The sequence below is a fragment of the Miscanthus floridulus genome, chromosome 14 (assembly GCF_019320115.1).
Source record: "Miscanthus floridulus cultivar M001 chromosome 14, ASM1932011v1, whole genome shotgun sequence".
NCBI classification, from domain to species: Eukaryota; Viridiplantae; Streptophyta; class Magnoliopsida; order Poales; family Poaceae; genus Miscanthus; species Miscanthus floridulus.
The window spans coordinates 16469704-16541792 of NC_089593.1; the positions used below are offsets into that span (position 1 = coordinate 16469704).

A 72089-nucleotide genomic window follows, 5' to 3' on the forward strand; every position below is an offset into this window, starting at 1 on the left:
AGGGGCGCAAGGTTTTTTAATGAGGCCGTCGTTCTGCCCTCTAATGTAATATTTATTCCCCAAAACTCCAACCTCCATCGAAATGGGTGGTCACGGCAAACCCACCCTCATCGATGAAAAAACATAGGTAATGATTTGTACCAAGCAGGGTCTCCAACCTATCAACCCCCGCTCGGTACAAAACATTCCTCCAAACCTCACAAAAAGCAAACCCCACCCACCCTTAAGATAAGGACTGGCGTTGAGGTCAAAACAAGTGAGCACCCTCACAAAGCGCTAGGGGCTCACAAAATGCAAACCCCACCCAACCTTAACATAAGGACGGACACAGAGGTCAAAACAAGTGAGCACCCTCCAAAGCGTTAGGGGCTCACAAAAAGCAAACCCCACCCACCCTTAAGATAAGGACGAATGCGGAGGTCAAAACAAGTGAGCACCCTCGCAAAGCGCCAGTGGCTCACAAAAAACAAACCCTAGCCACCCTTAAGATAAGGACGAATGCGGAGGTCAAAAAAAGTGAGCACCCTCGCAAAGTGCCAGGGGCTCACAAAAAGCAAACCCCACCCACCCTTAAGATAAGGACAGACACGGAGGTCAAAACAAGTGAGCACCCTCGCAAAGCGCCAAGGCCTCACAAAAAGCAAACCCCACCTGCCCTTAAGATAAGGATGGACATGGAGGTTAAAACAAATGAGCACCTCGCAAAGCGCTAGGGGCTCACAAAAGGCAAACCCCACCCACCCTTAAGATAAGGACGGACGCGAAGGTCAAAACAAGTGAGCACCCTCGCAAAGCGTCAGGGACTCACAAAAAGCAAACCCCACCCACCCTCAAGACAAGGACGGACACAGAGGTTAAAACAAGTGAGCACCCTCGCAAAGCGCCAGGGGCTCACAAAATGCAAACCCCACCCGAGGCAATCAGCCACATGCCAAATAAGCTTCGCTAAGAACAAGAACAAGAAGGCGCTCTAGGAGAAACTCGTGCTCAGAGCAGTGCGAGCCTCGCAGGGTCCAAGCTCCACAAGAAGGAAACCTGTGACCCCCACGGCCAACCAAGATAGCATCAACTGGTACCTCCATCACCAAGGCGACAACAAATCACCGAGGGCTCACCAAGGTTCATTATTTATCGGCGAGTAGCAGCGAAGCTGTCGCATCATCTTCCACGAAGACGACAATCAAAAAAGTTGACCATGCAAACCCCCGATGTCTTTAGAACTAGCACTGCCATGTAACCCCCGATGTCAAAGAAAATAAAGTCAAACCCAACATTCTTCTCTCATTCTATTTTCACCCAAAGCGTGTCAAGTTTTGGAAAACAAAAAACAGCAATCCTCGCCTAAAAGAAAAGGGGGCGACGCCACGCGTCAAGTTTTAGGAAACGAAAAGCAGTGAGCCTCGCCTAAAAGAAAAGGGGGCATCGCTACGCGTCAAGTTTTAGAAAACAAAAAATTGTGAGCCTAGTCTAAAAGAAGAGGAGGCGACGCTACGTGTCATGTTTCAGAAAACGAAAAGCAGCATGCCTCGCCTAAAAGAAAAGGGGGTGTCGCTACGCGTCAAGTTTCAGAAAATGAAAAGCAGTGAGCCTCGCCGAAAAGAAAAGGGGGTGTCACTGCGCGTCAAGTTTTATAAATCAATAAACAGTGAGCCTCGCCTAAAAGAAGAGGGGGGCATCGCTGCTCATCAAGTTTTAGAAAATGAAAAAACAGTGAGCCTTGCCTAAAAGAAAAGGGGGCGTCGCTACGCTTCAAGTTTTAGAAAACAAAAAACAGCGAGCCTCGCCTAAAAGAAAAGGGGGCGTCGCTGCATGTTAAGTTTTAGAAAACAAAAAACAGCGAGCCACACCTAAAAGAAAAGGGGGCAACGCTGCGCGTCAAGTTTCAAAAAATGAAAAAACAGCGAGCCTCACCTAAAAGAAAAGGGGGCGTCGCTGCGCGTCAAGTTTTAGAAAACAAAAAACAGAGAGCCTCGCCTAAAAGAAAAGGGCGCGTCACTGCACATCAAGTTTTAGAAAACAAAAAGCAGCGAGCCTCGCCTAAAAGAAAAGGGGGCGTCGCAGCACGCCAGGTTTTAGAAAACAAAAAGCAGCAAGCCTTGCCTACAAAAGAAAAGGAGGCATCGCCGTGAACCAAAGCGACAACAAAATCGCACCATATCAAGACTCGTCAATTAAACAACACCAAATAATATTTACAACAATTGGAACCCTCAATGGGGCTTCCAACAACATGTCAAAATTACAACAAGTACAACAACAATTGTTACATCGATAAAAAACAGACTTCAAGTCGACCCTCGGCGTCGAAACTCCCAGACATCGGGAGCATCCTCTTCAAAACACACCTCACATGCCACCTTCCTTGCCATCTCCATAACTGTATTTTCAAGCACACTCTCAACCAATTCATCTGCTACACCCTCCACAAACTCAGCTACATCATCCACAACCACCTGCAAACCCTCACCCCGCTTGACCCGTCAACCTTTACAATTAGCCCCCAAAGAATGGGTGCCGCATGAACCAAAGGCAAATCACCTTCCAAAACCCTCGCGCGGTACATACACCGATGGTCATGCTCATCAAGCTCCAATGGCTTTAGCTTAGGCACCTTCAACTCTCCCTCGGCATCCGGACTCAGGCGCCCTCGCCCAAAAATAAAGTCTATAGCATCCTCATCATCAACATCATCCAACACCCCCAAAGCAGCACCCGAACCAAAAAGCAAGCGCTCTGACTGACGATTCGTAAGGTCCGCGTTCTGCCAAAACCTACTCGCCTCCTAATTTTTCTTATCATATAAAGCAAGTTTCGCCCACCAAAAACGATCGAACGACAACGAGGGAAACTTAGACTAGCACGCGCCATGATGCGCCAGAAATAAATGTATCCTAATGATTTAACATCAAGGGCAAAACATCCAACACTTCACGTGCAGGCCCCATAGGAACCTGCGCAATGAGGGCAACTGTCAATCACCAACCAAAAATAGATCCCTGTAGGGAGGCACACCAATTGTTTTCCAAAAAGTGCCGCCATCCTAACTACGATGCACACGCGCATCAAACCTGCCCTGTAGTATCGACATCCATGGCTTCTGTGGCTGGCGCTCCATCAACTCATGCTTCCTAGGTTCCAAGGCCTGCTTCCACACCTTCGCGACCAACCCCAGCAGCGATCTCGCTGGCAGAAACCTCGCCAACAATAGATGTCGTGGCCCTCATGCTTGTCAAAGAGGTCCCTACCTCACCAGTTCCAGGAGCAGAGGTCGGAGCATCCTAGGGCTGCTTCAGCTAACAAAATAAACAAAACCATAAGCAACATAAAAAAGGGGGGAAGGAAGAAAAAACAACAAGATTAAAGCCCCAACGTACCTCGTGAATGCTAGCCGCTGCCTTGTCAAAGGCCAAAGCCCGACCCTCGCCCTCTATCAAAAACATTGTCAAGAAGAATGCGACAACATTCTTACAAAGCCGGTCATTAGCAGCACCCCGTACATCCGCTAGACTGGGAAAGTTATGGTTAACCCGCCCAAGCCTCTTCAAATGATCACATCTAGTGGCCTGAAAAGACCTCGCAATGGCGAGGGTAGCCCCATAAGCCCCAAAATTAGCAACATTTTCCAACAGTTGATAAAATTGGCCAAGCTTCGCCTGAAGCCATGCTGAAAACGCAGCAAGATTAGCTTCGGGTAACACTCCGCTTGACTCCGCGCCGCCCTTAAAAAGCGATATCGATGGCAACCTTCGCCTCCAGCATACAGGCAAGCAAAGTGGCATGCGAGTCTTCCAACTTTCTAGCATTCTCCTTCGCCAACTCCTTAGCCTTCTTGCAAGAATACTTAGCCTTCCTCAGATCCTCGTCCTTTATTTTAAGCTCCGCGTTAAGATCAACATTATGACTTAAACACGCCTCCGCATCTTTAACCAAAGCTTTATTCCTCGCAATCGAGGCCTCAACCGACCCAACTTGCCTAGACAGCTCCTTGTTTCTAGCCTTCAGGTCAACCTTCTCCTTCTCCAATGACGCAACTCGCTCTTTTAGCTCAGTCTCAACATGACCATGGCGCCGACACGTAGCTTGAGCAAGCATAATGGCTCTAACCCTAGCCACCTCGACATCCTTAGTCAAATGATCCACTGACTCATGGGACATCAAAAACTCCACCTCTGGCATACAAATCCGGCTATAGGTCCCTGCCAAGAACCGACGTTCCTCTTCAGTCCCAATAAGATGGCAATCACGGAGGTCTAGGCTGGTGAAAAGGTCAATCTTAGGCTCATCAGCACCACAGGAGATAGTGAAATGCCTCAAACCACTACGGCTAGCCTTGCCAAGAGCATGCTTGCACGTACTAGTTCTAGGCTCATCTTCATCGGTAGCAACCTCATGTCCCTCCCGCATGATATGCACGCGATGACGACGAGGCATCGACCTAGATCCGGTCTGGCAAGACACAACTTCCCTCCCCTCATTAGCTCTGCCACCTTGAAACCTGAGCTCCTCAAAACCAACAGTCCGAGGTTTATCCGATTTGTCGTGCCCCTCATCGTCTTTATCATCGTCATCACCGCTCACGCTAGACTCACTATGGCTACTAGAGGAACTAGACCCATCAATCTTCACCTCCTCAGAGCCCTCGCTCCCCTCTTTCTCCTCACCATCATTACCATTGTCATCCAAGATCACTTGCAAAATAGGCAGACGGGAAATACTTGGCATTTTACAGCCAGGTAGAGCCCCCCAACCACGCTCGGCCATGGTGCCAGTGAAACCATACCCACTGGCCTCACTATCACCATAGACAAACCAACAACCTTCGCCATGACAATATTGTCGCAGAACCGACCAATTTATAAGAGTACAAGTATAATGGCAGCCCACAAGCGGTCGCACTGTAATACTTGAACCCATATAAACCCCGTAGTCCGTCGAGTACCACGATGGGTCTCGATAAACGATTTACAACAACCAAGATCGTACATGATTCAACATACATGCCACATATTACATAAAGTTCATAGATACATTTCATCATCAGAGTACGAATAAAAGTTATTACAAACCAAGTTTGATAGATAAAGCGGAAGCAATTAAGTTCGAAAATAAAGTTTCCAACATAGTTTGATACAGTGCCAAGTAGGATCACGGTCCACAAAAGCAAAGATAGGGATTAATAAAGAAGCCTGCCCAAGGCTTACTCCTCATCCACGGCGGGATAGAAGCAACTCTTGCAATAACCATGATACACAGTGCCATCTGCAATAATGGGAAATAAAACCCTGAGTACGAGAAGGTACTCAGCTAGACTTATCCGTCATGAACTAGAAATAGAATGACTCCAAGGATTATGCAAGGCTGTATAAGTGGACGTAGCTTGACAACATTTTGCATAAAAGCAATTAACGTAGTTGGACCCTTACGATTCCTTTATCAAGTTAATTATAACTATCCATTTCTAGATTAGCAACTATCCTATGCCAAACATGTGGTATATCAATTTAAAAGCATACAATAATAACCATAGCAGGTATTGTACTTCCATATTCATTCGAACCATCATGTTCCATAACATAGTTACTACGATGTTGGGACTAGCCAAGTTTCTCACTATCCGGGAGAGACGGTGATTCGAATCGATTTCAACCAGCTGGGAATTTATTCCTAACACAAACCCAGGCATACCGTGCGAAGGCAGCCTTAGGTCACCTTTGGTACAACTCAGGTCTACATTTCGTGGGTCCGTACTGCGCCGCACAATCTGGAACACCAGATGCCAGGACGTTCAGGCCTAGCCTGCCCTTAGGCTCAGTCTGATCGTTCCCCGAAAGGAGCGCACAACAAAACGGGTCTCGGCCTGAGTTGAATTACTCGGCTTCGCGGTCAAACCAGTTATCCGACCAGCTAAGTGAGAGGCATGCGTTCAATCTTGTCAGAAGCGCCAACAACGGTACGGTCCTTAATCGACACAGATGGGGATAGATCCACACCCAAGACCTCCATGTCTTGTTGCTTCTCTATCGACATCGTGCCCGGTCTCGATTTTCTTTTACCCCATGGTTCTGTTCTATGATAGCAAATATAGCCAACCGTGCTCCGGTATCCACCTATATCTCGTAGGTGACAGGACATCACCCGACTTCTATCGGTCTAAGCATGGCTAAGCATATATTCGATCCTGGACCTATATCGGTTAAAGGTGTAATATCTGGACAAGGAATGTATATGCACTAAGTGGTTCCATTCAACTCTTATAACCTAATGCATCAATCATAAGTACTTAAGTAAACATTTGTAAAATACTAGGAGACTTAGAATGCTCCGGGGCTTGCCTCGCAGAAAGGAAGTAGGGCGGTGGTCAGGACACTCCAGAAGCTCTTCAGGATTCTGCTCCACACCTTCGGGAGCTGTGGCTTGAGGATTCTCCTGCTGGTCCCCTTCCTCTGCTTCGTCGAATTCCAGCAACGTTATCTCTTCCTCTGATCCTAGATGCATGAATATGGCATAAGGTATTGCGAATGCATACATGCGTACAAGTATAGCATGATGACACATGATGAATGCATTCATATAAGTATTCGTAACAGCATGGTGTTAACAAGTGCATCATGTTTATTGAGTAGGTGCATATCTCTTCTCGATTATTTAATTAACTATTTCCACAATGCATCTACTACATCACAAAACAGCAGCTACTTGTTTCACTCATAACTGGAGTTCCACTAATCCAAATGCAGTGATCCTAGGCTTTCTAGAAAGCTTATCAAATTATCTACAACTTTGTTATTAGCCATTTTTACAGCAAACATCATCCCTATCATGCAACTTATCAAACTACAGAATCTATCTAGAATCCTTTTAAATTTGCATTTTAAAGCAATAATACTTCTACTTCATGTAATCCCTCAAAGTTTGACAACATAAAGCCTACCAACAGTTTAAGCATACCAAATACATTCAAGATAATATAATGGTGAAGCCTAAACTATTTCTTTATATGCCTTTATTATTTTATTTGGATACATAGGTTAAATAATAAATATATATCAAATGTGCATCAAAAATTCTTACAAATTTACAGTGCCTTACTAATGCTATCAAAGGACTACTGTAAAAGTTTCATGCCATTTTATTCAATAAAACACTCTATACAAAAATGACAAGACAGAAAGGCTTAAAGTAGCATAAATAGAAAACCCTAGTGAAAAGTTTCAAGCAACAGATTTCCTATTTTTCTTAGCATCCTTATGGTACTAGGATTACCCCCAACAAATTTCATGAATTTTGGATTCATAAATAATTTATAAAAATTCATACAAGGATTAACTATTTATAAAAGAAAAATCTATAACTATAAATCTACACATGCACTGATCCTCAAATTTTTTCCAGAGTTCATACATGACAAGAATAGCTTACCACAAAAATTTCATAATTTTTGGAGCACAGGAACTCTAGGTAGAAAATAAACAAATTTGCATGCATTTAAAAACACATTTCAAATCTCTATTTAAATCTCCCAAAATTTCTACTGCAAATGCTAGTATCATTTTTTTCATAAATACTACACTCCCTAAGGAACACTATGAAATTTAGTTCACAAATTTATGATCTACACAGCTCCACTTATAAATTTTCAAAGTTGCACATAACACAGGAAACAAATGCACTATCTTTCTGCCCTATAGTCACTGGCAACTGGGGTCCACCGGTCAGTTGACCCCATGCGTCAGCGGAACAAAGCAGGGCAGCGGCGCTGGAACGATGCTGTTCGGCCACGGCTCGTCGCCGGCGAGCTTCACCGGCGATGGCACCTAGTCTACGGTGACCCTCTAGACCTTGCGCACACGCTAGGCTATCTAGGCGGGCGAATCACCGGCACGAAGGACGACGGTGTCGGCCATGGCGGCACGGCGGTGCTGCTCGACGTGTGGTGGCTGTTTCCGGCCACGGCGAAGCCAAGCGACGTGCTCTACAGAACTACGGCAACCCTGCGACTGTGACTAAGCAACCTAGATGGCGGGAGCTGCTCCGAAGAAGCACGGCCACTGCAGCGGCCATGGCGGCACTCCGACGAGGGCGTACCCGCGACGGTGCAAAGCTAAACACGGCTCACCTAGGGCATAGATGGGGGCGTTGCAAGGTGGAAACGGTGGGGATGGTTGAGGCGGAGCTGCGAGCGCGACTGATTGGCGAATGGAGTGGTGGTGAGCGTAGGCGAGCTCGGCGGAGCGTCTGCGATGGCGATGGCACGGCGGACGCTCGGCGGCTGCGCTGCGGTGAAGGAGAAAGCCAGAAAAGCGAAATGGGAAGCGCAGGGCGATGCGGGCGAGCGCGGGGGTGTTGAAGGCGCTCACTGGCCCGACATGGCCTGGCTGGGCAGAGCAGAGGCGACGCGCGGCCTCTTCTCCTCCACGCGGCGGCCATGGCCTAAAGGCGGTCGGCCACTGAATCACCCGATTCAGTCGGTTCAGAGTCCGCGAAGAAGCCTGACAGCGCGTTTTTGCGAAGCTCGATCTTCCAATACGTGAAGAATTAGCGCGCATAATCTAAACCGAAATTGTAGACCTATGTTCCAGCTCAAATTTCTATTCAAGGACCCAGTGCTAATTCACAACCAGTGCCGAGAAAAATCCATCCAAAATCGAGCTTGTCAGCTGTCAACCGAAAAAGACTTGGTGAAATTTGCTAAGTGTTGAAATCATTGCTTTGATGATTTTTGTGATCCAAATTCAATCATGTTAGAAGCTAAATCAGTCAATGACCTAAAAATTAAAGTTGTTCCCCTTGCCAAACACTACAACTTTGCTTTAGTGACCTCATCCATGCAAGGTCTCTAGCACCTAGTTCAAACTTGGTCAAACATGTCACATTTAAATGATGATACACTTCAAAGCATGGCTTAATGACCTAATTACCCCTAACCATGAATATCAAAGTTGTTCATAATGATACTCTAAACATGTTTAAGCAATTTGCAAGGTCATTCAATCATTTCATGTAGTGGTCACTCATAGAGCTAGTTAGTGTAATCACATGAAAGCTTAAGTGTTGGTTCATGAAAGGTGACCATGAACAAAGTCCTATTTGCTAACCTAGGTGTTGCTACATGTTTGTGTGACTCACATCCACCAAGTACATGTGTACACTCATGATCATATGCATATACACATGGAGACATGAAATAATGAGAAAAGTTGCATATGTTCAAGAAACATGCGATAACAAGCAAACGTTGCAGATGTTTCAATCAAATGTTTCAATTGTAAATGCTTGTTTATGAATGCTTGATGATCATGCTCATGTTATGCAAGTCAAGTTATGCAAGGCTAACACCCGAGGTGTTATAGCCCCTCCCCCTTATAAAAATCTTGTCCCGAGATTTGCAAGACCTACCATTCTTGGAAAAAGGCGCGATAAACTTCTCGTAAATAATCTTCTCTTTCCCACATAGCATCTTGTTCACTATGATTGTTCCACACCACCTTATAGAACTTAATAATCTTACTCCGTGTTACTCTCTCCATCTCCTCTAATACTCGAATTGGCTTTTCTTCATAGGTCAAATCCGATTGAAGCTGCACGTTGGTGGGTGCAATAGCTTCTTCAGGTACTCAAAGACATTTCTTCAACTGAGAAACATGGAAGACATCAAATATTGCACTCATCTCTGGTGGAAGTTGTAACTTATACGCAACATTTCCTTTTTGTTCCACAATTTTGTATGGCCTTACATATCTTGGTGAAAGCTTCTTTTTCATCCCAAATCTCTTCACACCTTTCATGGGTGATACTCTCAAGTATACATAGTCACCCACTTCAAATGTCAGTGGTCTTCTTCTTCTATCAGCATAACTCTTTTATCTTGATTGAGCTGCCTTCATATGTTGTTGGATGATACGTACTTGCTCTTCGGCTTCATTGACAAAGTCAATACCAAAGTATCTCCTTTCACCGGGCTCAATCCAATTCAATGGAGTTCTACATTTTCTGCCATACAATGCTTCAAATGGAGCCATTTTGATACTCGCTTGATAACTATTGTTATAGGAGAACTCAGTTAAAGGTAACCATTTCTTCCATGAACCTTTTGAAGATATAACACAAGCTCTAAGCAAATCTTCTAGTATTTGGTTCACTCGCTCCATCTGTCCTGAAGTTTGCGGATGATATGCCGAACTTCTGATTAGCTTGGTTCCCAAAGCCTGGTGTAAGTGCTCCTAGAAACGAGCTATGAACTATGGTCCTCGATCTGAGATTATAGTCCTAGGTACTCTATGCAGTCTCACGATCTAGGAAACATATATCTTAGCATATTTCCCAACTATATACCGTGTGTTCACGGGTATAAAGTGTGCTGACTTGGTGAGACGATCAACAATAACCCATATTGAATCGTGACCTTGTGGCGTCATTGGAAGACCTGTGATAAAGTCCATGCTGATTTCCTCCCATTTCCATCCTAGAATAGGCAATGGCTGAAGTAATCCGGCAGATTTCATATGGACAACTTTTACTCTACTGCAGTTATCGCACCTAGCAACATAGGCTGCGATCTCTTTCTTCATCTTAGTCCACCAAAAACGGGTTTTCAAATCTTGATACATCTTACTACTACCCGGATGGATAGACAATTTGGACGAGTGAGCTTCATCTAAAATTTGATTCCTTAGCTCACGGTCTTTTGGTACCACAAGTCGGTCCTCAAACCATAAAACACCTCTTTCGTCCAATTTGAAATGCTTGATTTCTTGCTCTTGCATTTTTCTCTTGATGTGACTTATTCCTACATCCGTCTGCTGTAGTTCTATGATTTTGCTCTCAAGTGAACAACTGATTGTGATATTGTGTAGTACAGCAGGATGTAACAAGTTGAATCCATCCTCCAATAATGCTTCCACAGTGTTGCAATGGGACTTTCGACTAAGTGCATCGGCTACTACATTTGCTTTACCCGGATGGTAATGCACTTCTAAATTGTAGTCCTTAATCAATTCTAACCATCTTTGTTGTCTCATGTTCAGCTCTGGTTGGGTAAAGATATACTTAAGACTTTTGTGGTTAGTATATATATGACATATATTGCCCAACAAATAATGTCTCCATATCTTTAATGCATGAACAACTGCTGCAAGTTCTAAATCATGTGTAGGGTAGTTGACTTCATGTTTCCTCCATTGCCGAGAAGCATATGCAATAACTCTTCCTTCTTGCATAAGCACACTTCCCAAACCTATGCCTGATGCATCACAAAATACATTGAAAGGCTTTTCAATGTCTGGTTGTGCCAGCACAGGTGCTGTAGTCAACAAAGTTCTGAGGGTGTGAAAAGTTGTTTCACATTCTGGTGTCCATTTGTACTTCTCATCTTTCTGAAGTAGTCTGGTCATAGGCTTAGCTATCTTTGAGAAATCTGGAATGAAACAACGATAATATCCTGCTAACCCTAGAAAACTCCGAACTTCATGAACCGAAGTTGGGGCTTTCCAATCCATGACCTCTTGTACTTTTGATGGGTCTACAGAGATTCCATCACTTGATAAGATGTGACCTAAGAAAGGTACTTTACTCAACCAAAATTCACATTTGCTAAACTTTGCATATAGCTTATGCTCCCTCAGTCTGGATAGGACAATCCTCAGATGTTCTTCATGATCCGTCTTATTTTCTGAATAAATCAATATATCATCGATAAACACGACCATGAACTTGTCGAGCTCGGGGCATGAATACCGAGTTCACCAGGTACATGAAGTAGGCTGGAGCATTTGTTAGTCTGAAAGACATAACCAAATACTCGTATAAGTCGTACCTAGTAGAGAAAGCAGTTTTAGGTATATCCTCTGGTCTGATCTTTATCTGATGGTAGCCCGATCTCAAGTCAATTTTGGAGAATACCTTTGCCTTCGCTAGCTGATCGAACAAGATGTCGATGCGAGGCAATGGATATTTGTTCTTGATGGTCACCGCATTGAGTGGTCTGTTATCTACACACATTCTCAGTGACTTGTCCTTCTTTTTCACAAACAAGGCTGGACATCGCCACGGAGATGAGCTAGGTTGGATAAGACCCTTGTCCAATAGATCTTGCAATTGAACCTTAAGTTCCTCTAACTCATTGGGTGGCATTCTATAGGGCCTTCTTGATATGGGTGCCGTACCTGGCACTAACTCGATCTTAAATTCCACGTCCCTATCCAGTGGTAGACCTGGTAATTCTTCTGGAAATACATCCGAAAACTCACAAACCACTGGGATATCACAAAGTGTGGTGGTTTGGATAGCACAAGCTAAATGTTGGAGTTCAAAATTGTGGGAGAGTGGTACTAGAAAAGCATTCCCTCCCATGGGTTCTCTCAATATAATAGTATGGGTGCTAGTGTCAATAAGAACACCATGATACTTCATCTAATTCATGCCTAAGATTACACTTATCGATAACCCGGGCAATATTATCAAATCCATTGTGTACTCCCTCCCTTGTATAGAGATGAGCACATTTTGACTATCTTTTTGGTAGTAACAGTACCACCTGCTGAACTTATATTATAACCCCTTTTGCTTACTTCAATTATTTCTTGATCATGTCTAGATGCAAATGCTTGACTCATAAATGAATGAGAAGCTCACGAATCAAATAAAACAACAGCAGGATGCTTGTTGACGAGAAACATACCAGCCGTGACAACTTCTCCAGCGGGCACTTCCTCCATAGCGGTATAATGCACATATCCTAGACATGCCCTTGCGTTCGCCTGCCTCTGATTGTTCTGATTTGGGTTGCTATTCTTCTTGGGGTGGGGGCATTCCTTGGCCCAATGACCCATTTGGTTGCAGTTGAAACATGGCTGATTATTCCTCGGTCTGGTGGAGCTTCCCTGACTGCCAGTCCCTTTTGGTAAGGCAATAGTGAACGCCTTATGGAATGGTTTCTGTGGTCTGTTATTCTGAGCTTTAGGTGGTGGAGGCCTAAACTTGGGTGCAGGTGGACGGAATTGTGGCCTAGCTGTGATAGGCGCTTTCGACTAGGAAGATCCGGAGGCACCTGCCTCATATGCCCTCTTGTGACCCTTAGCAACGGCATGCATGTTGTTGTGGTTTTCTTGGGTCAAGGCATCACTAATAAACTCATTGTACGTGGCACACCTAGAATTTGCCATAGTCTTCATCAGTTTAGTACCCAGACCGCGTTTGAAGCTCTCTATCTTTTTCTCTTCAATATCCACAAAACCTGGAGCATATCTAGACAGGTTGTTGAATGCATGCATATATTCTGTGAGAGTCTTTGTTCCTTGAGTGAGCCTCATAAATTCAGCCGCTTTCATGCGCATTAGGCCCGGGGGAATATGAGGTCCCCTAAAAGCCAGCTTGAACTGTTCCCGGGTCACTCGCGCATTAGCAGGCAAAGACGACAAGAAATGTGTCCACCAGATCCCTGCTAGTCCTTGCAGCTGATGAGAAGCATACTCAGCTTTCAGATGCTCTGTGACCCTCAGCAGACGAAATTTTTGCTCAATGGTGTTGAGCCACTCGTCAGCCTGCAGTGGTTCCTCAGCCACCTTGAAGATTGGAGGCTTCATATCCAGAAATTCCTTGAATGTACTGTGCTGATTTGGCTCGGCCCCTGGTTGATGTGGGTGGCCACGGGCGGTGTTTTACGCGATGAGGTGCAAAGCTTCTTCCATTGTCCTTTGGCTCCCCAAGAACTGGGTAAAGAACTCCTGAGCGGACGGCGGCGGTGGGGGTGGCAAGTCATCATGGTTGCCATCCTGGCTGCCACTAGCTCCAGCATGGGTGCGCGTCATCTGCGAAGTTGCAACAATAAGCGATTATTGGTTGATGTCAAGAGATTGCAGATGAATCATAATCATGCCGAACTAAAATTACTGGAGAAAATTCTCAAATTCACAATAAAAATAGAGGCATAACAATTCATTCTCGCAACATGACATCCCCAATTTGACCACTTATCGTGCTCATAACGCATGCAAATTTAAATCGTGATCACCAACAAAGGACTGGAATTGCATTGATGTTTAACCAAACGTGCGATAGTCGTGCGATTAACAATATTACATGATAGTCGGATTACCAATACCAAATTCGAACTATAGGTCCATTACATGAACAAAGGTGATACATTAGCCCTTCCACTAAGTACTAAGCGATCTAATCCTCATCATGATCACTATCGAGGTCAGAGATAGGATCCTCTCCTCCCTCAAGCTCCACTTCTTCCTCTTCCTCGTCCTCCTCTATATCCATCTCTGCGGCTCTAGGCAGAACGTAAGGGTGGAGCTGGTTATTCAGCTGATGCACCTCCTCATGTAGGTTGTCGTTGTATTCTTTCGCATTGGCCAGCTGCTGCTCTAGCTCAAACTGTTGAGCTCTCAGAACATCTTCCCTAGACCAGGCTGCATTCCTCTGGTGAGTTAACTGAGCCATCTCTACATTAAGCCTCTCAATCTCGGCGTCATGCTCCCTCTAAAGCTGACGTCGGTCCTCGCGGGCATGACCAAGAGCACCAGACACACGTCTTAGGCTACCTTCTACTCCATCTAACACCTTCATCACTGCGAACATGGCGCTCATGGCAGGGTTATCACTGTTCTGCCCTTCTGCTGCACCAATCTCCAAAGATCTTCCTCTTGCCTACTGCCATGAGTCAGTGGAGGGGTTGCCCCTCGGAAAGACTCCAACTAAAGCGGCTGCCAGCTCCTGAGGAAAACGATCTATGATATCCCTCAGGATCCCAAAGGCTGCTCTGCCAGCTGCTTCTTCAGCAATCCTGCCAGTTGACTCATAACACCAACCTGTCCACTCAGAATCGTCACCTCGGGGACGAACAACGGCCTCCATAGTAACCAAGAGACCTTCCCCCAACTGCTCATTCGCCCAGAAGTAGCGGGGTTCCATTCTATCAGGATAGCCTACATAGCTGAGCACTCTCCACAAGAGTGTAGGCATCCCAAACTCCCCAAGAAACATGTGACGTTGACGGGTACATGGAGCAAGCTGATGGCTGGGAGCTCTGTCTCTGGTGGACTTGCGAGCGGTCTGCTTTGTGCGTGCCATCTGCACCATTAACATGTACCACTTGGTGAGACAATGCCATAATGGATAAGAGTTACATAACCGAGTAAGAATTTTATAAGGGGAGGAACAATGTAATTATGTGACTGGTAATTATCATGATGCATGCTTGTTCCGTACGTCCTCACAAACTTAGGAAAAATTTGTTTCTAACGGTACACACGGTGGCATACATTCGTTCTCTCATATATAGCGTAACTAGTCGAGCTACACGTTTCATTGTTAGTGTACCTGCATAAAAATTTCATTTCAGGCCTAAACCCATAATGAAATATGCAGAATGTAATTGTAAATACTTCCATATATGTATACCCATACATATACTTCCGTATCAAGCTACCCGACAATAATTTTAACCCACAATTAAATACGTACCATATACACATGAAAGCATGCCTACATAGCCGTACCAAAGCTAACTCTTCCCGACCGCACGCTCACATCTTGCGGTCATACACTCATCATCTTACCTTGGCGTAGAGGCATTTGATCCATACATTACCACTCAAGTGAATGGCATCCATACAATAGCACGCCGTATGGACGACGAAGTAAAAACCCCCATGTTAATACTTAAATAGCCACCTAATAGTCCTTAATTTGGGCATAAGGAAAGTAATCATTGGCACACTTTAGATTTCAAATACCTATTATATAACTATTAGTTGCTAGTGAAGAGTTTTTGAAAACAAAAACTTTTGTTTTAAATACACATGTGACAATTAACGTTGAATCTTGCTCTGATACCAGCTGTCGCAGAACCGACCAATTTATAAGAGTACAAGTATAATGGCAGCCCGCAAGCGGTCGCACTGTCATACTTGAACCCATATAAACCTGGTAGTCCGTCGAGTACCACGATGAGTCTCGATAAACGATTTACAACAACCAAGATCGTACATAATTCAACCTACATTTCACATATTACATAAAGTTCACAGATACATTTCATCATCAGAGTATGAATAAAAGTTATTACAAACTGAGTTTGATAGATAAAGCAGAAGCAATTAAGTTCGAAAATAAAGTTTCCAACATAGTTTGATACAGTGCCAAGTAGGATCACGGTCCACAAAAGCAAAGATAGGGATTAATAAAGAAGCCTGCCCAAGGCTTACTCCTCATCCACAGCGGGATAGAAGCAACTCTTGCAATAACCATGATACACAGTGCCATCTGCAACAATGGGAAATAAAACTCTGAGTACGAGAAGGTACTCAGCTAGACTTATCCGTCATGAACCAGAAATAAAATGACTCCAAGGATTATGCAAGGTTGTATAAGTGGACGTAGCTTGACAACATTTTGCATAAAAGCAATTGACATAGTTGGACCCTTACGATTCCTTTATCAAGTTAATTATAACTATCCATTTCTAGATTAGCAACTATCCTGTGCCAAACATGTGGTATATCAATTTAAAAGCATACAATAATAACCATAGCAGGTATTGTACTTCCATATTCATTCGAACCATCATGTTCCATAACACAGTTACTACGATGTTGGGACTAGCCAAGTTTCTCACTATCCGGGAGAGACGGCTATTCGAATCGATTTCAACCAGCTAGGAATTTATTCCTAACACAAACCTAGGCATACCGCGCGAAGGCAGCATTAGGTCACCTTTGGTACAACTCAGGTCTACATTTCGTGGGTCCGTACTGCGCCGCACAATCTGGAACACCAGATGCCAGGACGTTCAGGCCTAGCCTGCCCTTAGGCTCAGTCTGATCGTTCCCCGAAAGGAGCACACAACAAAACGGGTCCCGGCCTGAGTTGAATTACTCGGCTTCATGGTCGGAACGAGTTATCCGACTAGCTAAGTGAGAGGCATGCGTTCAATCTTGTCAGAAGCGCCAACAACGGTACGGTCCTTAATCGACACAGATGGGGATAGATCCACACCCAAGACCTCCATGTCTTGTTGCTTCTCTATCGACATCCTGCCCGGTCTCGATTTTCTTTTACCCCATGGTTTTGTTCTATGATAGCAAATATAGCCAACCGTGCTCCGGTATCCACCTATATCTCGCAGGTGACAGGACATCACCCGACTTCTACCGGTCTAAGCATGGCTAAGCATATATTCGATCCTGGACCTATACTGGTTAAAGGTGTAATATCTGGACAAGGAATGTATATGCACTAAGTGGTTCCATTCAACTCTTATAACCTAATGCATCAATCATAAGTACTTAAGTAAACATTTGTAAAATACTAGGAGACTTAGAATGCTCCGAGGCTTGCCTCGCAGAAAGGAAGTAGGGCGGTGGTCAGGACACTCTGGAAGCTCTTCAGGATTCTGCTCCACGCCTTCAGGAGCTACGGCTTGAGGATTCTCCTGCTGGTCCCCTTCCTCTGCTTCATCGAATTCCAGCAACGTTATCTCTTCCTCCGATCCTAGATGCATGAATATGGCATAAGGTATTGCGAATGCATACATGCGTACAAGTATAGCATGATGACACATGATGAATGCATTCATATAAGTATTCGTAACAGCATGGTGTTAACAAGTGCATCATGTTTATTGAGTAGGTGCATATCTCTTCTCGATTATTTAATTAATTATTTCCACAATGCATCTACTATATCACAAAACAGCAGCTACTTGTTTCACTCATAACTGGAGTTCCACTAATCCAAATGCAGTGATCCTGGGCTTTCTGGAAAGCTTATCAAATTATCTACAACTTTGTTATTAGCCATTTTTACAGCAAACATCATCTTTATCATGCAACTTATCAAACTACAGAATCTATCTGGAATCCTTTTAAATTTGCATTTTAAAGCAATAATACTTCTACTTCATGTAATCCCTCAAAGTTTGACAACATAAAGCCTACCAACAGTTTAAGCATACCAAATACATTCAAGATAATATAATGGTGAAGCCTAAACTATTTCTTTATATGCCTTTATTATTTTATTTGGATACATAGGTTAAATAATAAATATATATCAAATGTGCATCAAAAATTCTTAAAAATTTACAGTGCCTTACTAATGCTATCAAAGGACTACTGTAAAAATTTCATGCCATTTTATTCAATAAAACACTCTATACAAAAATGACAAGACAGAAAGGCTTAAAGTAGCATAAATAGAAAACCCTAGTGAAAGTGTCATGCAACAGATTTCCTATTTTTCTTAGCATCCTTATGGTACTAGGATTACCCCCAACAAATTTCATGAATTTTGGATTCATAAATAATTTATAAAAATTCATACAAGGATTAACTATTTATAAAAGAAAAATCTATAACTATAAATCTACACATGCACTGATCCTCAAATTTTTACCAGAGTTCATACATGACAAGAACAGCTTACCACAAAAATTTCATAATTTTTGGAGCACAGGAACTCTAGATATAAAATAAACAAATTTGCATGCATTCAAAAACACATTTCAAATCTCTATTTAAATCTCCCAAAATTTCTACTGCAAATGCTAGTATCATTTTTTTCATAAATACTACACTCCCTAAGGAACACTATGAAATTTAGTTCACAAATTTATGATCTACACAGCTCCACTTATAAATTTTCAAAGTTGCACATAACACAGGAAACAAATGCACTATCTTTCTGCCTATAGTCACTGGCAACTGGGGTCCACGGTCAGTTGACCCCACGCGTCAGCGGAACAAAGCAGGGCAGCGGCGCTGGAACGCTGCTGTTCTGCCATGGCTCAGTCGCCAGCGAGCTTCACCGGCTGATGGCACCTAGTCTACGAGTGACCCTCTAGACCTTGCGCACACGCTAGGCTATCTAGGTGGGCGAATCACCGGCGCGAAGGACGACGGTGTCGGCCATGGCGACACGGCGGCGCTGCTCGACAGTGTGGTGGCCGTTTCCGGCCACGGCAAGCCAAGCGACGTGCTCTATAGAACTACGGCAACCCTGCGACTGTGACTAAGCAACCTAGACGGTGGGAGCTGCTCCGAAGAAGCACGGCCACTATAGCAGCCATGGCAGCACTCCGACGAGGGCGTACCCGCGATGGTGCAAAGCTAAACACGGCTCACCTAGGGCACAGATGGGGGCGTTGCAAGGTGGAAACGGTGGGGATGGTTGAGGCGGAGCTGCGAGCGCGACTGATTGGCGAATGGAGTGGTGGTGAGCGTAGGCGAGCTCAGCGGAGCGTCTGCGATGGTGATGGCACGGCGGACGCTCGGCGGCTACGCTGCGGTGAAGGAGAAAGCCAGAAAGGCGAAATGGGAAGCGCAGGGCGATGCGGGCGAGCGCGGGGGTGTTGAAGGCGCTCACTGGCCCGACGTGGCCTGTCTGGGCAGAGCAGAGGCGACACACGGCCTCTTCTCCTCCACGCGGTGGCCATGGCCTGAAGGCGGTCGGCCACTGAATCGCCCGATTCAGTCGGTTCAGAGTCCGCGAAGAAGCCTGACAGCGCGTTTTTGCGAAGCTCGATCTTCCAATACGTGAAGAATTAGCGCGCATAATCTAAACCGAAATTGTAGACCTATGTTCCAGCTCAAATTTCTATTCAAGGACCCAGTGCTAATTCACAACCAGTGCCGAGAAAAATCCATCCAAAATCGAGCTTGTCAGCTGTCAACCGAAAAAGACTTGGTGAAATTTGCTAAGTGTTGAAATCATTGCTTTGATGATTTTTGTGATCCAAATTCAATCATGTTAGAAGCTAAATCAGTCAATGACCTAAAAATAAAAGTTGTTCCCCTTGCCAAACACTACAACTTTACTTTAGTGACCTCATCCATGCAAGGTCTCTAGCACCTAGTTCAAACTTGGTCAAACATGTCACATTTAAATGATGATACACTTCAAAGCATGGCTTAATGACCTAATTACCCCTAACCATGAATATCAAAGTTGTTCATAATGATACTCTAAACATGTTTAAGCAATTTGCAAGGTCATTCAATCATTTCATGTAGTGGTCACTCATAGAGCTAGTTAGTGTAATCACATGAAAGCTTAAGTGTTGGTTCATGAAAGGTGACCATGAACAAAGTCCTATTTGCTAACCTAGGTGTTGCTACATGTTTGTGTGACTCACATCCACCAAGTACATGTGTACACTCATGATCATATGCATATACACATGGAGACATGAAATAATGAGAAAAGTTGCATATGTTCAAGAAACATGCGATAACAAGCAAACGTTGCAGATGTTTCAATCAAATGTTTCAATTGTAAATGCTTGTTTATGAATGCTTGATGATCATGCTCATGTTATGCAAGTCAAGTTATGCAAGGCTAACACCCGAGGTGTTACAAATACGATCAACCTTAGATCCCCCAGCGCGCCCACGACCACGCCCACCTCATTTAGACGTACTCGTGAGATTGTCACCGGCCTCAGCTCGCTTTCTTTTCTTGCCAACCTTGGCATCTTTCAGCTCCATAGACGGCCAATCCAGGTAAATCAATCCAAGCAAGTCGAAGCACCGATTAACACGATGATGATCGATCAAGACAATCTTTATCGCCTTATTCTCAGCAGTCCCAAGAGCCCCGATGAGTTCTTCCACAGCCTCTGCAACCTTCTTATACACAACCTTAACCCCAGCAGCTGGGGTGTCACTCTTCCGCAGCACCTTCGACCAAGCCTGCTTGACATCCAAGCCAAGACCCTTCAAACCATGCGCCCGATACTTCTCATCATCCTTTACCACAAACCATGATTGATTAACCCTCAAAGGCACAACCTTCGTGCAAACAAACTCCTCAACCAAGTCACGCGCACACTGATGATGCCATAAAGTCCTGAGCGCATCCACAGCGGTGGCACAACCATCAGTCATGATACCCTTCGTAGTCACACTGTTAAGCCTCAATAGCTTTCCACAAAGGCTAGGCTCACCTTCCATCCTAATATAGAATCAATTTTTGGTCCAAGGCGAAGCCCACTTGTTTTTCTGAGCTTGAACAGGAACCTCCGCACCTTGACGATAGACGAAGGTATAAACACCAAACTGCAAATGCATAGGCTTTCCATCAACAATCACCTTCCGAGGCTGAGGATGGACCCAGTGAAGTCGGGCAAAGCCCTCGAGATCTGGCTCAACACCTTGAGATTTACAACCCCAAACATAGATACTGAGCTTCACAAAACTAGAGGGGTTCAACTGATAAAACTTAAGGTTAAATCTTTTCAGCACGCCAACAATAAGAGGGTGCGACGGAATCCTCAAACTAGCCAAGAAGAATTCCTTATAAACAACAACCTCGTCATCATGAGGATCGGGAACAAACTCTCCCTCAGACGGTCCCTCATAAGTTCTCGAGCGAACCAACCAGCCTTCGTGAACTCATCCAAGACGCTCAAAGTAACCCTCGACAGACCAAACTCGAAGCTCACTACATCATCCGAAGCAGAGTCAGCAACCTCTAAACTGTCAATAGGCTTCACAGTTTTCTTCACACGAGCCATCAATCTACAAAACACACCAGCAGACTCTTCAGTACAAACAAAACTCAAAATACAACAAGTACAAGCGACCAAGCAAGTACCTCAACAAGCACGACGAGGCAGATGAAGCCTGCAAAAGCATGAACCCTCGAAAAAAGAGCAACCCTCGCAACAATAGAACCTTCACTCAGCAAGCTCAGCAACAGCAACCAGCTAGCAAACAGAGGGCGCAACAATGAAAAACCCTAACCTACCGCAACTATTTATTGGCACCAAGCACCCGCACCTAAGGAAAGAAACCAACGCACATCCCGGAGATTCATGAACCACACCCCGAGAAAAACACGAACAGAAAACACCCAACAATCTCGCGTCCCATCCAACTCCACACTGGGTCCATTCACCCAAATCAATCGAAGACCCAACTTTGGTTGAGCACGATAGGGGCGTCGCTGGACTAGGGCCGCAAGCTAGGTACCCACACGTGCCTCCCTCCCCAAGTTTTAACGTGGCTCCGACCCATCACGCTGGGCCCGACCCTTGAGGGCCTGCTGTTGGGGGAAGGTACCCCCGCACTGCTCCTCACCTAACCCTCAACCTGGCGCTAGCTCAACTAACCCGCCCTCGTCCTGGGCACCACCCCGGCGACGAGGGTGCCCTTGATCGACTTTTTTCATCTGTGTGTTCAGGGGGCACGATCGAAGGTCAGCTGCGTCGGAGGAGCGTGGCGAGAATGTCACAAGACGGTGATGGCGAACAAACCCTCGCTGGGGGCGCGCAAAGGTCGTTACCTGCCGCGGGAAGGAACCATCCCGTCAGCAATTGGACCCAGGAGTGGTTGGCTGAGGAAAGGAGATTACCGCCGTACCCCTAGCTCTTGTATAGCGTTTATCGGCTAGGGTCTAACCCTAATGTAATTCCACCGCGCCTCCGGGTATGGCCTATAAAAGCCCGGAGCGCTCGTGTAAGAAACAAGTTAAATTTTTCTAGACAAATTAATGGGCATTTAATCCACAATTTTCTATCTCCTCGGTTTCCTGTGCCCTCGCTCATCTCTTCGCGTCAGTCTAGTCATTCACCTGTGGGAAACCCTCGGTCTCTTCCCCTGTGTCCTTCAGCGAGGGCTAGAGGCTAGGAGTGACCCCATAGGTTACTTAGAGTTATTGCAATGGCATTGGTGGGTGATTTTTATATAAATTTAGAGGACTACATTATATTTTTTTCCATAATGGCATAGGTAGAGTAATTTAATTAAATGTAAAATTTAGAGCATTAATTTATTATGTTTCAGAATGGCATTGGTTTATAACTTAGACGTGGATTTAGAGTTTACTTTATGTTGTTTTTCATATTTATATAAATGTGTAACTTTTCGTAAATCAAGAATACATCTGATGGCTATTGCTCCCTCTATACCAAATTATAAGACATTTTTGTTTTTTTAGATACGAGCAACTCCAACAGCTTGGTGAAAATTAGTAGCCAAATTCTTTTATTTAGCCATTTTATAAAATAGAAAACTAGTCAAAAAAGAAGAGGTCCACAACAGCCTTACTATTTTACAAAGTCAAATAGCGAGCGCTCATGATTGGCTATATATGGCCACCGAAAATCAAGGGATAGCTCGCTTCCTATTTTACAAATTTAGATAACATATCTATTGAAGCCTACCTTTGCTATACAAGTTCTAAAATAGCCTCCACAACAAGAATAGTCAAGCTGTTGGAGTTGCTCTAACTTTTGATATGCACTTAGATATACAATATGTCTAAATGTATAATAAAAGTAATATATCTAGAAATGCCAAAACGTCTTGTGATTTGGAACGGGGAGTAACATTAATGGTGATTATAGTCTACCAAAGTAATGATTGATGTTTCTATCTTTGTGAGAATGTATAATATTTATATTTTTCTTGTTATTCATCTTGTGAGATTAACACGGAGCCTCTATTGGATTCTCAACAGTAAGATATAATTAATTAAAGTCTACAATATTGATGGCCAAATCTTTCTAGTTTTTGTGAGAACTTTTAGTATTTATTTCTTCCTATTGTGTTTCGTGGGAATAATGTTAATGGTATGTTGGTAGACCTCGATTAGTAATAGTAAGATAATTAATCAACTACTACCTTCATCCTTGAAAGAATACAATTCTAGCATAGTGCAAATTACTACCTCCATCCTTGAAAGAATACAATTCTAGCATAGTGCAAAGTAAAATTATCTTAAATTTAACAAAATTTATTAAAAAAACTAGATTATTTATCATATTAAATAAGTTTCACTAGATTCATCATCGAATATATTTTCATCGTGTACCTTTTTAATGTCATCATGGATAGTATCAAAATAAATGTTGTAATATTTTTACACATTTCCTAAGTGTCAGGCGCCTGAATGTTCAGGTGACATGTGCGCGTTATTCTTCAATCCATGTAGCATCAATACAAATAGATTGTGGCCGTTGGACGTTAATCTAGTATCTGCTAGCTGTTGCCTGAAAATAAGTTAGATTTCAGACACCTGAAATATAGCATATCCCATATTTCTATACAAACTTAGTTAAATTTAAGATAGTTTGGTTTAGACCAAATGCAGTTCCAACTTTTTTGTGTTGGAGATAAACGTGATTTTTTTTTGTAGTGCTGCAATGCATGGGCACTCATCTAGCGTGGAACAAAGCCGGTGTGTGATTTTGTGTCTTGATCGTGGAAATGTCTGCATGACTAAATGAAGGTACATATACTACTACACAACAGAGCGAAGATCAAACTTATAATCAACCAAAACCATGACGAAGCCAGCAACAAACGATGGATGTTCCGGCGTCCGATCGGATCAGAACGAGAATACTCACTCAAAGCGACAGAAACTACGCAATTTGGCAAAAGTTCCTGAATCCCTATTTGCTGCTACTTGCTCAAAAAGCCCTGGGCATCTTGGGCGGACAAGGCACCGGAGCTTGCTTTCCTGTCCCGTGGGCAGCCGTGCACCGTACATGGCAAGCAGTACGCTGCCTCGCCTTCTTCCCCAGTGCATCCATGACCTCGATCTCCTTGATCTTCCTCTTTTCCTTGACGGCGGAGGCCTCCTTGTACCCTTCGTGGAGCCTTACCCTGGCCCTTGCCAGCCTCACCTCGTCGAAAACCGTCGTTGCCTCTGCTTTGCGCTTGCAAGCGCCCGACGAACCGATGGGCTTCGGCAGTGCGGTCGGCGGCTTAGTGGTCGTCAAGGGCGCAGCGCCAGTCGGCGAGACACGCTTAGCAGCAGTATTGGTACCCTGGTGGCTCGCCGTCGCCGGGCAGTACGCTTGCTCATTATTGGAGTTGGGGTCGCCGCCGTTTCGCTTTTCTTGTGTTCGACGCCGGTGAGGGCTCCGGGGCCGCCATCGTACGCCGGACGACAGTCACGCAGCGCTGCTCTGCCTTCCCCAGCGCGTTGGTGTTGATCATCCGTAAGCTCCTCGCCGTCTTGACGATCGCCGCGCTGTCGAACACGTCGTGGCGGAGAACCTTCGTCTCCGGTGCCGCCTCGACGACGACACTTGTCGGGGCTATCGTCTCGAGTTCGCCCTCGGGCCGAGCTTGCTTCTCGTTGACCGGCGGCGGTGGTGGCGAAGAGGAACCCTTGCTGACGCCCTCATCAGCCTTTGGCGGCTGCTGCAGCTTCGTCCTGCTGCTCCTGAACCTCTGGTCGGCCAGAGCCTTCCATCCCTTGTAGAGCGCGGCGGCGAGCTGGCGCGCTCTTCCTCAGGGCGTTGACGGCGCGACCGATCTTGGTGGCCTCCAGCGCCTCGAAGGTCATGTTTATATATGCACGAGCACGAGGGGCGGTTCCTCTTTCCAGCTTCGACTCGGAGTCGAAGTCAGAGAGGATGGTAGGCACCGATCGGTTTGTATGAAAGATCATGTCGATGTCGATCCCAATCTCGGAATATTTGTCAGAATTTCAAAATTTTAATTTACAAAAACGAAAAAGCAGGCATTTGATTCAAATTAAACAACGTTTTCACGTTGGAGCGCATGTGCTAAAAAAAGTTCCATTCTTTCGTGGCCCAGGCCGGCGCCGCGTCCGGTGACACGGCGGCCCAAAGCTCGTCGTCCTGCTCGAGCGCCGCCATGTGCTCCGGCAGCATCGCCACCTCCACGTCGAAGCCTCCATCCCGCCCAGGGTACAGCGACGCCTTCCCCTCCATCTTGTTCGCCCTGCCGCTGCGTGCCGCCAGCGCCTTTCCCACCCGAAGTCGCAGCCGTACATGTCGAACCGCGGCGAGCTCCCTATCAGCACGGCGTTCGCGGGGAACAACCGGCCAGGGCGCAGCAACGGATCCGCCGCCGACGCCGCCACATGCGCACGGATGCTTACGTCCGTGTGCGCCGCCACCGCCCGCCCCACCGCCGCCGCCGCCCACCCGTGCCCGCGCGACACAAGCTCGGACGCGCGCACCGCAGCGGTTAAGACGAGTTTGATGCAATTACCGAAGTACTCCGCCGGAAGAGGAGGCCGGAGACGCCCACGGTTGTCGGCGGCCACGAAGCACACCGTCTGCTGGTCCGGCTCCAGGCGGCGGGCGCTGCTGATGGAGCGCCATACAAGGGAGGTCAACGCCTGGAATATGATCAAGGCAGCCGCGCCGGCCGGGTCCCCGGCAGCTAGGAGCTCCTGCCTCGCTCGCTCCTTGAGCACCGCCAGGGACTCCTCCGGGAAGTGCAGCATCCGCTCGCGCATCGGCGTCGGCGTCGGCCTCTTGCCGAGCGCCGACAGGTCGGCGTACGGGAACACGGTCGGCGACGCCGCACTGCCGTCGGGCGACCAGCGTTCGAACAAGGGCGGCGGCCGAGACTCCAGCTCCGCGGGTGGGGCCTCCGCGGGCGTGAGCCTGGCGCGCGCGACCTCCTCCCACGCGTTGAGGAAGTTCCAGAAAGCAGTGCCGTCGCAGAGCGAGTGATTGCACGCGAAACCGAGGAAGGCGCCGTCGACGAGCTCGGTGACCTGCACTACGAAGAGCGGAAGCTCGTGGCCGTCATAGTTGATGGCGCCGTTGAGCGGGAACAGAGACTGCACGACGAGCGGGATGTCGGCGTCGGGAGGTATCACGTCGGCGACGGCGTGGTGGATCTCGACGCCCTGGCCACCGCAGTCGATGAACACCGTGCTGCCGACGACGTCTCCATGATCATCGCGGTGCTGCTCCGTGACGAAGCGCCCTGCCACGGGGTAGTAGGCGGCAAGCGCGTCGGCGAGGGTGGCTTCGAGGTGGTCAACGAGCTCGGCGGTCGGAACCGGTGGCTGTGCGAAGAGGAGGCCCTTCTGGATGTACTTGGCCGACGACAGCATGGCGACGTCCCACAACGTGAGCGGGATGCGCTCGCGTTGCCGTGACGGCGGCTTCACGATGTGCCTCGACACCACGCGCACCGGCGACGGAGACGGCGACGGCATTCTTGCGATCTTCTCTGTCTATCTCTTCTTTATTTCATTGTATGTCTCTTTGTTCCCTTCTTCGTTCTCCTTCCAACAGGGAAAAAGGTGTCGAACTACTTGCTGCTCGAGCACTCTGATTCTGTGTACGTTAGGTCAGATTTGCTCCAATCAGTTGATTCTCTTCTGCAATTTTTTAGTTTTTTATTTGCTAATATAGTATTTATGGGTCTCACCTGCCATTTCTTTTTTGCCCATGAGGATAGCACCGAACACGAGCACCGCCAAGTTTTTGTTTCTATCGCCACTGAATCTTTCATTTGGGCCCTCTTAGGCAGAGTTTTTATTAGGACTTCTACAATAGTTTAATCAAATTTCTAAAACCAAAACCAAGCAAAAAAAAAAGATAAATTTGAAGTCACAAAAATGCAGCTTTTGTTGGCCTTATTATTTTTTGACAAGCCCAAACCCAGGCACGGCCAAAGAGGGCCATAACTCCTCTCTTCACCGAGACAAGGCCGAAGATGGCAAGGGGCGATTCTAGGCTTTGCGATTTGCTATTTTATTTAGGGTCTCTTTAAAATTCATGAATTCAACGGGAATCATGTAAGAATTTTACAGCAGTCAGTTCAATTTAACATGAAAACATCAGAACATGGAAAATTTCTTGTGTTCCAAGTAGTGTCTTCTCCAACATTTCCAAAACTCGATGAGTTTTCCAAGTCCTTAAAAAATGAGGAGCATATTTATTGGCTTTCTTCAACATTTCTGATATCTCTCTCCTAGAAGATGAAAAACAATTTTATATCAGCAATCCTAGACTATTTCTAAATTACTCCAGCCACTTTTATATTTTCTTTCTCTCTTGTGTATTTCCATTGAGAACCTTATCCTTTCTCCTTATTCATCCCTAGAGTCATTCCACCTCCAGATTGGCCGATTGGATACATGCACGTATCTTTCCGTGCGATTGGATCAACTTTCCCAAGGGTGGAAAGATTGAGAGTTAAAATAAGGAGTTGTTGGAGAGAGGTTCTATTCAATCTTGCCAAAAAATCAGTATTCGGAGTGGTTTTCGGAAACTCTTGGAGATTAGCTCTCATTCTCTTCTCCTTTTTGTTTGCAAATTTGAATCACTTTTTTTCAACTCATTGCCAAGCTTGGTGCACATCTCTCCTTTCTAATCCAAATAACACATGTAAATTTGTATACTGACATGTAATTATCTTATTTATGGTTTGGTATATATTAGGAATTATGTATATTTTGCATCGAGAAATTAGCATCCAGTTTTTTTTATGTGTCAATTTGATCATAATGTGTTGTGGAAGAAGATTATGGTTATAAATGTATATCCAGGATTTGTTTTGTTGTTAAAAATTGGAATTGTCCTTTTTCAAAATGAGTCCTCTTGGTCAATAAAGCTACTCAAATTGGGTTTATCCGGAAAGGGTATGGGAAAAGAGTTAGGTTCAACAAGGTTTAAGGGTTTGATCCTTCTAGTCTAGCGCTGTCCAATGAGCATATTTTAAGTTCTGGAAAAGGTACTGTATTACAAATCTGCCTAGAATTGGGAGAGGTGAGATTGATTTTCCGGAGAACTATGTCAAATTCAGTGATTAGTCTTTGGTTTTAGCTTGTTACGACTGTTGAAACTATGTTATTAATTGGTGAGTGATGACTGTGATGCCACTGTGTAGATTTTTAGTTCAAATGATACTTATTCAGGGATTGATCGTAGTTGACATCCACAAAATTTGGTAGATTTGGATTGCCACCTAGAGTTCATAATTTCTACAGTTATTAAGTAACAATAGATTATTGATTAGGTACTTGATTAAGAGAAGATGATTGGGAGATAGATCATGCATGTTTGTTCTAAAACCTGAGATGTTCTTCATATTTTTGAATTGTGTTGTTTGTAGAGTGTGTGATACATCATCTGAGATATGTAACTTGTAAGTGCAATCTGATTTTGAGAAAGCTACCCATGCTAGTTGATCAATGATATAAGACATTATGTGCTTAATATGTGTCATTCAGCTATCCTTCATAGTTTATATGAGTATGGAATGTTGTGTGTTTTTAGGGTCTAGTGTGGTAGATGTGAATATGGTGTTGATCATGGAGGTAGGGATAATGCTAAGAAGATGTAGGAGTCTATGCACAAAGGAAGATTTGCCAAACCCAAACATAGAGCACTACATGGATGCGGATGCGGATGTGGATGCAGATGCGAATGTAGATTTTTTCGAATGTTGGAAATGGTAAGTGATAAGGACATGACACCTTCGGATATGACCATTGATTATAAGGTGAGCTCATTCCTATATTTGCATAGTAATTTTTGGTACAATTCACTTGGTTCCACATGTACATGTCAATATTTGCTTGTAGGTACAAATGTGTTTCAAAGTACAAGTTTATCAAAGTTGAACTTTCAGTTTATCGGTGGCCCAACAATGCTTCATTGGGAAGGTCATAACTCCTCCATCCGGAGTGCAATTGCGGTCAATGAGCACTTGATGGAAAGCTTGTTTGATAAGATTTCAAATAGATCTGGTTCCATCTCAATATCATGTCGGCAAGGCCACCAAATCATCAAGACATGCTGTCACTATTTCTGTCGGGAGCTACATCGTCATCATGGGCTTGTTTTCACCCTTGGGACCCTGGCCCAAGTTGGAGCACGCCCCAAGGAGATGGAGAACACATAAAGGAAGCCCTTGGACGTCCTCCCCCTTGGCCACCACCTTAGGAGGCAAGCAAGGGCGTCCAAGCCAAGTTGGAAGCCCAATCCAAGTCAAGTTCGAGTCCATCTCGGGCTCCAGGAGCAGTCCGTAGTAAAACAGACGCCTAGGTCACAAATGGATTTTGTTTTCGACGATCCACATATGTTTGAAAAGCTATTTTGATAAGTTAACCAATGAAAGTGGTTCCACGTCAAAATTCCTTCAGAATCAACAAGAATTGTCGAAATAAGTTGACATCCAGAATTTGTCAGGACGTTGCGTCGCCGTCTTTTGGGCCGTTTGGGACTTGTGACGTGTCGGACTTCTTAGGGACGCGAATAGAGGTCCTCGGACGCCCCTTAGGTTATATACTGCCTACGTTAGGTTTTGGGTTTTGCTTTAGATCAATCTGTCATTGAACAGTCGTCGTTATCGGTTTGCAAGACTCCAACTTCGAGTACTTAATCATTCATCTGCAATTGTCACTTCAATTGAGTTGTGTTTTATCTTGTTCTTGCTTGTGTTCTTCGATTCGCAGCAGGGTTTTGCCTTCTTGGCGAGGTCAACCGGATTGTGACACGGTTGATAACCAGAGGAGACGTGGTGCTAAGGTTGCAGGGTCCGGGTCCTTGTGATCTAAAGCCGGATCGGTGTGTCGCTCTCCACCAAATCGATAGTTATCTTGAACCTTACGGAAGATCGGGATCATCTGTCCCCATAAGTAAGGAGATGGAGCGGAATTAGATAGGAGACAGATTTAAGTAATCGAGTAATATGTGTATATGTAGACAATGTATATGCTTGTCATGAATTAATTTAGTAAAAAGGCAACAACAACTAGTACACAAAAATCTTGCATTCTAGTCCATTTTGTCACTCTCACACTGAAACAATTAACACTTATCTGGTTATGCACACACACAAATGGTAAGTTATTAGCCAACAAGTTCTCAATTAAACAATTAACAAATAAAACAATCACATCACAATAAAAATTCTCAACTAACAAACTTTTCTTTATCATGAGTTATTTTTGTTTTTCGTCTAGGGAAAGAAATTATCCAATACCCTATTTTAAAAATCGAATAACTCATTCAAAATTTACAGAAAATCTATATTCATCGGATTTTTACGGATTACATATCCTACTCCGCCTCTGCACACAATTGGATTTGGATTATCTGTATCCGCATGGATATTAAAAACTCTTTGCATCTTCAAGATTATTACTCGCGCCACTTTAACCCTATGCGGAGGGACAAAGACATTTAACGATAAAAAAGGCCACTATATGCCAAAATATATCTTTCCTCTTTTATTGAAAGTCCTCTATGGGAACATTTGTAAGTAACAAATCGATATAAATAATCGTGCACGTTAAAAAATACTACTCCAATGCCTGCTTCCCCTGACTGGAAATTTTGACTTCACTTTTAATATGATGCTTTAACTAATATAATATACGTACGTGCACATAAGAATATCATCTTAATTGCCAAGATTGCATTATACTACAAAAATATTTTCCATAATAATAAATCCAGTAATACTAACCTTACCTTGTCAATCACTACTGAAAACAGGGTCTTTGCCGAGTGCAAACTGCTTTGCCAGAGTGTCAAAAATCGGGCACTCGGCAAAGACCTCCTTTGCCGAGTGTCGCACTCGGCAAAGAATTGCACTCGGCGAGTTCTTTGCCGAGTGCCGGGCACTCGGCAAACGACTTATTTGCCGAGTGTCAGGCTCTCGGCAAAAGCGCGACACTCGGCATAGGCTGCCCCGCGTAACGGTGTTCAGCCACGTCCTTCTTTGCCGAGTGCCTTATTCTTGGCACTCGGCAAAGACCCCATTTGCCGAGTGCCATCCCCCGGCGCTCGGCAAAGTTTTTTTTTTGCCTCTAATTTTTTTGTGCAGCCCTTTTAAAGTACCAAGAACTCCTCGTTAGAATTTGGAAATTTTTTGTGGTTTTTTGATATATTTAGTTACTTTATTTCGTTTACTTGAATTTTTTTGAAAAATATAAATTTGAACTGCATGTGGTATGAATAATGGAATTTAATGATTCAAAAAATGATAGTCATGTTACTGAGTGTAGTGTGAGGCCGTATCCAGGAATGGACCCAAAATTTCGGACATCTTGTTCACGAAACATGACCGCGAACTTGCGTGCGAAGTGTTTTTAAATTCTATAAAAAGCAAACGAAGTCCGAAAATTATGAAACTTGTTGAGAGGTCGTGATATCATATGTGGAGGCTATGATAAAAATTTCAGAAGATTTCGTGCACGTTGTCACGTACGATGCTTACAAACCAGGACATCTCTACATGTGTCATGAAACCTACATGTACACGGGCTAGAGAAGTCAGAGTGATTACACCACGGAATAGAGAAGTCAGAGTGATTACACCACGGAATGGATGAATAAGACCGATGCTTTTTTGAATAGTGTATTTGGCAAAGCTGCTAAAGGACATTGCCTAGTTTTGTGTCCCTGCAGCAAATGTGGAAACAGGAGAAGAGTAAACAAGGTAGAAATGAGTAAACATCTTGTGAAGAATGGATTTACGCCGGACTACACCCGGTGGGTCCACCATGGTGAAGCCCATCGTATGAGAGAGGATGTGGTGAGACCATGGGTGGAGGCTTTTGATGCTGATGCCGGGGTAGTAGACATGTTAGATGACTTTCACCAAGGACAGTTCGATGAGGGACGTGAGAAGGAGGAGATGGAGGCAGCCGCACAGGCGTTCTACAACATGATGGACTCGGCACAGAAACCCCTTCACGATCGGTCAATGGTGTCTCAACTGGATGTCATTGGACGCTTAATGGGGTTGAAGTCTGAGTTAAACTTGAGTCAAGAAGGCTTCGATAAGATGTTGGCCGTGATTGGCACCCTCCTTCCGGAGGGCCACATTCTGCCAAAGAGCATGTACGAGTCACAGAAACTCCTTCGTGCACTTAAGATGCCGTATGAGCAGATACATGCTTGTCCGAAGGGGTGCGTCCTATTTAGGAAAGAACACGAGCATGCAAAGTTCTGTCCAAAGTGTAAATCCTCCAGGTACCTGGAGGTAGACTCTGATGATGGCCAGAAGAGGCAACTTACGATCCCTGTGAAAATCCTACAGTACCTTCCGTTCCTACTGAGGATCCAACGGCTATACATGACCGAGGAATCCACGAAACAGATGACATGGCACAAAAATGGCAAACGGTACAATCCTGACAAGATGGTACATCCATCCGATGGTGAAGCTTGGATCCGCTTTAATGACAAACATCGTGACAAAGCAGATGAGGCCCGTAATGTATGTGTCACGCTGGCAACAGATGGGTTCAATCCATATGGAATGATGGCTGCCCCATACACATGTTGGCCCATCTTCGTTATCCCCCTTAATCTCCCCCCCCCGGTGTCTCCTTTCAACGACATAACGTATTCTTGTCGTTGATAATTCCTGGACACCCAGGGAGTAATATGGGTGTGTTCATATAGCCTGTGTTTAATGAATTGTTCTGTGCTTGGGACGAAGGGGTATGGACATATGATCGAGCTACAAAGACAACCTTCAAAATGCATGTTTGGTACCACTACTCCCTGCATGACTTCCTGGCGTATGGGATATTCTGCGCCTAGTGTGTTCACGGGAAGTTCCCATGCCCAATATGCAAGGAAGGTGTGAGGTTCATTTGGTTGCAGAAGGGTGACAAGTATTCGTCGTTCGACAGACATCGTCAATTCCTACCTCTTGACCATCCATTTAGATAAGACATCAAGAACTTTACGAAAGGTGTCAAAGTGACAAATCCTGTACCGTGGATGATGACTGGTGCTGAGGTTCATGCTCAGATAGATGCTCTCGTGCCCAATGAAGAAGATGGTTTTGTGGGATATGGTGAGCAACATATGTGGACTCATATCTCGGGCATAACGAGGCTCCCCTATTTCGATGACCTTCTTCTGCCACATAACATTGATGTAATGCACACTAAAAAGAATGTTGCCGAGGCACTTTGGGTAACACTCATGGACACTGAAAAGTCTAAGGACAACCCTAAGGCTAGAGTGGACCTGGCAACGTTGTGCGATAGACCAAATCAAGAGATTCAGCCTCCTAGTCGTGGCAAGACCTAGAGAAGGCCTAAGGCCAATTTCGTCTTGAAAAAGGACCAAAGGAGGGAAGTACTTGAATGGATCAAGATGCTAATGTTCCCTGATGGGTATGCAGTGAATCTAAAGAGGAGAGTGAACTTAGGCACTTTGCGAGTCAACGGGGTGAAGAGTCATGACTACCACATATGGATTGAGCAGCTTCTTCCGGCAATGGTTCGAGGCTATATCCCGGAGCATGTCTGGCAAGTGCTGGCAGAGTTGAGCTACTTATTCCGTTAGCTTTGTGCCAAGGAGCTCTCTCGGACCGTCATTGATGACTTAGAAAAAAGCGGCACCCGTGTTGCTCTGTAAGTTGGAGAAGATCTTTCCACCCAGCTACTTCTTGCCGATGCAGCATTTGATTGTGCACCTCCCGTATGAGGCACGGATGGGGGGCCCATGCAGAACCGTTGGTGCTATCCAATCAAGAGATGTCTGAAGACTCTTCACAAAAAATGTAGAAATAAAGCCAAAATTGAGGCTTCCATTGCAGATGCATACATTCTAGAGGAGGTGTCGAACTTCATAGAGAAATACTACACTGAGAACCTTCCTAGCGTTTATAATCCACCCCCTCGTTATAATGCTGGCGAAAATGAATCGAACCTCAGCCTTTTCCAAGGGCAACTTGGAAGCGCAAGTGCATCGACCACTAAGCAATTGAAAAATGAAGAGTGGCGCGGTATCATGCTATATGTGTTGACCAACCTTGTCGAGGTGTAGCCATTCATTGGATAAGTTCTAAACGAACTTGTTTCATTTCGCTGTATGTCCTTGTTTCTTCGTCCAACCCCCTTGTTTCTCGTTGGTACAGGGAATTTCTTTGTCAATCCTGGCATGGATCAAGGCAACCTACCCCATAAGAAAATGATACCCTTCTTTCACAGGGTGCGGGACCAGAGAGCCCCGATTTCATTTGTTGGTTCAAACAGAAAGCCCAAACTGATGTGCCTATAAGTGACAAGCTGAGATAGGTTGCAAACAGCTATGTCGTTAGGGTTAAGTCATTTACCGGTTATGACGTGAATGGATATCGTTTTCACACAGCAAGCTATGAGTAGAGTCGGCCCAATCGAAAAACCACAAACATCAGAGTTGTTACGCCCGGTATTGATGGACTCGACTATTATGGAAGAATTGAAGAAATCTATGAACTATCATTCTATAGTTCCAAACCTCTTACTCCTATCATATTCAAATGCCACTGGTTTCATCCTGGAGTAACAAGATGGACCCCTAAGCTTGGGCTAGTCGAGATTCGACAAGATTCCGTCTATCCAGGAAAAGATGTCTACATTGTGGCTCAACAGGCCGTCCAGGTTTATTATACGTCATACGCGTGCAAAGACGCCGAGCATCTTAAGGGTTGGTCTATTGTGCACAAGCCTATTGCCACACGGTAAACTATTTGTCCCAAATGATGAAGATTACAACTTCAACCCAAACACATATGATGGAGAGTTCTATCAAGAAGAGAGGCTACAAGGGAGGTTTGACATAGACTTAACCAAAGAGATAGGAATGGAAGTAGACAATGAAAGGGATGATGACGAGAACGCTGGAGACGAGGTGCGAAACCTGAAGGACATACAAATGCTTGAGCGATTACGTTTAGGCAATGACAATGAAGACAACATTCCTCCTTCAGATAGTGTTGATGAGTTGGACAATGTTGATAGTGATGACGAGACCTATGATCCAGCTAATCTCAATCATGAAGATTATTTCTAATACATGTAATACTATGTTTTTTGTAATTATGTTTTGTTCATTTTTGCATATATTTCTAATACATGTATTATTATGTTTTTTGTAATTATGTTTTGTTCATTTTTGCACCTATTTCTAATTACGTCTTGTTTTTCTTTTTTATTGCAGATGATTGAACAAAGATGGTGGGCGACCGTCATAGGTCTGTGAACTCGATTTACCAAAGACCACGCCGGCTGCAGGAGGAGGCGAAGGGGGCGGCGGAGGGATCGGACAGGAGGAGGAGGAGGACTGTCAGCCACAGGAGGGGGCCATCTCCTCCCACGCCACGTGAGGAGGAGCTAGAGGAGGAGGTGGTGCCCGTGGATGAGTCGGATGAGGAGCTGATTCGGTAGACGGACGAGGAGGAGGAGGAGGAGGGGGAGGCGGCAGGCACGGGTTCCGCTTCCTTCGACTCCTCTTCGAGTGTCTACTTGTGAGGTCCCATGAGCCTCCCACAGGTTCCGCTTCCTCACCAACGCCCAGTGATTCGCCCCGAAGGGCAAAAGTAAGTAACTTTGTATGTTATCACCACTACTTCATATGATATGATGAAAAAACTAATAATTTTTCTTAATCACTTGTGCAGGAACTGGGTGGTTGTGTCGGGTGGTAGCGCACGGCTAGTCAACGGCATCCTGGGTCTTCTGTGTAGGCAACACTTCCCTGGCATTGTCACGTACACATCGAAGACGGAGCCGGCCTACTCGTTTGACCACTACGCTGTCGCCCTCGATGCGGAGTACCCCAACAAGGTGGCGCGTGTGAAGGCAGAGTTTTGGGTAAGTCTCCCTCGCACAACAGTGCTCAATACATCGCATTCATTGGACTTTTCTTGAAATAATGAATGGATACATCGCTTTTATATGCAGACTTATTACAGATGCGAGGAGGGATTTGAGGCCAGGGCAGAGCAGGTGACTACCAAAGCCTGTAAAAAACTCGTCACCGACATTCATCACGAGGTGCGCATCTAGGCCATCGTAACCTACTATGGGTCGAAGTTTGGAGAGAGGAAAACCAAGAAAGACGCAAGAGAGATGCAGCTGACCCGGGAGCAGTACCTTGAGGTAAATGAAGAACATCAATATTGATTCGCTTTGAGATTAAGTTGGTTGAATTTGATCTTCTTATATGTCCAATACTTGATGACATGTAGATGATTCCCTAGTGGTGCCAAGCGTATCCCGAGTGCTGGGCGATAATGGTGGAGAGGTGGTTCACAAAGGAGTACCTCAAGATGCACAGGGATGCCTAGGACCATCGTTTGCAGATGCAAGGTCTAGCACACCATCAAGGCAACCACAGCCTCGTTGGATACAAACAAGCATGGGTACGCGAATTCATTTATCTATTGCGACGCTCAGTTCTGCCTGATTTCTAATCATCGTGTTGTCTTTTTCGCAGTCAGCGTCACATAGTGGCCAGGCTTGCTCGGACTTCTAGGCATGGTGTATGGCCCACAAGGGCAAGGTGACGTCCGACGTCTCCTTCAACCTGGAGGACCCACCCGAGACATACACGAACCCGAGCATCCACTCCCGCATCAGTGAGTACACTGAGGTGGCGAGGTCGCTCCATGGGTCAGACCACGATCCGAGCACCCAGGACTTCGATGGAGAGGCCGTCATGAGGGCGGGGCAAGGCAAGAAGCATGGACGGTTCTGGCTTGGCGACGGCGTCATCGACACGGCCTCTACTCCCTCTCTCTCCCAGATACGAGCACGGAGCACGAGCGAGAGCCCAACCATTCGCACACGACCGACCGCTGCATAACATCGGGTCGACGCACTCGAGGTTATTCCTATTTTACTCGTCATACATTGATCTTTACACACCTTAATTAGCTTTGCATTACTGAAACATTGGAGTGAAATATTATAGGCCCGGCTGGAACAAAAAATGAGGCAACGTCAGGAGATGGAGGCCGGGCAGCAGAGGATGGCGGCCCAACTGGAGGCCGAGCGGTCCGAGCGACGGGCTCAGGCGCAGAGGCTGACGGACATTACGGAGTTCCTACAAGGGCTTAGGCAACGTGTGGGCTTCTCTCTGCCAGCTGGGCTGTTGGTTCCACCTCCGCCTCTGCGTCCAGCAGCTACAGCTACTCCTGTGAGTATGAAAGTTTTTTTACTTTCGCTTGTGCTTTGCTTGTATGGCCTCTACCTTCCTAGATTAGCTATCCAAATAATCTTGTCTCACATGCAATCTTTTCTCCTTTATGCAGTCTTCATCTGACGGTGGTTCGAATAATCCACCTCATGCACCTCTGAATGATGGCGCTGGGCCTTCACCACAGTCGCAGTGGCCAAGATGAGTGCACGTTGTATTTTTTTTCATTTGTTGTTCACTTGATGATGGACTTGTGATATACTTATGATGCACTTGTGGACTTTGATGGACTTGTGATGGACTTATGGATTTATTTGGATGGACTTGAGCACTTATTATTATATATGTGATATATATTATGATGGATGTGATATGTGTGGATGGATGTGTGGATGGATGAGATATATATGTGATGGATGAGATATATATGTGATGAATGAGATATATATGTGATGGATGACATATATATATGTGATATATGTTTGTATGAATTTATTTGTCATGATGGAATGTAAAAAAAATTGCCGTTTTGGGACACTTTGCCGAGTGTTGCACTCGGCAAAGGACCCCGTTGCCGAGTGCCATGGTCACAGCACTCTGCAAAGCTGGAAAAATGGGCTCTCGAAAAACCATTTTTCCAACTTTGCCGAGTGCCATGACCATGGCACTCGGCAAAGATTTTTTTTAAAAAAAAATTCAAACTTTGCCGAGTGCCGGCCAGAGGGCACTCGGCAAAGAAATTTTTTAAAAAAATTCAAACTTTGCCGAGCGTCGGCCAGGGGGCACTCGGCAAAGAATTTTTAGAAAAAAAAATAAAACATCTTTGCCGAGGGCCGGATAGAGGGCACTCGGCAAAGAATTTTTTTAAAAAAAATAAAAAATCTTTGCCGAGTGCCTGCAGGGTTGGCACTAGGCAAATCGACCGTCAACGGGGCCGGCGCCGTAATGGTCGCTTTTCTTTGCCGAGTGCCCCCGAGGCTCTCGGCAAAGCCTTTGCCGAGTGCCCGATAAAAGACACTCGACAAAGAGGGTTTTGCCAATCATTTTTTTGCCGTGTGTTATTTGTCAAGTGCCGCACTCGATAAAGGCTTTATCGAGTGCAATTTGGCCTTCGCCGAGTGCCTTCTTTGCCGAGTGCCTCAGATACTCGGCAAAGAACCTGAATCCAGTTGTGAATCTATGTACAGTAAAATTTAGATATTGATATAGTCAACGATAAACAGGCTTGACTTGGAACGAATCTTGGTGAAATTATATTCCTGACATGAGGAAGTGAACCAACAAATTCTATGGACACCCGTTTCTGCAGTCGTATCCTGTATTCCTGTAGCATTCTAGAGCTCATCAATGTCACGACCGGTGGGTGGTGGCGAAGGTGCCAGGCCTGGTTTTGCAGCGGCGGCCAAGCTCTCCAGCCAGGCCTCGTCGCGGACGGTGGCGAGCGCGTCGTCGTTGCGGTGCCACGTCCACACGGCGCTCGTCTCGTCGATGATCCTCAGCCGGCCGTGCCCGAAGCTCGCCTCCCGAAACTCCGACAGGTGCGCCGACTTGTGGTCCTCGATGAACCTTCAGAACCACATCGACAATCACACACATGAACTGAGTCAGCATCATCAGATTCTAATTGACTCTATGCATATACGGTGCCAGCCAGTGACATGCATACTTGAGAGCAAGGCCTTCCCTGTTGCCTCCGTCGCCAATGGTGATGTACGTCGGGCCCCGGCTGTCGGCCTCGTTGTCATAAATCCTCGTCTGATCATCACTCATCATCAAAAAAAAAAAAGACATGTGTTCAGTAATAATGGGCTAAAGCAGAACAGGAATGCTCAAGGACACACGTGTGTTTTAGCTTGTCTTGACATACGAATTTTCTGTGCGTTGGATTGGCATTATGTGTGTCTCCTTGCCACCACCGCTTCTGTCTCTAATGAGGAGGTCCCACTTTTTCTGTTGAAAAATCGGGAATCGCGTCTCTTCCTTCCTGAGCGTTTCATTTCCCCTTCGTCTTCCTTCCCCCGACCCCAACGCTCTGTCGTGCGACGCGCCCGGCGCCGTCTTAGGGTGCGCCGGTACGGGTGGTTCAGGGCGTCGCCTCCATATCTACCGCCGGGAGCCACGAGTGGACCGGATCCGCCGCCGGTGGGGTGGGGGAGGTCGTTGTGTGCCTGCGGCGCCACCGGGGAAAGCCCACTGCCACCACTCCCTGTTGCCTCCGTGAGCTCGCTAGCGCTGCTGCTCGCCTGACGGCCCGGGGTCTGCAGAGCCTCCTCGCCGGTGAGGAGCGGGGTGGGCAGCAGGGCCACCACCGAGCGAAACCAGTCTCCCCTTTCAAAAAAAAAAGGGAGCCTCCCTCTCTGAAAGTCTGACACCCTGGCTCCCACGGCGGCCGGGACTAGGCTTGAGCTCACCGACGGCGGCCACGACCAGGGCTCGATCTCGCTCGAGCAGGGGCCTCACTCGGTGGCCCTGCTGCTAACCATGGATTGTGCAGCCCTCGTACCGCAGTTTTCCTGATCCTCAGCTATCTACAGCTTGCAACCCGTGTGAGGAAGAGATGCCATTCGGTACATCTCCGGTACAATATACAGCAGCGCAGTAGTCCCGCTCACGACAAAAATGGCCAAACACGGTGTGGACTAGTACTCTACTTACCGAATATTTTGGGGCTGTTTTACGGAATATCCTTTCAGATTAGTTTAGAGTATTTGTTCATATTAGTTCTAGCAGTTTATATTTCCTTTGAATCATTACTTTGCTTGTGAAATATTTATTCTATTTTTTCAATAGTTAAAAGGCATATGTGGTATTTATCTTTTATTTAGTACTCAAAATTAATAGTTCACTATGTCTGTGGTGATGCTTGTATTACTAGTGTTTTTTTCCATTGGCTTTCTCTATTCGTAGTCATGATAGAATTTTGATATTTCTGATAGATGGCTAGGAAGAGGCGTCCTAGTTTTGTTGAGATATCATGCTCTTATGATTTAGAAGGCCAGGATGTTGAAGATGTTCAGTGCTCGCAGTTTCCAAGTGTTGATTCTGATCTCTATCGCTCCATCTCTTGCTCTGGAACTGATTATAACTGTGATGTAAGTGTAGTGCATTTGTTTCTAATTTTTGTCCTTTTGTATGTTGGTGCACATAACATGCAGGCTTAATTTGGTAATACTGAATTGATAGCTTTGACTCAACATGTTTTTTTTCCTCTTGGCATTGTTGCGCAATAGCCTTTTTGAGTTTATGTGGCATGCCCTTCCCTGTAGTACAATTGTAGGTTCTTTAATCTAGGCGTGAACATTTTTTTAATTTAGGCTTGCTATTGAGTGAGAAATGTGACCATTTCCTTTTGTTTCTGCACCTGCCATCTTTTTGACAGTCAGCAAATGCCTTGTGTATGGACTTAATCATAGTATGGACTTAATATGTAAGAACTACCAGTATAGGCTTATATCAATATATCATATGCTAGTTCACATGCCTAATGTCAAATATGAAATATTTGTACAATAATTTTCTCTTTTATTTTTGTACATCTTCTTTATGAGCTTACTTATTACTTCTATACTGTTCAACTTAATGGAAGGCACTGTATATCTAGTCCACACATTTGGTATTATTGATTGTGCCTGTCAATAGTGTATGTGCACTCGTATGCATGGATATGTTTGTATTATTGTTACTGGGTATTGTAATGAGAAGTGCTGAGCCGACAATTATGATTAGTTTAGTAGAGGGCAGTGATGCTATCGTTTATATTATTTCTGTATGGAGCATGGAGTTGTCATGCTAGTCTTTTCATTGTAGCACTTTCAGTAACCCTAACCCTAATCTCCCCGCCCTACGGAGCTGGTATTTTTTTTATCTCTAACAGTAGTGTGAGCTTGCTTTTTCTTCCAATTGTTTGTTAGTAATGATTTATGATTTTTTTAAATTTGTTGTTTTAAAATTTCATACTCTAGGACTCTTCTTCAAGTGGCAACTCAAGTTTCAATAATGTATTGTACCAGCAATGCTTGAGATATGTATGTATTATTTGAAGCCTATGTCATCACTTCCTGCATGATGACAAACCTGATGACCTACAGGAGCTGGTATATTCGCTCTCATATGTGTAAGTATAGCAAGCAGAGGCTCGAAAAAACTTTTGCTAACCTTTGTCTTGTTATGAAACTTTCCTGCTCACAAGCGATTTCCTGGGACTTTATTTCAGGTACCAAAGGAGCACAACAGCCATATCAGTTGGTAAGTTTACCTGGGCACCTTTTTCCCTCTGTTTCAAACTCTTATCACCTCCGGGAGCTTTTGTGTATCAGATCTGCTGGAACTGATTTCCTTGTTTTGCCTGCCTACAGTTGCTCGCATCTGCTATGCACATCTCGCTGCTGCTCAGGTTTGCTAGTTCATAAAGTTCGATGAGATGTTGGAGACGTCCTCCAGCCACGACGGGCACACTTCGGCGGGCATCGTCCCCATCCAAGAGCTGTCCCGTCTGCATGAGAAAGTGAGTAACTCGATGTTCTTCTGCTGAGCAGGGGAATCTTTCGTGGTTTAACTTTTTGGTGGATGGTTGGGTCTGAACCCTGGTAGTTGTGTCAGGTGGCGGTAAACGCTCCATGAACTTGTTGCGACACTTGGTGCTTGCCTCGCCCCAGGAAGACTTAACCTGGTAGTAGGATGTTAAATTTTAGTTTTTTAAGCACTGCTGCTACAGTTATGCTTGGGTGGCTGTAATGCCGGCATGCCGCAACTATGTTGAGTGGCTTGTTGCAGCACTTGGTGCCTGCCTGCCTCAGGAAGACTTGGAACCTGCTAGGGATGTCGTTAAACCAATCTTTTTAAGCGTTGCTGATTCAATCTGAGTTGTTCTGTGTTACATGATTTCCTTGTTCAATCAGAGTTCACAAAACGTCACATCTTGGAAAATATGCTCAAGCTACTTTCTAGTTATTTTGGTGTAGTACTGTAGAAATAAGATGCATCCACAATATACTACTGTATATTAAAGTGCTTTGTCACTATTAATACCTGTTGTTGATGAAAACCAAACAAACTAAAAATTTAGTTACATAATTGCAATCACCAACAATGTAAATTGTGGCTACTGGGTACTGCAATTGTAGTTCTCAGTATATGCAATTGTAGTTCTTTTTATTGTAGGACTTTCAATAACCCCAACCCTAGTCCTCCAAACTTTTCATTTGTTTATTGTGATTTGTGCCAGCGCAAAGCATATTTTTGTCCTTGTCCTTTCATATAAAAAAATGTTTCTTGTGATTTGTGCTAATACAGCTTTTCCTTTGTTTATTGTGATTTTTGTCAGCCCACACCAAAAAAAAATTCTTTGTCCTTCCATAGAAAAAATTTGTTTCTTATGATTTATGTTACACACCTTGTCCTTTGTTTATTGTGATTTGTGCTAGCACACACCAAATTTTTGTCCTTGTCCTTTCATAGAAAAAAAATTGTTTGTTGTGATTTGTGCTAACACACCTTGTCCTTTGTATTGTGATGTGTGCTAGGACACACCACATCTTTGTTAATTATGATTTGTGGCGACACATTTCATATATTTGTGCTAGCACACACCACATTTTTGTGATTATGTTTTATTGTAATTTGTGCAAATAAAGACCTCAGAAGCTAAGCTCCTCCTTTTTCTGTAGAAGTTCTGTAATACTGAATTTGAAGCATAGAGATATACCAAAAGGAGAAGAATTCAGTTGCAAACTTTGGAGAACTAGGTTATAGACCTAAGAAGCTAAGCTCCTCCTATCTGTTAATTTCTGAATTTTTAGTTAAGTGTGAATGTGTACCCTATATGTTACCGTGTTCTGCATGTTACTGTGAACCATAGTCTGAATAAGATTGGAGTTACTGTATATTCTTCCTAGTTTCTGAATTTGTTACTGATTAGCTGAGATCGAAACCATCTTGTGATACGGCCACAGGCTCACTTCCGTGAATCCTTTTTTTAGTTTCATCGGAGGTGGCTCCGGATTGTACTTTGTACTTTGTGAAGCTTTCTTTGTGGAATGCTGGTTATAGAGCCGGTAAACGTAGACCAGTTGAGTGCTTTTAAGTTGTACTTTATTTGTTTATTTGCTTGTGTGTTTGTGTGTATGTGTGTGGAGGAGGCACAGGTGTGTCAGTGTTACCACGGTTTGCTTGCCTCTAAATCCTAATTGATGCACATCCTTTGCTTAAGCTGCAGTAGCCATCATGCCTAATTGAGCTCGGTCCCTCCACTAACAATGACATTGATGAAGCATTTTTGTTTTACCATGTACTGCTTGTGTATAGCCTCATCCTCCTGTAGTTTTGGATAGCTGGGCTGTCTTGTGGCTGTTGTAGTGGAACAGTAGGAGCTCACATCTTTTAATTGTGTGTTGCATATACGCATACGCTATACAAGAAAGATGTGTTTAGTATCCATTTCTTGATTGCACATTTATAAGTAATAAATTGCACACTTAAAATACTGCAATTATGGTGTTTAACATGTGCAATATCCAGTCTTTATATATAACTTTGGCACTATTTTGTTTTCCTTTTTACATTTGGTTAAGCAGGAAAAACATATGTTCAGAAAGCTTGCCTCTGTGGTTGAATCAGTTATTTGCCCCCACATTTTGGATTCTCTGTTCTGTTTTTGTTTGCCATCTATAGATATTTGTTGACCTGCTGAACGAATATGTTAAGAATGACAAAAAAATATTTATCTAGAAGAAAAACTCGTCATGTGCCAAGAGGATCTACTATCAAAGAGCACCAGATTGCTCACCTAGAATCAGAATTGAGGTATTGAATTACCGAGGCTGTTTGTTTTGTCTGATCAAGTTTATGGGAAATTACGCTCTTCTAGCTTTCTGAAGTCTTAGATCTCCAACTTTTTTGTATCATTTGCATTATGTTTGTGAGGCTTTGTTTAGTGAATGATGATATGCATCTTGTAGTTTGCATAGATTTTCGATTTGTTCCTTGTTTTTTTGGTTGTGGTCAATGATGTTAGCAATATTGAGCTATGTTAATGCACCTGATTTGCCATGTACACGGAGATCCACTCAGCTTTGATCTATATATGTTTTATGAAGCATCATGGCGAGTTTGATATATAGAGGAGATTGCTTGGTGTGCTTCACTGCATTTGCATAAATGCTGCGATGAGATGTCAATATTTTTTCCTTTTAGTATTGCCAATTTTTCTAATTCTAAGTGAATCATCACACTACTATTTTAGCATTATGATTTATCTAAAAGTGAATCATACTACTATTCCAGTTTATGTAGTTTTTCTATAACTAGGAACTCTATGAATCTAAATCATGGTACTTGCAGCCAGAAAATTTAGAAATGTTTGATATTACAGTTAATGAAAGGAAGTAATGAAAGGAAGTATATCAAAATGAAAGGAAGTATAGGTAATTTGGCAATGCACAGATCTCAAAATGAAACCCTTGTGTGTCAGTAAAGAATTGCAACTTTCAGTCGAGGAAGGTTTGATAATGGATTGTGGTTTCTCAATGACATTAGAAAATGATGATTGGTTAGGACGATGCGCATGTGAGCTGTACAATTTTTTTTTCCCGCAGAAGCTAAGTATTTTCCAATCTTTTTGTCCTGTGTTGGGAATGTTTTCTCTGACCGCATAGAACAAATCAATGGCATGTGTTAGTTGTTTACAAAACACCTATAGTCCTATATTTTTTATCTTATGATCTATCTATCTCCTCACCTTTGTTACCGGTTATCACTACACAAAATCACACCTGCTATAGATGTAGCGGCTTAACAATTTTGGTTTGCCATACTTATACTCTCTGTCTCCTACTTGATCAGTTGCTTGCTTTTGTTTTTACTCTGTATAATTCTGCCTGCTTTGATGTTTGCAGGACGTTGCTTTGATGTCACTGAATCTTTGTGCGCGTAGGACGTTGCTGCCAAAATAATGGACTTCTCACAACAAGGCCCAAGGGCAGTGCGCATCATTTCAGCAATTGGAGCTGTTTCTATAGCAACCCTTCTCCAGATTCAGTCTGGTGGTGTGGTTACATATGAGGTATGTTGCTGCTAGTTATCATTTGCCTAAAAACTACTGCATGTATGTGTTCTGTTCTTCTCTTGTTGCATATTTGAATATAAATGTTTGCCCACCGTCCAAATTAAACAAAAGGTTTGCTGGTAGCATTTGTCACTGGATAGTACCAAGCATGGAGATGTTTCAACTTTCTGTGTCTTAGTTGTTGTGCCAGCTTGGAATCTAGTTTCTATTTCTCTTACGGGAGTCCTGTTTGCTTTCATAGACACCAAGACCTATCCATCTGTTTCCTTTTCCTTGTAGCTTCGCTTCAAGCTTGGGCATGCTTTTGTTATGTCGGGCATCATAGAAGACAAGAAACGGTTTTTACTTCATTTGTATTGGCCTATTGGGTATCATAATGGGAATATGCATAAGAACATGATTTTGTATTTTCTTCTGTTGATCAAATTGTGTGGCCATAGTAGATTGCATAATGGCAAAATTCACCGGTTTTTACACTGATCTAGAATGAATCATGAAATGTGGATCGAAACTAGGAAAAGCACATGCTTTATTTAATTTGAACATTACGCTGACAACATCCAGTACAACAGCTGTCTTTCATACTTGTAGTGTACTGATCAGTCTGGGCAGGACATACTAACTCTTGTGATGAAAGATTACTTTAATTGATGTAACTTCTGAACAGTTATGGAATGAATTATAAAACATGGATTGAAACTAGGTGGAGCAAAGGCTTCCTTTTGATTGGACACTACACTTAGTTTATCAGGTACAGATGGTTTATCTCTTTGTGGCATGTCGATCAGGTTTTGGCGTTTGGTGGGGAAATATGGCTTCGAGGCATTGAGCAGAATAATAAAATACTTAGGTTGGTGATGTGCATACCTACCATTTTGGGGAAAATCATTGGGGTACTGATGATGTTGGTCTAATTTATAGAAATGCCCTTTTAGCTGTTTACGGAGAGTAGGGATACTTTTCATTCAAAACCCCCTTTTGTCCATTTAGGGGAACTGGGATACTTTTTATTCATCTGTGGGGGAATCACCACCTATTCATTGAGGGATACTTCTTATTCACCTATGGTGGAATCACCATCTGTTCACTATTTGAAACTTAACTTACTAGATGGAATCAGCTTTACTAGCCCTTGAGCATAATTTCAGCAGGCCGAGTTATAACCTGACGTATGTACCTAAGCTCACCATCTGTTGAATAAGCTGTGATGGGAAACTTCTTTTATCGGGCAGAACCTCCTTTCGTCCATCCCTTTTCTTTCCTGTTTCCCCACTCATTCTGCTACTCTAGATTGTCCAATTGGGTGCAAGCCGACATCCTCAATCAATGATATGTACCAGTCCTCTTTCTCAGATTATAGCCTATGGATTCTGTTTAAGAGCTATTGAGGCTTCTTTTGAGGTGGTCTACGAGTACGTTCCCAGGCAGGCAGTATTGTGTTTCATTGTCTGAGACTTAACATTGATTGTCAGCTGCTCACTGGCCATGTGTTTACTCATGCAATTCTTGTGAAGCATCTGCAATTTGAATTTCTTTCTGGTAGTTAGGCACACCTTCTTCCCTGCCAGTGGATAGTATCCCTTGGCTTTTGGATAGCAAATCGGCTTCAAGTTTACAATTAATTAGAGAAGTTACCTGGCTAAGTTCCAGAAAGCATTGTATGGGGCCTGTCAGCCTGCCCAACACTTCCTCCTTAGAACAGAATCCTAATTTACACTATGACATGTTCTGATGCTTCTTTAGTTCATTATAATTCTTTACTTTATACAATATCCTTCTAGTATCTTTCTTGTATTATATGTTCATTTTCCAATGGCAGATTTTACAGCTGAAGTGTTGAGGGGATATTTTTGTTGTTTGGTATCTGATGGATGAAATGTTCTAACTCAATGCCTTCATATGTTACATGATGCTTTTTTTTATACATATGTTTCGCAATTGAGTTTGCTGATATTCTTTTCAGGAGTTTTTCTTGCAAGGCCGGTTCATATTTGGACCTGATGTGAGATCCTTGTTTCTCACCATATTCTTCATCCTTGCACTATAACAGCTCAATTTATTTGATTCCCTTGATTTGCTTTGCTTCTGTTTCCTCCATTTTTCACCTAGAGAATGGAGATTGAAGGAATCATGTTCGATCTCTGCTATTCAATAGATGCAGGAAGGCAGTGCACTAGCCAGCAGCAAAGATACCATTCATCAGATGCAGACACGCGCATAGCCAAACAGTGAGGAATGTTCGAAACTTCAAAGCAGCCATTGTTTTATGTTTACTGAAAGATGCTGCTGGCCATAGCGAACCATTAACCATTAGCTAGAATCGAAACCCCATTTAAACTTTCTTAGACTATGATTGTCTTTTTTATTTAATGCTAGTTTTAAGGATGACACCCTTGGCGATTAAAAGCGATTTTGCTGGCCTGATCATTGTTTTGCTTATATCAGCGTCGTCATCAGATCAGACAGTCACCGTCATTTTGCTATGACTGTCTGGCTGTTCAGATATTTTTCTTGGGCTGAACGACAGTTGTGGTCCTTGTTTGCCTGATGGAATTTGTGTGTTGCATTCTCTTAAAACACGTTTTTTCCGGTGTTTTAATTCGTGTGTTTCTTATGCATCTAACAACTATGTGCTAACTAGTCCAAAAACACGTGGTTTTTCCTATGTTAAAATCTGTGTGTTTTATATATAGCCAACAACCATGTGTTGATTTATGTTAAAACACACATGTGTACAGTAGACAGACTCAGAAACAGAAACAACTAGCTAGAACATACACAGTGCACTACCACTTACAAATCGCTCGTAGGCGTGGACATGTCCGGCGAAGACGACGTCGACTTGGGCCTCATAGAGCATCCGCTCCATGGCGGCGCGCATCCGCTCGCCCTCGCCCTGGTGCGCCTGGTTCGTGTTGTACCACGGCGCGTGCAGCAGCACCAGCAGCCACGGCGTGCGCCGGCGGTCGACGCGCGCCAGGTCCCTTTCCAGCCACCGGTGCTGCTCCGACCCTTCCCCGAACGCCGCGTACGAGCCCAGCATGACGACGTGCGCCGCGCCGCCCGCCGCGTCGAACGAGTAGTAGAGGTTGGACGTCGACCCGCTGTGGTCGTACGGCATCCGCCACCGCGCGTTGTAGGCGACGAACGGCTCGACAAACTCCTCCACCACGGGAAGCGGCAGCGCCTCGGCCTCGTGGTTGCCCTCCGTCACCATCCACGGCCGCGCGCTCGCCAGCGGCTGCACGAGCCGGCCCCACGAGTCCCACAGCGGCTGCTGCGTGTCGGCGTACGACAGGTCGCCTGGCAGGAGCAGCATGTCGTAGTCGGTGCTGCCGATGTGCGACATCGTCGACGCCGTCCACCCCGTCTGCCCGAGGTCGCCGACGACGACGAACTCGATGGGCAGCGTGGACGGAGGCGTCCGGAGGCTGAACTCGTCGCCGGACCGACCGCACCGGTAGTAGTAGGTCGTGCTGGGGCGCAGTGGGCCGATGGTCACGTGGTGGATCGCGCCGGACTTGTAGAAGAAGTAGCGGTACGTCGTGTGGTCGCCCGTTGATGATGCTGTGTACTTCCCCGGAGACGTGCCGTACTCCACCACTGACGGCGCGCTCCGGTCGTCGGTCACCCACGAGACGCGCATTCCATCGGACCCGGCGACTGAGATGTGTACCTGCTGAGGATGTGACGCCGGCTTGTCATGCGCGAGGAGAACGAGCGGGCTGGGCGGCGGCCGGACGTACTCGTCGGCGCGGGCGCAGAGGAACAAGAGCGACGTGAGGCCCTGCACGAGGAACCTCCACGAGTGCGCCATGGCCCCGACGAGGAGGTCGCCGCAGAGCGTGCCGGTGAAGCTGCTGCGCCCGCGCGCGGCGCGGTTCATGTAACGGAGGCACGGCGCGTTGGCGGCGAGCGCGAAGGCGGCCCTGGCGGCGCCCAGCAGGCTTTTGGCGGGGCCGGCGGCCACGACCGCGACGAGGTAGTAGAGGAAGCAGGTCAGCACGGCCACCAGCCCACCACGCGGGTTATCTTGCACATCAGCACATGAGCAGTAGCGCGCGAAGGAGGAATTTTGTGCGCAGCTGCTTACGCGTGTCGCCGCGAGGAGGATGGGAGGTGCGGCACGTCGGCTGCTCCGAGGTCGCGGTCACCGTCGCCACCGCCCAGCCTGGCGTGGAGGACGAGACCACCTGCTGGTACGTGCGCGGCAGAAGAACCTGGTTGCACGTTATTAGCTTAAAAGGATAGATTATAAGGTTGAAGACGACCACTTTTTAATTTCTTGCACGTTATTTCAAATGGATCGAGAGGAGAGCATATTCTGCGACATGCGCGCTGAGAATTCGTGCAAGATTCGCGTCTTCGTGCTGTTATTGCAGGTGAATGGATGTGCGTGCGTACCTGACATGTGCCGCCGCGGTTGCCGGAGGGGACGAGGAATCCGTGTGTGGCGGCCGTTGAGGGGGAGGAGGAGAAGAGCGGATAGGCAGGCTGAGGCCAGCATCGCTGGAGTGCACAACTGTTTCAGCGTCGTTGGCGTGGTGGGTTGCCCCTTTTGAGCCTCTATCTACGTGGCAGACTGACAGCAAATCGTCTGGTAGGTACTACTAGCTGATGGTAACACGTGAGCCGTGATGGCACTACTGACAGCGTTACAACAGAGTCCGATAGGATCCGGATATAACTGCGTAGATGCCATGCCATTTGGGACGTGGAGACAATATTTGGAAAAGAGCATTGACCTATCGGTACGATTGTTACGCGTAAGAAAAAATAATTTATCCTGTTGGTTCAAATACTACACGAAGGGAAAATAGGATACACACGATATTTTCACGTTGGCGCCTTCGTTCTGAATAGCAAATGTGTAATAAAAAAGGGGAAAAAAGAAAAGAAAAATCCTACACCTAATCCACCTCACTCGCCTCCCAGTCCACACACACATATAGTGTCATTAGTGTGTTCCCCTTCCTATTCGCCGCTGCCCCATCCACCGCACCACTCTATCTCTATCTGTTGTCACCTCTAGTTACTATGCCTCCCTCCTTGTCCGTCCTCACCCCCATCCTCCACACAACCCCCTGACCACTCCGCCACCACCTCCGGCCACTGCATCTACATCCCCCTCCGCCGCCACCCCCGGCCGCTGCGTCTCCTCACTGTCTACCAACCCCCCACTTCCCATTCACCAATCCTTCAATTCCTCTTTGCAATAGACATCGTCTGCAATGATCGGACTAGAAGAGGGTGAGGAGATCCGAGAGGGAAGACCACGTATGTCATTGTTGTTATTGAGGTACGTCCTGACCACGTATGTCATTTAAGTTTGTCTTTAAATTAGTATTTTTGTGTTTTCCCTTCAGTTGGTACTTGTTGAGCATTAGATAGTTCGACATAACAGGCCCCCACCCCTTCCTCTTCCCTTTCACGTAACACATTAGACAATAGTTCAACATAACATGCCTAACACATTAGATATGTAGTTACACATACTATTACTTATTTAATGTCCAATGATAATGAACCCAACATCACTACTCTAACATAGTTACACCAAAACGTATAATTCCTGTCAGCAAGCCTCAACAATCAACCCAAGAGATTACTCAAAAGTCCATTATTGACCAAGCAACCTTCACACGCATCTTAGTGATGCCAACAATTATATCTTCTTCTTCTCTACCGTTAATCTTGGGAGTAAATTCAATGGTATGTTTAGACATAACATAACTATTTTGGACAACAATCATTAGGATATCCTTCACATAGACGCATATGATGGACCGCATAAGCTTGATAACTCCAATACCATCTCCAGTCAAGCCACCAACCACTTGACTATCATAAAGCACAAGGCTATTTGGGATGCTGGTGGTATGGGCAGTGACTTTTCCATTAAAGTCTCCTTGTATAATTTCAATTGCAATAGTACACTCCACTGCATCTTTCACAACTCCATTCATCACGTCAACAGTACTAAGCCTGGTAGCAAGAGAATCACTTTCAAGTTCACATTCCTTCAAGTGTCGACGTTCTATGCCATTGATCGATAAGATTCCTTTACTGAGTTCTTTGTCCTGCCCTTGATCATTAATCTTCAGATCAATCTCAACATAATTCTCACCTATCAACGCGAGTCCTCGTTTTGGACCTGTCAAGATCAAAGATTCATCCTACAAAAAAGGTTTAAATTATAGGCGAGTGAAAGTTGAAAAATTACAGCCATATAACACATGGAAACTGCTACCAGAAAAAAATGTTCAACTCAGGATTTATTCTGTCCCATACCATATCCAAAAACACACCCCAAAAGCCCAAAGACAACAATATGCTTCTGTTGGACAATATTGGATCATTGTGTAACATCTCGCGTAACCCGTAACACAAAGGATAGATGCATGCTGCATCGTCTAGTTCCCTCTACCAGTTGCCCAAGGACCTTGGATACAAATAATCTACAAACAAGCACTAAAACTTACACATGACAAGTTTCTGCTTCATTCTGAACATGTAAAATTATGATGATTATTGATCAGTAACTTGTTAAATTTCCAACTTTTAGCACCATGAATAGAATTAAGAATGAAATAAGGATGAATATCATCGCACGATTGACCAAATGACAATACATTATTGCTGATCAATAGAAACACAATTGCAGGTCACTAGAATTTAAATGTTGCAGTAGTCTTTGGCTAACTCACATGTAATGTACAAGCAGGTATTTTTGTATACAGTGTAGCCTATGTGCCCAGTAATTGACATGCCTCAGAGTTGATGAGTTGGCATTGATCTCTCTCACGGTGGAAGATATAAACACACTTTTTGTCTAGACTATCTCGGGCAATGACAGTGCCATACACATGGATTGGGAAGCCAACATCCGAGGTGGTTATTCTGACAGAGAAGATGTTTATCCCCTCACACAGCTCATAGTCGTCCTTATTTTTGTAGACAGCGTCAGCAAATCTCATCGGTCCATGGGGTGCTGTTGTGTGAAAAAAGAAGAATCAAGCTAGGTTCTCTACAAATGAGATTAAGATATGCTAACAATACAAGATAATTGTGTTTGCCTCCTTTACCTGCTTCGGGGGGCTTGAAACCCTCATCTGGAGTGTCATTGCTCGTACATAAACTATCTTTTCCTATCTTAACTGAAAAACGGAGCTCCTGCCATTGTGTTCAAAAAAAAAAAACAATACAAGATAATACAAACGGTGAAGTACACATGCACTTGTCAATTAAGAGACAGAAACTAGGATGGTGATGACCTCTGTTCGAAATTCGAATAGACAAACAGACGAGTGTAATACTAATTTGATCGTGTAAGCAACAATCATTTCAGGGATGGCAAACAAGAAAGATGCAGAGTCAGGGCAGGGTAGAGCAGAGCAGGGGAACTGATCTTATCAGAATTGAATCACTTACACTCCTCGTCAAGATCAAATTTTGTGAGATCGACGAATTGTACTCTGGTGAAGTATTCACGCCCTTGCTTGGGATCGAAGTCGCGGATGCGATCTTCCGCCACCCGCTCCCGATCGCGCTGTTCCTTCCGCCGTGCCTTCTCACGCAGATACCGCATCCGCTCAGCCTCCTTGGTCAATCGCTCTGCTGCCTCGTCGTCGACAAAATGTTCCAATCCTGCGAGATTCATACGAGAATCCTTCACCGCGGAGGAGGAGAGCCTGTTGGCGGCCCGGCTCCGGGGAAGCAGCCGCGCCCGCCGCGCATGCCTGCTTCAGAATCCAATGAGATCATGGTGGCCGTATTTCGCTATATTGTTATCATACCGGAGGCATGCAGATTTCCCGAGTGGCACAGCCGTGTGCAATTCATACTGAAGAATCTGTTGACTGAGACAATCAGGAAGAAGTTCCGGATTTGGTTTAAAGATTGGAGCACCATCTGCAAGAAGGCTCGTCGAGGGGCAGACAGGTTTGTGGCGAGGCCAGGTGACTACTTCACCACCTTTGAGAGCCCCGTGCAGACCATACATGAAGGTGTGGCGTTGAGCCGGCCACCGGCTGACCAGCTTTGATGATCGCTGACGCTGTTGCATGGTGTTTACTCAAGTATGAAATATCCATCTAAAGAACCATGCTACTGTGCTCGTGATGTTTTGCTCATGCTCATTATCATTTTCCTTTTTGTTTTTAAGAAGCATAGCCAAAACGTTCGGATGTTTCTCAACTAGTGTCTCTGAACGCGAAGAGAGATCTGTCAGCTTGATTACATCTGTTGGCCAAGTGTAACGGCGGAAGCACAGGCCACTGCCTGCTGTTTTGCGTGTGATAGTAAAGCTTATCTGGAGGAGTTTGATGCGAACTTGATTGATTCTAAATAGCAACTGCTACTCGATGAAAATCAGTCCTTAACTTATTTTATTAGAGTCCACTTCTTTTGTTCAGTGCTTTGCTTTCAATGTACCATTATCAGCATCAGTGTACTGTGATGCATCAAGTTTTCAGTAGCATTGTTAGCTGGTTCAGGAACACTTCTGGAATCAGAAGGTCAGGTCCAAAACCCTGACGTTCTTGTTCTTTTGCTTCTTTTCATTTGCATGTTGTTGAATGCCAGTACAACGACTAGTTCAGTGAAAGCAGGACACCGACTTAACTTTTTTTTTTTTTGCGAAAGGGACATCGACTTAACTTAGCGTCCCTCCTGCTCAATTTGAGGTCTTCCTTCATGTCCGTTAAGACCTTCCCATCAGGTTCAGCATAACATTCAGAAGTTCAGAGTTCACATTGAAAAAAAATTCAGATAAGTTCAGAGTTAACAATCAAACAATCGCGCTGCTCTGGCCCGTCCTCGCCAACCTGCAGGAGGTCTTCCTCAGCATCAAGCTCGCCGTGCTCTTCCTCATCTTGCCGCTTGCCGTTGCCGCCCAGGGCACACACTTTGGCCAGGTATGTACCCCTACTGCCCTCGGTCGCTGCCAGCCATTCTCCTGTTCTATCTCTCTCTTCCGTTCAAGTATCACCTTGTTGTTTTTTTCAATGAAAACATATACAATCATTACAAAAAACCACTTTGGGTGTAAATTCCCTCAATCCATCATTCAGTACACACATCAAGCTGCATGCAAATAATACCGCAATTTGTATTGTAACCCGCTAAGTGACTTTTTGAATCATATAAGTCTTCATATTAGTAACTCCACGTAAAGGCAACCAAACGGACATGAATGCAAATGCTAATTAACATGAGTTCATTACAGGTGCTAATTAATATTGATGCAAGGGCAACAACTGAATTTCAGTCTGCTGGTCATCTTGCTGCTCACACTCTTGCCGTTTTCCGAAACATGAGTTCCTTTTCTTTTCCTCTTTGGTCGCTGCTCAAGCTGATTCTCTGAGCTTCTCACACTCTTGCCGTTTTCCAAAAACAAACAAACAAACAAAACGGGCGTGCCCAAAGGAAGTTGCCATACGTTGTGTGCTCTGTCCTGAAGCCTGTTCAGCACGACAGCACCTTAACTGCAGGAAGAACTTCCCAGCACCTTTGACTGCAGGGAGAACTGATGCTCGCCCACCTAGAGTGCAGGAAGAAAAGAAGTTGCTTAGGCTAATAGTATTTCCTTAATAACATGGTCTTCATCATTGATCAATAGCTCAGTTCCCTGCACGTAAGTAATCACATCCATGATCCATCGTGTATACTGACTCTTGCCACAGTTGCTGTATACCATAAGGAAACAAGTGTTCGGTTTGATATTTTGTTTGTTGAGTGCCACTGTTATGATCTTGCTGATGTTAAAAAGGTACCTTAATATAATTTTGTATTCTAGTGTTAATTTATTATTAGATGTCTTAACTTGTCAAAATAATGGTAAAAAATTATGATATGTTTTTTATACTGGGTTTGGCTAACAAAATACATTATTCAAATTAACATCAAAGTAATTCGATTAATCAACAACATTTTAGTACACAGAAATTAAAATAACCTATTTTTATTTGTATCCCTATGCTTGTACATTATTTGAAATTTGGTAAATGACATTTTAGTACACGGAAATATAAACTCAAGTTGTGCTTACGTTGGGCCTATTTATTTTCTAACGCACTCTGGCTTTATCCATCCAGCCCATCTTGGAGGAACACAAGTTGCCTCGATCGTGCTCACTCGCCCCAGCAAGCTGATCCACTAGGCCAGGATTGGAACCCACTACTTCACGACCTAGTGCAATTACCAAGATACCCTCTATATTTAAATAATTTTAATAAGAAAATATAAGAAAAACATAGGCACTGGTCCCATGTATTTTGATAGTATCCATATCTATTTAGTATCTTTCCGTACTTTTTCGTTGGTATCCTATTTTTTTCACCATTCGATCTCTTTCAATAACTCTAGATATGACACACGTACACAGGTGGGATTAGCAGCGCACGGTTTCTCACCGCAAAGCATTATTCAGTGCGCACGTCCGATCATAGTCGCTCTGGGTCGTGTCTTTCCATTTTCCTTTCTTCTCGACCTACTCGCTTGGGCCTAATTTATATGTACAAATATCAAATATTATATTTTCCTAATCTATCTATAAATTTTGAATATTATATTTCTATTAGATCTAAACATTTATAATCAAAACTTCATATTCTGAATTTAGAAACTACTATTATATTATAAACTTTATACTCTTAGATTCAAAACTTTATATACTCTAAATTCATGAACTTTTTACTAGTACATTTGAAACTTTGTACTTCTAGATCCAAACTTATAATCACATATTAAAAACTTTGTACTTCTAGATCCAGAACATATAATCACATACTAAAAATCTTTGCACTCTAAGTTCTAAAAGCACCTTTCAAGGAGAACTCAGGGGAGGGCAGTCTCTGACCTTTTCCCTGCTTGGACCCACGTGACAAAGCCAACAAATCGTCTAAACGCGATGGAAGTGGGATGAGAGAAATAAAAAATTCGAGAGTGTCATTGAAGACCGGCAAACTTTTCTAATAACTCAAGAAATTTCGAACTTTTATAATAGCACATAGGGAAACACACTAAAAAACGTGAGTTGACAAACGGAGAAATGGAGGCAGGAGGGGTGGATACATACATGAGAGAAAAAGACCCCGAGAGCATGGAGAGGTTGCGGGTTGGGCTTGAGTTGGACCGGTGCGTAGGGATGACGCAGGCTAGGTTAGGGATGGCAACAGATCGGGTATAGTGCGGGTGGAGTATGCACCTGCTCGCAACAAGATCCGCGATACTTTGTCACACCCATCCTCACAACACCCTGCATGTGAAAATTTAAAAATCATATTTATGGCATATTTATTTTATCATCAAAATTGAACTCATAAGTATATAAAGGTGAAAGAAGGCAATTATTTCTCACCTCTATATCACACATCTAGTCATATAACACAAAGGTACCAAGTAATTTTTAAGTTCTTAAAATAGATTACATAGCTAAGGCCTAGGTAACTATCTTGTCGTTGGCAATACACATGATTACGTAGAATGATCCTTATTTTCTAGACCCCGATATACACCTATTTGGCACCTACACGAACTCGATGTCAATGCAGTTACGATTTGACACCCATGCCCACCCTAGCGGGTGTGGCGCCCGTAGGCACCCACACTCGCAAGTCGAACTGCCCTCCCTGGGCTAGGTGGACTCGGGTACTTAGAGAGAGATAGATACTCCCTCCGCCCTATTAGAATATAAGGTATTGAAGTATTCAAAATTTATCTTAAATTATTACAAGGTATATATATATTCTAGGTGAAATGATTTTCTCAAAAATCTCAATCACATATGTTCAACTCCAACAGAGATGCTATTCTTAGCTTTGAATCTATTTTAAACTTTTTGGGCCACAAAATGGCCTCCAACAGACTTGGTATCTGAGATTGTAAAATATCAAGTTGTCTATCCCGTCAAATCCGGTAGCCAAAGAAAGCAAGCGGAGGTCGCTCGCCAAATGCCCTCCCGCGCTGATTGCCTGACTTCCCGCGTGTATACTTCTCGAGCGCATGTTGTCCGCCCCTCCGCCGTCGGGGTCACTCATCGAAAGGGGGCTAGCTGAGCACATGTGCGTGCGTGTGCCGGCTCCATCAACCACACATCACTTTTGCAGCTGACTTGAGCGCATCGGCTGCATCAGGAATTTTTGGTGGATTAGCATTCAGAGTTTCAATTTCGAAGATATATAAGTTAAATCAAGATGATACAGAAAGCAGAAACCATGGCGTTCCCCATGGTGGCCGGCCGAGCTCAAGATGGAGTTACCGTCGTGAATCGTGATAGAATATTTGACAAAAAATCGGATGACGTGGCACTTTTTAAATATAGACAAGAGAAAATATTGGAACACTACATTGTAGGTGGGTTTTTTATTTTTCATAATGGCTAAATCTTGTAATTTGGAATCTAATTTTACCTTATCTCTTGGAGTTGCTCTAGTTTTTACTTCCTCTATCCTGGAATATAAGGTATTGAAACATGCAAAATTTTCCAAATTATTGTCTATACAACCAGGCTCAAAGTATAGTAAACACAATGTCTTTCTATAGTTAATAACGGAGGGCAGCTAGGCTCATAAGGGGAAATCAGGCCCATAAGAAAGGCCCTGATACGTGCAACCTGCATAGGCCCAAATTATTGCGAAGGCCTTGATCCACAGGATCATCCTCGTCGTCCTCGTGTGCGCGGCACTCACAAACCCTAGATCAGACATCAGATGTTTGGATAGGTTCATTCACTTCTTTCCCCTTTCCTTGGTCGGCGGCGGCTTTGTGTTCATGGCGGATGGTAGCGTATCCACTATTGGAAACCTCAAATTTGCCGAGTGTTTTTATGTTTGCCGGGTGCATTTCTTCGGGCACTCGGCAAACAAATTCTTTGCCGAGTGCTATCCTAAAAACACTTGGCAAAAAAAACACTCGGCAAAGAGGGGGTTTGTCGAGTGTCAAACAAAAAACACTCGGCAAATAGGGGGTTTATCGAGTGTCACAAAAAACACCCGGCAAAAAGAGAGGTTTGCCGAGTGTTAAAAACAACACTTGGCAAAGCAAAAAAATGAAGAAAAAAACCCACCCGCCCCTCCCCTCCCTCACGCACACACCCCCTCCCCTGCCTCCCAGCTCGCTCCTGAAAGGATCAAGATGCCCAAGAGTGGGGGTGAATTGGGCTAATTCTAAATTTTCTTGCAATAATTAAATCCTACGGTTAGCCCAATTAACCCCTTGTGCCTAGAAAGGTGTTTCTATTAATCTAACGCACAACAGACTTGCAACGTATGTTCCAAACTTACTCTAGCATGGCAATTCTATGAATGTAAAGACAAGTATTGAATTGCTCAAATTAAATGCTCAAAGTAAATAGAGAGAGAGGAACGCGGCGATGTTTTGCCGAGGTATCGGAGAGTCGCCACTCCCCACTAGTCCTCGTTGGAGCACCCGCGCAAGGGTGTAGCTCCCCCTTGATCCGCGCAAGGATCAAGTGCTCTCTACGGGTTGATTCTTCGACACTCCGTCGCGGCGAATCACCTAAAACCGCTCACAACTTGAGTTGGGTCACCCACAAGCTCCGCCGGGTGATCACCAAGCTCCCAATCACCACCAAGCCGTCTAGGTGATGGCGATCACCAAGAGTAACAAGCACAAACTCTCACTTGACCACTCGAAGCCTAATGAGAACGGTGGATGCACACTTTGCTACTCTTGATTCAGTACTGAGGCTACTCTCTTGGATTCACGAATCTCAATCACCTCACTAGGACCTTGCTCTTCTTAGCACTCACAAACGTGTTTCTCAGCTGTTGGAATGAGCAAAAGTCACACCACACACGAGTGGAGGTTCTATTTATAACGCAGCCTGAAAAACGAACCGTTATGTGCCTCTGTGGGGTGACCGGACGCTCCGGTCATGTTGACCGGACGCTCCGATCAGTTCAACCCGCACACCAGTGTTTAAGTATTGACCGGACGCTGGCAAGGTCCGATCACCACTAACCGGACGCGTCCGGTCGCATTAAACCCTCACTGGATGCTTACTGTACTCGACCGGACGCTGGATCTTCAGGGTCCGGTCAGTATTGACCAGACGTGTCCGGTCGCAGATTTCCTTCTCTGGAACCTTACTGGAGTCGACCGGACGCTGCCTCTCAGCGTCCGGTCACTTGACCACTCCAGCGTCCGGTCGCACCGAACGCAATCACCTTGATCAAATGTACTGACCGGACCCTGCAGTCAGCGTCCAATCGCACCAGAGCCAGCGTCCGGTCAGCATTTGACCCTCCATTCACTTCTAACTCTCGAACATATGTGAATGAAGTTTGCTCCATAGGATCATAGGGCTGTTGTGGAGCTACCTAGTGCTAGTTTTAACAAGTGTGCACCACACCTAACTCACTAGACTTATCTAGGTCAAGCTACCCGTCCATACCCCCCTTAATAGTACGGCCAAAGGAAAAAACAAAGTCCTAAACTACTATAAGTGTCACTCCAACTCCAATCGACACTTAGAACTAGTCATCCTTAACCTTGTTGTCCATCCTTTGAAAACCGAAACGATTTCCATCGTAGGGGCATGACCACCTTGATTGCCCAATTGATCTCCATTACCATGACCTAACTTAATTGCCTCTGCAAAACACACGTTAGTCATAGTAATCTTGTATTGTCATTAGTCACCGAAACTCAACAAGGGGCCTAGATGCTTTCAATCTCCCCCTTTTTGGTGATTGATGACAATACCACCTCGAGTATGTGAAAGAGTGAGGTTTTTGTTGCATTTGGTTCATATAAGCTTTTGTCAATAAGAACAAAAGAGTTAGGCAAGCTTATATGAGCCAAGCAAACACGATGTACTCAAAAGATATGAAATAAGCATGCGTACTAGTAATAAAGCTCATTTGCATCGGAGTATAAACGCGGAAGCAAAGCAAATGAGCACTGCACAAGTGATATGACATATAAAGGGATTCAAAGTAGAGAGCACACATGTCATATATCACAATCACGTAGATATCACTATCACATAGATATAATAGTAAACATGGATGCATAATGTATCACACACATAGAAACTCCAAATGTAATAGATAATAAGCTAATAATAGATAACTAGCTCCCCCTAAATGCCGCTCCCCCTGAGTCTACATACTCGAACCCTCTCCCCCTTTGGCGTCAAACACCAAAACATAAGGGTCGGTCGGCGGGGCTGCAGCAGACGAGCCAGGCGCTGAGGTACGAGGGGCAAGCTGGAACTGGGCGTCATCATCATCTGACCCTGAGCTCTGTACTGACTAACCCTCTATGGCTGGAAGTGTCTCTGAAGCGGTTTGGGTCTGAGCTGGGGCAGGTGCTGCCTGTGATGCTGCTGGTATATCTGTCGTAGGATCTGAAGATGCGACAGAAGAAGGGAGCCTCTGAGTAGTCACGACGATGGGAGCTGCTGTAGAAGGACCGGCGGCATGCATATGTGGCAGTGTGGGCATCCCTGTCAACTCGCTGAAAGAAGCTCCAAGACTCCTGGAGACTGACATGTCAGGCACAAATAGCGAGGCTGACTGGTCCGGTGTGAAGCCCATCTGAAGTGGAGTGAACTGCGGTACTACCACTGGTGAGGCTAACCACTAGGACACCTATACTGGAGGTGAAGCAAACTAAGCCGGAGGCTGTCCCTAACTCTAAAACCTACTGGGCTGTACTGTTGGAGTCGTCGTAGTGGTGGCAGGCTGAGCAAGCTAGGGCGAAGGCTGTGGCTGTGGAGCCCCAAGAGCTATCACTACATGCTGCATAAAACCCATAAGCTGCTGCTGCATGAGTAACTGTTGCTGATGCATCTGCTGCTGCTGCTGCTGGAGGACCTATTGCTGTCGCTGAAACTCGTCCTGACGAGCCTAAAACTATGCAAAGTTTGCAGCGGTCTCCTGAGCCTATCGTGCCTGATCTTGCTGCATCCGCTCAAGAATAGCAATCAAGGCGGGGTCCGTCTACGGTGCAGGTGGAGCTAGGCTAGAACTGCTGGCCTCGGCATCATGTCTGCGTGGAGGCATCTGAGGAATAGGCCGGTAGTCGTCATCCGAACTGTCACTAGACTCGGTCCTCTCCTCCTAAGCCTCAAGCTACTCCTCCTCAGTAGCAGCTATGCCTCTGATAATCTCGTCCTACTGAGCTGCAGACTCTGGTACATCTGGATGATGGCGAGGCTGAGTGGGTGCCTGTGGTGTGCTATGCCTGATCCTCTATGCCATGTTATAAGCTGGAAACTCTGTGGTGGCACCTCTGTACTCGGCAACCATCTCTGGGGTCCTAACCTGCACAACCTTGAGCATCAGGAATGTGATCCAATGTGCATATGGAAGCTGCCTGCGACCCTTGAAGCCCTCAGCTATAGTATCCTCCATCTCTGATAGAAGGAGGTCCCAAATATCGAACACTGTCTGCTGCATCAGGGCATTGAGGAGCCAAAGCTGTAGGCGAGTCAGACCCTCTCTGTATCCCAACCTGGGAAGTAGTGTCCTCCTGATGATGGCCTCTAGCACTCGAGCTGTAGGATTAAGGTCACTGGGGTTCCTCCTCGACCCCTCACCAAAGGGCTCCTTGAAGCAATGTTGCACAAGATCAGTAGGGGGCACCAAACCTCCATGAGGACGCCTGGGAGGCTCCTGCTATCCATAACATACCTCATGTAACCTGACAGGCTGCTCCTATAGCCTCCATATCTCCCTGGCCCTAAAACTCATCACCCTGTAGTTTCTGCCTCTGAATGCAAAGTGAATGAAGTTATGCTGCGGGTCACGTAGAGCGAGACATAGAACTGCCGAACCCAAGATGGTACATACAATCCTATCCAGCCAACCAGATCTGTCAGCCTCAGCAAATATGATAAGTAGGGGCGGATATGCTCTCTGGCTACTGCCACAATAGCCTCAATACTGCAGACTCTCTAAGATCGGAAGACTGCCCCACTGTTCAGATATGCATTGTAGAAGTCTTCCTGGAGCGGTGTATAGAAACCCTCTGCTGCTCTCTCATCACTCCTTGGAGGAAACCACACCTCAAACTCTACAAACCTCAGCTATCGAACCTACTTGGCCATGGCGGACCTCAAGTCAAGATGTACGACTAGAGGCGGACCCTGTGGTCTAGGCGATGGACGCGATCCCCTCCGCTGTGTTGGCGGCCTCGGTGAGACTGGAACACGGGTACGACCAGAGCAGCGTAGCTGGGGTGCCTACTCGGTCTCCTCGGCCTACTGGCCCTCCTGAGTCTCCTGAGCTGGCTGAAGCTCTGCTGGTGGGGGCTGCTGCTGTGGCTCCTGTTGGGACTCCCCCTGAGGCTGAGGCTCCTCAATAGCCAGACAATGTCCTACCATCATGACTGTCCTAGGTGGACCACCATGAAGACGCTCAGCCTCCTCAACTACTGCCCTCTATGCTGGTGTAAGCTGCTGATCTACAATGACAACACCACTAAGAGCACCGCCTCTCTCGGCACGCTCTATGGCCTCAGCTACTGCTGCTACTCTCGCTGTCTCTGCATCAGGATACTTGCGCTTCTTTGATGTAACCTGCTTCGTTGCCTTGCCTTTTGTTCCTGAGGGCAAGCGAGGCGGGGGCCTTCTATCGTCATCTCCTGGACCACCATCAACGTTCTTGGTGCGAGCCATCTGATCTGACAAGAGAAAAACTACCGCTGACAAGATCAACTGTCCACTGACACTTTCGAGGCTTGGCCTCGATCTGTACTCGTGAGCTTGGCTCCGAGTTGACTGTCACCTGTCACTGACACCTCAACAACGCCGACTCACTGCACGATGGAATAGATGAATATACGAGTAAATACAATATATCTAATAGATGTGAAACCCTATTAGAGCAAGCAATTTAGTTGTGAAATAGAAACGACTGGCTTGCTACCTGACGAACCGACAATCCAAGAAAAGAAGAGACATCATGCAGGGAACCTCGGAACCGGGCTAGGGTAACGGTTGGCAAAGCACTTCAATGAATCGGCTGCCCTGGATGTGCTTTGAAGTCAATGCTTGATAGCAGTGCGGGATTAGAGTATGACGGCGTTAGGTCAGTGCCTTACTGAAGCGGTGGAGACACCACAAGCTACGCTGGCGTGGAGGTAGGGCACTAGGGCAGTTGTGCGGTGTGGTCAGTGCAAGCAGGCACACGGGCTCTCTGCGGTGGCGCGTGGGAACAATGGCACAGGTGGCAGCGGTAGTTCAGCGCGGGCGTGGCTGTGCGGAGGCGGAGGCGCGAGACAGCGGCGGCGTGGAGACGGCGGCTACGGCGGTGCGGCGCTCAGGCACGGGAGAGCTGCGGCGGCTAGGGCACGGCGTATGGGAGGCTCGGTGATGGTGGCGTACGGGGTTAGGTCAAGAATGCTCACGATGGCTGCAGTTAAATGAGGACCCCACGCATAACAGAGAAGGAAACAGGGAAAGAGATCTGATTCTGCATGTTTTCTACTGACCGGACGCTCCGGTGGTAGCGACCGGACACTACCACCCAGCGTCCGGTCGATTCTAGAGAGGTCCAAATCCTCTAGAATCACGACCGGACGTGTCTGGTGGTCCATGACCGGACACAGGCAGGGTCCGGTCAACTCTTCTTCGTCTTCTTCACACGACCGGACACTGAACGTCTTCTGACCGGACGCTGAAACGCAGAGTCCGGTCACTCCTTCGCAGCAAGTTCACCTCTTGTGAACTGACCGGACGCTGGACATCAGAGTCTGGTGCAGCGTTCGGTCATTCTTTTCCAGCAAATCTTCAAAGTTTCTCTACGCTACCTGTTCCCAATCAAGTCCCAACTCAAATAAGATCCAAATAAACACCAATTGGGACTGATGTGAGTGACCTCTCTCAAACCCTCAAGTTTTTCAAAATATTTTGCCTTAGGCTATAATTCTTTTTAAGAAAATAGGCAATAAGAGGGCAAATAGAACAAAACGACAAAACAACATTCATGCATATGCAATACTTGTAAGTAAATCTAGTTGCTTGTCAAGTTTGATCCAAGGTTAAGCTTCTTCACACGCTTTTCGGCGGTTATCTTAACCATGTTAGACAAGCCCTATATGCATTATAAAAAAAATAAACATGTTGTATATTACAATGAATGCAAGGGACAACACAAGCACATCTTTTAGTGAAGTTACTAAAATTAAGTACATTGAGCTCGTTCCGCAATCTACAAAATGTAGCCTCATCTAGCGGTTTAGTGAAGATATCCGCTAATTGATCTTCGGTCCTTACACCTTCTAGTGATATATCATTTTTAGCAACATGATCTCTTAGAAAGTGATGGCGGATATCTATGTGCTTGGTGCGAGAGTGTTGAACCAGGTTATTTGCAAGTTTTACTGCACTTTCATTGTCGCACAAAAGAGGTACTTTTTCTAGAATTACACCATAGTCTAGCAAAGTTTGTTTCATGTATAATATTTGTGCACAACAAGTACCCGTGGCAATGTATTCCGCTTCGGCAGTGGACAAAGCCACACTATTTTGTTTCTTGGAGGACCAAGACACAAGTGATCTACCAAGCAAATGGCACCCTCCGGATGTGCTTTTTCTATCAACTTTGCAACTGGCATAATCCGAATCGGAATAGCCCACTAATTCAAATATAGCTCCTTTGGGATACCAAAGGCCAATGCTTGGTGTGTGCTTAAGGTACCTAAGGATTCTTTTTATGGCAATTAAATGTGTTTCCTTAGGATTAGCTTGAAATCTAGCACACATACACACACTAAACATGATGTCAGGCCTACATGCGGTTAAATATAACAAGCTACCAATCATAGAACGGTAGAGAGTTTGATCAACCGGGTTACCTCCCTCATCTAGGTCGAGATGTCCATTAGTAGGCATTGGTGTCTTGATTGGCTTACATTCATCCATCTTGAATCTCTTGAGAAGATCTTTTATGTATTTCTCTTGAGAGATGAAGATGCCTTCTTTCATTTGCATGACTTGAAAACCAAGAAAGAATGTAAGCTCTCCAATCATTGACATCTCGAACTCCTTCGATATCAATTCACCAAATTCTTTGCATGAGTCTTCATTTGATGATCCAAAGATGATATCATCAACATACACTTGACAAATGAAGATATGCCCATCAAACTTCTTGGTGAATATTGTGGTGTTGACCTTCCTAATGGTGAAGCCCTTCTCAATGAGGAAGTCCCGAAGCCGCTCATACCAAGCTCTTGGGGCTTGCTTAAGCCCATATAGCGCCTTGGACAACCTATAAACATGATTAGAATATCTAGGGTCTTCAAACCCGGGGGGTTGATCAACATAGACTAGTTCATTAATAAAGCCATTTAAAAATGCACTTTTCACATTCATTTGATATAATTTTATTTCATGATGTGATGCATATGCATGTAGGATACGAATGGCTTCTAGTCTTGCAACCGGTGCAAAAGTCTCTCCAAAATTTAAACCTTCAACTTGAGAGAACCCCCTTTGCAACTAGTCTTGCCTTGTTCCTCACAACAACACCTTGATTATTTTGCTTGTTGCAGAACACCCACTTTGTTCTAATGACTCTTGCTCCTTTTGGTCGCTCTTCAAGAGTCCAAACTTCATTGCGGGTGAAGTTGTTCAACTCTTCATGCATGACATTGATCCAATCCGGATCCTTAAGATCTTCTTCTACCTTGGTGGGCTCATAGCAAGAGATAAAAGAGTGATGAGCAATAAATGAAGCAAGTTTTTGAGATCTAGTCATCACTCCCTTTGATGGACTCCCTATGATGAGATCTTGTGGATGATCTTGTAGGAGAGGTGTATTTCTTCTATTGACCACTTGAGGAGGAGGTTGTGGAGCATCAACATCTTGTGCTTGTACCACCATTTGCTCATGAGAGACATAAGTATCTTCATTTTCTACTCTCTTATCTTTTTTACCATCTTATGGCATACTTGATGAAGAAGGTTGATCAATGACTTGCACATCATCTTCATCATCTTTAGGCTTGATGTCTCCCACCGGAATGTTCTCCATTGCCTCCCTCAATGGTTCATCACCTACATCATCAAGATTCTCATGTGCTCCTTGGGAGCTGTTAGATTCATCAAATTCCATATCATATGTTTCTTCAACCAAGCCAGTGGCATGATTAAATACTCTATATGCTTTGGACTTCGATGAGTAACCAACAAGAAAACCAATATCACAATGTCTTTGAAACTTCCCTAGGTGTTGCCGCTTCCTGTAGATGTAGCATTTGCAACCAAACACCCTAAAGATGGAGACGTCCGGCTTCTTCCCATTGAGCAACTCATAAGGTGTCTTGCCAAGGAACTTTTGAAGGAATAGGCGGTTGGATGCATAGCATGCGGTGTTGATTGCTTCCGCCCAAAAGGCTTCGGGGGTGTTGTACTCATCTAGCATTGTCCTTGCAAGAGTGATCAAAGTCCGGTTCTTCCTCTCAACTACACCATTTTGTTGAGGAGTATAAGTTGAGGAGACTTCATGTTTGATTCCAACTTCATCACAATAAGCTTCAATGTTTGTGTTGTCAAACTCTTTGCTATTATCACTTCTAATTTTCTTGAGCTTCACTTCAAATTCATTTTGTGCTCTCTTGGCAAACTTCTTGAAGCAAGATGCAACTTTGGATTTGTCATGATGGAAGAATACCCATGTATACCTTGAATAATCATCCACTATCATAATACAATAAAGATTTCCTCCCAAACTCTTGTATGTTCTTGGTCCAAATAAATCCATGTGGAGGAGTTCTAGCACTCTTATGGTTGACATGAAAGCTTTTGTTGGATGGGTATTTGCAACTTGCTTGCCAGCTTGACATGCACTACAAAGCTTGTCCTTCTCAAACTTCACATCCTTCAACCCTCTCACCAAATCATTTTTCATTAGTTTCTTGAGCGAACTCATACCAACATGAGCAAGTCTTCTATGCCATAGCCACCCAAGTGTAGTTTTGGTGAATAGGCAAGTCTTCAAGTTTGCATCTTCGGAGGTGAAGTCCACTAGATATAAGTTGCTGTATCTAAATCCATTGAATATCACTTGATTATCATCCACCTTGGATACAACAACCTCCTTCTCGGTGAACAAGCATTGGAAGCCAAGATCACATAATTGTCCAACAGATAGCAAGTTGAAACTCAATGAAGCAACATAAAGCACATTGGAGATGGAATGATCATTTGATATTGCCACTTTGCCCAATCCTTTAACCTTGCCCTTTGAGTTATCTCCAAATGTTATTCTCTCTTGTCCATCTACCTCTTCATCTAGTGAGGTGAACATACGAGGATCACCGGTCATATGTTGAGTGCAACCACTATCAATAATCCAATGACTTCCACCGGTCTTGTAGTTCACCTACACATAAGAGATTCAAGCTTTAGGAACCCAAACTTGTTGAGGGCCCTTCACCTTCTCAACAAGTGACTTTGCAACCCAAATCTTCTTAGGCCTATTCTTGTTAGGAGGTCCTAAGAACATAACTTTCATCTTTCCACTAGAATCCTTTCTAAGCATGTAGTGAGCATTGAAGGCAAAGGGTCTAGCATGCTTGGACAAGGGTTGTGGTGGTGGAGTTTGGCACTCATGAGCAAAGTGGCCTTCTTGTCCACACTCAAAACATCTCTTTGGCTTTGGCTTTGGCTTTGATTGTTGTTGTTGAACTTGAGCCTTTTTCTTCTCTACACGTGCCACATATCCAATGCCACTTCTATCCATCTTCATGACGGTGTTCATTAGAAGCTCACTTTGAAGATGCTTGCCTCTTGCAAACTTGCTCAATCCAACCTTGAGATGTTCTTTCTCCATCTTGAGCTTTTTATTCTCTTCCTTGAGAACATCATTGTTCTTCTCTTCCTTTAGCCTCTTGTTCTCTTCTTTGAGCTTCTTATTCTCAAGGATCAACTCTTCATCATGATCAAGGGTTTCTAGCACAATGGTGTTGTGGCTCTTTATCTCTTCAAGATCTTTCATGAGCTTTTCATTTGCATTCTTGAGCTTGATATACTCATCATAGTCATTGCACTTAACCACTTGCTTGCCTTTGCCACTAGATCCTTGCTCAATGCTCTCATCAATTAAGTCGTCACACGATGTAGCTATATTAATCTTGACAACATGGTTAGTAGCATCATGTGGCTCATTTGGTAGAAATTCTTGAGCAATAACAAGAGTATCATAATTAATCTTTAGAGTTGTATATTTATCTTTTAGCTTGTTGTGGCTAGTGATGAGCTCATTGTGTACCCACTCAAGTTTATCATGTTTATCTTTAAGTTCTTTCTTAGAAGATTTTAGCTCCTTGAGTTTGGATGTTATAGCATCATTTGTTTCTTTGAGCTCAACATTAGCCTTATCCATTGTATCACATTTTGCTAAAAGTGAATCATTCTTAGCATCTAGTTTTTCAATTTTAGCTCCTCTCTTTCTAATGATCTTAGTATATTTTCTTAGTATTTTAACAAGATCATCATAAGAAGGTGAGTCATCATCATCACTATCGCTATCACTATCATCATCACTAGCATGCTCATCACCACTACTATCATCATCATTAGATACCTTGCATTCACCCTTGGCCATAAGGCATAGGTGTGTAGAGGATGATGGCGGTGGTGGCGGTGAAGATGAAAGATCAATAGCAATGGTGGCCACCTTCTCATTGTCACTATCATCATTGGATGATCCACTAGATGAATCAATGTCCTTAAGCCAATCACCGACAATGTAAGCCTTTCCACTCTTCTTCTTCTTGTGGAATTCCCTCTTCTTGCCATCTCTCTTCTTGTATGGCTTGTTCTTCTTCTTCTCATCTTCTTCTTCATTGCTTGAGTCATCTTTCTTGCCCTTGTACTTGTTCTTGTACTTGTCTTTCTTGGGCTTTGTGCATTGATGTGCTAGATGACCAAGCTCACCACAATTGAAGCAATCCATTTCAGAGATTGGCTTCCTTCTTGAGCTAGTGAAGAACTTCTTCTTCTTGCCATCAAATTTGATGCCATTCTTGTTTAGCTTCTTTAGCATCTTGGCGGTCTTCTTTACCATGAGAGCAAGGCTTTCATCATCATCTTCTTCATCACTTGAGCTCTCATACTCAAGTCTTGCTTTGCTGTTCTCTTGGCTAGCTTTGAATGCTAAGTCTTTTTCTTTCTTCTTTGTAGAGGATGAACCATCTTGAGGTGTGATGTGCATGTACATCTCATGAGCATTGATCTTTCCCAAGATTTGTGTCGGTGTAGCGGTGGAAAGATCATCTTGGTGTAGCACGGTCACAATATGGCCATATTTGTCAATGGGGAGGACACTCAAGATTTTTCTCACAACATCGGATGGTGACATTTGAGTTAGTCCAAGCTCATTGACTTCCTCTACAAGAACATTCAAACATGAATACATCTCATTAGCACATTCTTTAGGAAGCATCTCAAATGAATTTAGCTTTTTAATAACAAGATGATAGCGTTCCTCACGCTCACTCTTAGTTCCCTCATGGAGCGCACAAACATCCGACCATAGTGCATGGGCGTCTTTGTGGTTCCTTACACGGTTGAACACAACTTTGCAAAGGCCTCTAAAGATGGTGTTGCGAGCCTTTGCATTCCATTTTTCATAATTAACCTCATCGCCTTGTAGTTGTGCGGGATTCCTAGGTCTTGGAAAACCATGTGAGGCGGCTCTAAGTATGCCAACGTCTAGAGCTTCTAAGTACGCCTCCATGCGAATTTTCCAATAAGGAAAATCATCTCCCTTAAAGATAGGTGGAGGTCCATCCTCGTGAGACATCTTGCTCTAAGCAGTTAAGCTTAAAAACATAAGCACGAGGCTCCGATACCAATTGAAAGGATCAAGATGCCCAAGAGGGGGGGTGAATTGGGCTAATTCTAAATTTTCTTGCAATAATTAAATCCTACGGTTAGCCCAATTAACCCCTTGTGCCTAGAAAGGTGTTTCTATTAATCTAACGCACAACGGACTTGCAACGTATATTCCAAACTTACTCTAGCATGGCAATTCTATGAATGTAAAGACAAGTATTGAATTGCTCAAAGTAAATGCTCAAAGTAAATAGAGAGAGAGGAACGCGGCGATGTTTTGCCGAGGTATCGGAGAGTTGCCACTCCCCACTAGTCCTCGTTGGAGCACCCGTGCAAGGGTGTAGCTCCCCCTTGATCCGCGCAAGGATCAAGTGCTCTCTACGGGTTGATTCTTCGACACTCCGTCGTGGCGAATCACCCAAAACCGCTCACAACTTAAGTTGGGTCACCCACAAGCTCCGCCGGGTGATCACCAAGCTCCCAATCACCACCAAGCCGTCTAGGTGATGGCGATCACCAAGAGTAACAAGCATGAACTCTCACTTGACCACTCGAAGCCTAATGAGAACGGTGGATGCACACTTTGCTACTCTTGATTCACTACTGAGGCTACTCTCTTGGATTCATGAATCTCAATCACCTCACTAGAACCTTGCTCTTCTTGGCACTCACAAACGTGTTTCTCAGCTGTTGGAAAGAGCAAAAGTCACTCCACACACGAGTGGAGGTTCTATTTATAAGGCAGCCTGAAAAACGAACCGTTATGTGCCTCTACGGGGTGACCGGACGCTTCGGTCATGTTGACCGGACGCTCCGGTCAGTTCAACCCACACACCAGTGTTTAAGTATTGACCGGACACTGGCAGGGTCCGATCACCACTGACCGGACGCGTCTGGTCGCATTAAACCCTCACTGGATGCTTACTGTACTCGACCAGACGCTGGATCTTCAGGGTCCGGTCAGTATTGACCGGACACGTCCGGTCGCAGATTTCCTTCTCTGGAACCTCACTGGAGTCGACCGGACACTACCTCTCAGCGTCCGGTCACTTGACCACTCCAGCGTTCGGTCGCACTGAACGCAATCACCTTGATCAAATGTACTGACCGGACCCTGCGGCCAGCGTCCGGTCGCACTGGAGCCAGCGTTCGGTCAGCATTTGACCCTCTATTCACTTTCAACTCTCGAACATATATGAATGAAGTTTGCTCCATAGGATCATAGGGCTGTTGTGGAGCTACCTAGTGCTAGTTTTAACAAGTGTGCACCACACCTAACTCACTAGACACATCTAGGTCAAGCTACCCGTCCATACCCCCCTTAATAGTACGGCCAAAAGAAAAAACAAAGTCCTAAACTACTCTAAGTATCATTCCAACTCCAATCGACACTTAGAACTAGTCATCCTTAACCTTGTCGTCCATCCTTTGAAAACCGAAACGATTTCCATCGTAGGGGCATGGCCACCTTGATTGCCCAATTGATCTCCATTACCATGACCTAACTTAATTGCCTCTGCAAAACTTACGTTAGTCATAGTAATCTT

The 72089-nt window shown here is 44.8% G+C and overlaps 1 protein-coding gene, 1 long non-coding RNA gene and 2 pseudogenes across 3 annotated transcripts; 1 reads left to right on the top strand and 3 right to left on the bottom strand.

Moving 5' to 3' along the window:
• Positions 1-25445: 25445 nt before the first annotated feature.
• On the bottom strand, positions 25446-26966 carry LOC136506119 (uncharacterized acetyltransferase At3g50280-like; annotated as a pseudogene).
• Positions 26967-38848: 11882 nt separating this feature from the next.
• Positions 38849-49878, bottom strand: LOC136504450 (purple acid phosphatase 22-like). Of its 2 annotated transcripts, XM_066499393.1 has the most exons (4): positions 49475-49490; positions 48526-49407; positions 39333-39421; positions 38849-39232 (listed from the first exon to the last, which is right to left on the bottom strand). In XM_066499393.1, exons 2-4 carry the CDS (start codon positions 49372-49374, stop codon positions 39001-39003), a joined length of 1170 nt encoding a protein of 389 aa, XP_066355490.1. In that variant the 5' UTR covers positions 49375-49407; positions 49475-49490; the 3' UTR covers positions 38849-39000. The 2 variants fall into 2 exon arrangements, with proteins under 2 accessions (XP_066355490.1, XP_066355491.1); XM_066499394.1 differs by having other exon boundaries at positions 48526-49878.
• On the top strand, positions 39561-48236 carry LOC136504451 (uncharacterized). Its single transcript, XR_010770888.1, has 6 exons — positions 39561-40298; positions 40603-40758; positions 41629-41911; positions 42022-42170; positions 45559-45725; positions 47692-48236. It is a non-coding gene; the product is annotated as an uncharacterized lncRNA (long non-coding RNA).
• Positions 49879-51337: 1459 nt separating the features above from the next.
• On the bottom strand, positions 51338-53492 carry LOC136503107 (uncharacterized; annotated as a pseudogene).
• Positions 53493-72089: the final 18597 nt, after the last annotated feature.

What these genes read in the sequence shown, in the direction of transcription:
- LOC136504450 (XM_066499394.1), bottom strand. Translation starts at nt 49,614, where the DNA reads ATGAACCGCGCCGCGCGCGGGCGCAGCAGCTTCACCGGCACGCTCTGC. An exon ending in TCCACGCCTACGAGCGATTT is followed by an intron (nt 39,422 to 48,525) that starts GTAAGTGGTAGT and finishes AGTGATGATCAG; the next exon opens with ACGAGGATTTATGACAACGA. An exon ending in AGGGAAGGCCTTGCTCTCAA is followed by an intron (nt 39,233 to 39,332) that starts GTATGCATGTCA and finishes GTGGTTCTGAAG; the next exon opens with GTTCATCGAGGACCACAAGT.